The 72,089-nt window shown below is 45.3% G+C and overlaps 1 protein-coding gene across 1 annotated transcript; it reads left to right on the forward strand.

The window, feature by feature from the left end:
* Nucleotides 1-15,810: 15,810 nt before the first annotated feature.
* utp11 (UTP11 small subunit processome component) lies at nt 15,811-41,369 on the forward strand. Its single transcript, XM_085962483.1, has 8 exons — nt 15,811-15,920; nt 25,603-25,664; nt 26,113-26,215; nt 31,246-31,359; nt 34,359-34,452; nt 38,628-38,758; nt 39,229-39,339; nt 41,124-41,369. Exons 1-8 carry the CDS (start codon nt 15,858-15,860, stop codon nt 41,205-41,207), a joined length of 762 nt encoding a protein of 253 aa, XP_085818609.1. The 5' UTR covers nt 15,811-15,857; the 3' UTR covers nt 41,208-41,369.
* The last annotated feature ends 30,720 nt before the right edge of the window (nt 41,370-72,089 follow it).

Below are 72,089 nucleotides of genomic sequence, written 5' to 3' on the forward strand. Positions count from 1 at the left end.
TATTATACCAGACATTAAATGTAATTTATACTTCAATGCATTTTATTTATAGACTTTACAAAATTAAGGGCTTAAAATTCATCATTTGACTTTTAATCAGATACAGTTTGACGTTATATAATGAAGAGCTGGAAGTGATTACAAGGCTGAGGGATGCAGGTGGTCCATATAGGGAATAATGAATACCTGGGAGTGATTACAACTCAATAATTCTATGAGAGTGTTCAGGTGCTTTAGACAGTGAATAACACAAACCTGGTAGTGATTATAAAATAAAAATCAACAGGCTTCAATGGCATCAAAAGCTGCAAGAGCAAAGTTTAGGTAAATAACTGTTGCTCCAAGATTAAGTGGCCACTTTCACATCGCTCCCTGAACCAGTGATTTTCAAATCACAACAACCTACATTTACGCAGTGCATTTCACATAATGCAGTCCCCCAAAGAAGCGGGTCAGACACTGAGAATTTATACTCATGAATTTCCGAATACTTTCATTCAGTTTGGTACAGGCTTTATGACAATAGCTGCCAGTGCACTCCAATAAAGGGTTAATGTCAATACAATAAAGGGTTAATGATTGAGTTTGGAACCCATCTAGTTTTGGGCTGGGCTGACCCTTTTGAGTTAACATTTCTAAAGTCTGTTTTTTTTTTCTAAAGTCCAGTTATTCCATTTATTTCTGTATCTCCTGATTGTGAGGGTGTTAGTTATTGAGGGTGTTAGTTATTGAGGGTGTTAGTTATTGAGGGTGTAGTTATTGAGGGTGTTAGTTATTGAGGGTGTTAGTTATTGAGGGTGTTAGTTACTGAGGGTGTTAGTTACTGAGGGTGTGAGTTATTGAGGGTGTGAGTTATTGAGGGTGTGAGTTATTGAGGGTGTGAGTTATTGAGGGTGTGAGTTATTGAGGGTGTGAGTTATTGAGGGTGTGAGTTATTGAGGGTGTGAGTTATTGAGGGTGTGAGTTATTGAGGGTGTGAGTTATTGAGGGTGTGAGTTATTGAGGGTGTGAGTTATTGAGGGTGTGAGTTATTGAGGGTGTGAGTTATTGAGGGTGTGAGTTATTGAGGGTGTGAGTTATTGAGGGTGTTAGTTATTGAGGGTGTGAGTTATTGAGGGTGTGAGGTATTGAGGGTGTTAGTTATTGAGGGTGTTAGTTATTGAGGGTGTTAGTTATTGAGGGTGTTAGTTATTGAGGGTGTTAGTTATTGAGGGTGTTAGTTATTGAGGGTGTTAGTTATTGAGGGTGTTAGTTATTGAGGGTGTTAGTTACTGAGGGTGTGAGTTACTGAGGGTGTGAGTTACTGAGGGTGTTAGTTACTGAGGGTGTTAGTTATTGAGTGTGTTAGTTATTGAGGGTGTGAGTTATTGAGGGTGTGAGTTATTGAGGGTGTGAGTTATTGAGGGTGTGAGTTATTGAGGGTGTGAGTTATTGAGGGTGTGAGTTATTGAGGGTGTGAGTTATTGAGGGTGTGAGTTATTGAGGGTGTGAGTTATTGAGGGTGTGAGTTATTGAGGGTGTGAGTTATTGAGGGTGTGAGTTATTGAGGGTGTTAGTTATTGAGGGTGTGAGTTATTGAGGGTGTGAGGTATTGAGGGTGTTAGTTATTGAGGGTGTTAGTTATTGAGGGTGTTAGTTATTGAGGGTGTTAGTTATTGAGGGTGTTAGTTATTGAGGGTGTTAGTTATTGAGGGTGTTAGTTATTGAGGGTGTTAGTTATTGAGGGTGTTAGTTACTGAGGGTGTTAGTTACTGAGGGTGTTAGTTACTGAGGGTGTTAGTTATTGAGGGTGTGAGTTATTGAGGGTGTGAGTTATTGAGGGTGTGAGTTATTGAGGGTGTGAGTTACTGAGGGTGTGAGTTACTGAGGGTGTGAGTTACTGAGGGTGTGAGTTACTGAGGGTGTGAGTTACTGAGGGTGTGAGTTACTGAGGGTGTGAGTTACTGAGGGTGTGAGTTACTGAGGGTGTGAGTTACTGAGGGTGTGAGTTACTGAGGGTGTGAGTTACTGAGGGTGTGAGTTACTGAGGGTGTGAGTTACTGAGGGTGTGACTTACTGAGGGTGTGAGTTACTGAGGGTGTGAGTTACTGAGGGTGTGAGTTATTGAGGGTGTGAGTTATTGAGGGTGTGAGTTATTGAGGGTGTGAGTTATTGAGGTTGTGAAGAGTTCTGACAAATTTTCAACATTGGAGAAGCAATTCTCAGAATTCGAATCATTTACACTAAAGCATTTATTCAACAGTAGTTGGAATTTCTTGATTCCAACTCTGCCTGTGTGACAAGTGAATCTTTATTTTTCAAATGTTATCTTCCCTGTTTATTTTCTAATATGTTCGGAGCGGTTGGGCCAGTTGCATTTTTTTTAAATTTACGTGTAATGATGAGTAGCTGAGAGAATAGAAAATACAAGAACGTTTGAGAAAGGGTTCAGTTAAAGGAGGGAAATCCTGGAAGGACTCGAGTCATAGAGTTATACAGCACAGAAAGAGGCCCTTCAGCCCATCGCGTCCGCGCCGGCCATCAAGCCCTGTCTAATCTAATCCCATTTTCCAGCATTTGGTCCGTAGCCTTGTATGCTATGGCATTTCAAGTGCTCATCTAAATGCTTCTTGAATGTTGTGAGGGTTCCTGCCTCTACCACCCTTTCAGGCAGTGAGTTCCAGATTCCAACCACCCTCTGGGTGAAAAAGTTTTTCCTCAAATCCCCTCTAAACCTTCTGCCCCTTACCTTGAATCTATGCCCCCTTGTTATTGACCCCTCTACTAAGGGGAAAAGTTCCTTTCTATCCACCCTATCTATGCCCCTCATAATTTTGTACACCTCAATCAGATCCCCCCTCAGCCTTCTCTGCTCCAAGGAAAACAACCCCAGCCTGTCCAGTCTTTCTTCATAGCTGAAGCGCTCCAGCCCAGGTAACTCCTGGTAAATCTCCTCTGCACCCTCTCGAAAGCAATCACATCCTTCCTATAGTGAGGCGACCAGAACTGCACACAGTACTCCAGCTGTGGCCTAACCAGCGTTTTGTACAGCTCCATCATAACCGCCCTGCTCTTATATTCTGTGCCTCAGCTAATGAAGGCAAGTATCCCATATGCCTTTTTAACCACCTTATCCACCTGTTCTGCTGCCTTCAGGGATCTATGTACATGCACATCAAGGTCCCTCTGATCCTCTGTCTTTCCTAGGGTCTTACCATTCATTGTGTATTCCCTTGCCTTGTACTATCATTGAAGGAAAGTCCTGAATATATAAGCCCCAAAACTCCACGATCCTGCTCCGCTGCCATAACTATGGCATAGCTGGAATTGTGTGCCCCATTGGTGAGAAAAGAACCTGATCCTCTCAGAGTTTCTGGGATCAAGACAGGATCAGATTAATTATCCAGCCAGATCATTTTCAGATCGGCTACCTTTATCAGAAGGCTATTTTTCCAAGTGGCAGCCTTTTATCTTCTGGAGTGCTCCAGGTCATGACTCCTCTATGGGCCCACTCACATCGCTCCAATGAACAGGACGCCAGTGTCATGCCGTTGTACAATACGTTTGGGAGGGTCTGGGGGCAGGGGCAGCAAGAAATCCAACAGACTCGCCAAGGCTTTTTCGGCAGCACCTCCCAAACCTGCGACCTCTTCCACCTAGAAGGACAAGGGCATCAGGCACAGGGGGACACCACCACCTCCAAGTACCCCTCCAAGTCACACACCATCCTGACTTAGAAGTATATCGCCGATCCTTCATCGTCGCTGGGTCAGAATCCTGGAACTCCCTCCCTAACAGCACTGTGGGAATACCTTCACCACACGGACTGCAGCGATTCAAGAAGGCGTCTCACCACCACCTTCTCTAGGGCAATTAGGGATGGGCAATAAATGCTGGCCTTGCCAGCAACGCCCACATCCCATAAACGAATTTTTTTTAAACGGTGCCATCGTGCCAACCCTGCCACAGCCAAGCTTCAGGGGGCGGATGCACCTTTCAACCCACCACACCTCCCACAGGAAACTCCCACAACCTGCTCTTTGGGCCAGAGACCCAGCGATACCAGGTACCGTCCCAGTTTCCGCTTCGGCCAGTCACCCGCCACTGGAATCCCACTAGCCCCGAGAAAATTCTGAGCAATTGTATATAAGGACTCTTTCAGAATAATAAGTATGATTACAAAGATGTTTAGTTAGAAAGAAGGATGGAAATTAGGTCAATATTACCTTAAATTTTGGGCATTTAATTCTCACAATAATGCAGCCTGTTAGCCTGATGGAACAGTATGCTTAATTGAATCTGAAATTATGAATTATTTAATTGATAATATGATGTAAAACTGTATCTGATTTGAAACCAAACGTATTTTAAGGACTTTGTTTTGTAAAGTCTATAAATAAATTGCATTGATGTATAAATTGTATAATTTTAGTTCAGAACTTTGTGTCTCCAGTCATGCAGGACCCCTGGATGGAATTGTGAAAGACAGTAAGTAAGAACTTGTATTTATATCGTGCCTTATCACAGCCTCCAGATGTTCCGAAGTCCTTTATCACCAGTGAACTAGAGGCAGTTTATTCAGTAACTGTGACTTCTGGTGTGCTGAGTTTTCTTTTTTAACAGTTTGCTTATTCAGTGATTGCAGTGTGGCTGACTCGATAAAATCACTTTAATGGCGAATAAAAGTTGTTTTTAATCACACTCAGCGGACTGCTGCGTCCAGTTAATGCAGAGAGAGAGAGACCTGAGAGGACAGACAAGGAACAAAGGTTGGAGGACAATGCACAGCATCCATAAACCCACCAGGCTTGTAGTAATCCCTTAACACCTGACTTTGGAAGGCAAATTATTTATTTTCTATAGTCAGTCTTTTTTTTGGTGCCAATATTTCTCCTATCTCTTCCTCTCCTGAAGACATTGCCTGGTGTTTTCCACTTTCTGCCCTCTTGAGCATCCCTGATTATAATCGCTCAACCTTTGGTGGCCGTGCCTTCTGTTGCCTGGGTCCTAAGCTCTGGAATTCCCTCCCTAAACCTCTCCACCTCGCTACCTCTCTTTCCTCCTTTAAGACGCTCCTTAAAATCTACCTCTTTGACCAAGCTTTTGGTGATCTGCCCTAATTTATCCTTATGTGACTTGGTGTCAAATTTTTTGTCTTATAATACTCCGGTGCAGCGCCTTGGGACGTTTTACTACGTTAAAGGCGCTATATAAATATACGTTGTTGTTCTGCTCTCTTTAGCTCGCAATTGTCGGTCCATTAAAGTAAACAGGTGGGACATTGCGGGCAGTCGACTGCAGAGGTAGAAAACCCAGGCTATTAACTCCTTGCTGGGAGATGATTCCACAGACACGAACTCCCCTCCAGTAAATTGCTCGATGCTCTTTCTTAGGAACATAGGAACAGGACTAGGCCATTCGTCCCCTCGAGCCTGTTCCGCCATTCAGTGAGATCATGGCTGATCTGCGACCTAACTCCATATACCCGCCTTTGCCTCATATCCCTTAATACCTTTGGTTAACAGAAATCTATCAATCTCAAATGGCGGTTGACCTAGCATTAACCGGCGGAAGAGAGTTCCAAACTTCTAGCACCCTTTGCTTGTAGAAGTGTTTCCTAAATTCACTCCTGAAAGGCCTGGCTCTCATTTTTAGGCTATGTTCCTTAGTCCTAAACTCCCCAACCAGCAGAAATCGTTTCTCTCTGTCTACCCTATCAGTTCCCCCTAATATCTTGAAAACTTTGATCAAATCACCTTCTAAGTTCTTCATGCGTGAGAGTAGACAGTGAGTGTTGGCAGGTCACTCGACCATGGATGCATCGAAGTTGAGCCCAATCTTATCCTCACCCATGCGCACTTTCCAGCAGGATCACAGGACAGTGATCGGGAGCGGCCACTCTGGTTGACTATTTCCCTCCCGGTTGCATCTGTAAAGGTTCTTCGGCCCATTCAGACAGTAAAATCCTCCTACTTATTTTTTATCAGACTGTCGTGGCAAAATGAATTCTAATTTAGAAGCACTGTTAGCAACAAAAATCCATGCTCTGACTGCGGACTCACAGAACCAAAAGTGGTCCTTTGAAGCCAATTATATCTTGATGGCCACTTCCCTGGCTAGGACCAGCGATCCAGGTGCCAACGGCTAGGACCAGCGAACCAGGTGCCAACTGGGGGATTGAACCTGGGATCTTCCTGCTCTGTATGGCTCCGATACTGGGTAAATGCACTGAGCTGTTAGGGGGAATAGTCATTTACTTAAAATAGAATTCCATACAGTGGTACCAAATCACACAAGACCAGGAAAGTACGATAGCAAAATACTGCGGATGTTGGAAATCCGAAATAACAACAGAAAATACTGGAAAAACTCAGCAGGTCAGGCAACATCCGTGGACAGAAATTTGAGTTGTCGTTTCGGTTCGAACCCTTCTTCAAAACTGGAAAGAAAAGATAGATCGGAGGCAGGGCTGCGATCGGACAAAAGAATAAAAGAAACAAAAGAAGTAAAAAAGAGACAATAAAAGGTGTTAGAAGCTAGACGAGATGGTAATAGGCTGAGATTGGGTGTAAAGTGTACTGGCAGGGCAAGGGATAGCTGCCAGGTGTGAGAGCGAAACAAAAGGAAAGTGGGGGGGGGGGGGGAAGGAGTGGAAAAATTACAAGAAAAAATGAAATAGGGGCCGAGGTTATGATCTGAAATTGTTGAACTAGATATTGAGTCCGGAAGGCTGCAGAGTGCCTAATCGGAAGATGAGGTGCTGTTCCTCGAGTTTACGTTGAGCTTCCGTGGAACAATACAAGAGGCCAAGGGCGGTGAGGTCCGAGTGGGAATGGAGCGTTGAATTAAAATGACAGGCGACCGGAAGCTTGGGGTCACCCTTACGGACTGAACGGAGGTGTTCCGCAAAGCGGTCACCCAATCTGCGTTTGGTCTCCCCAATGTAGAGGAGACCGCATCATGAGCAGCGAATACAGTATGCTAGATTGCGAGAAGTACAAGTAAATCGCTGTTTCACCTGGAAGGGGTGTTTGGGGCTCTGGACAGTGGGAAGGGGGGAGGTATAGGGGCAGGTGTTACATCTCCTCCGCTTGCACGGAAAGGTGCCAGGCGAAGGGGAAGGGGTGCTGGGGGTGATAGAGGAGTGGACTAGGGTGCCTCGGAGGGAGCGGTCCCTACGGAATGCTGAAAGGGGAGGGGGAGATGCGTTTGGTGGTGGGATCACTTTGGAGGTAGCGGAAATGCCGGAGGATGATCCGTTGAATGTGGAGGCTGGTGGGGTGAAAGGTGAGGACAAGGGGAACCCTATCGTGGTTCCAGGAGGGAGGGGCAGGGGTGAGGGCAGAAGTGCGGGAGCTAGAACTGACACTGATTTGGAGGAAATGAGTGGAGTTAAAGGAGAAGTTGTTCAATGTGAGAACAAGTTCAGCCAGGCGGAGGAGGGTGGTGGTGGATGGGGACTGGTCGGGCCTCTGTTCAAGGAAGAACACCTTTTATTGTCTCTTTTTTACTTCTTTTGTTTCTTTTATTCTTTTGTCCGATCGCAGCCCTGCCTCCGATCTATCTTTTCTTTCCAGTTTTGAAGAAGGGTTCGACCCGAAACGTCAACTCAAATTTCTGTCCACGGATGTTGCCTGACCTGCTGAGTTTTTCCAGCATTTTCTGTTGTTAAGACCAGGAAAGTCTCAGACTCAAAAGGTGCAACCAAATCTCAGCAGACCAGCAAGAAGGCAGTGACTTTAGGAGCAATGGCAGAAAACAAAGTGAAAATTACAAGATTAAAGGAGAAATACTGAGGGGGGGAAAGACCTCTCCTGTTGTACTTTCCCACCTTCCCTAGCAGAGCACAGTGGAGAATCTAGAAAGACTTAGACGTTGGCTGGTAGGATTACGTCCTTAGAAATACTTTTGTGACTCCAAACCCAGAACCTTAAGGAATATGGATTCTTGGCCCTAATGCAACTCCGAATTAGAAGTCATTGCGCTATGAAGGGCTGATAAAAGGTTGGCTGGAGCTTTGTGCTGCCTGAATGGGCTGAGAATCGTTTTAGAAAGATGCAACAGTGACACCTGTTGGTGTACCTGAGCATTACAATACTTACCAAGAGTTTTTTTGTCATGCAAATATGACCTTAGACCTGACCTTTTCCTTGCAATGAACGCACACTTTATTTTTTTTGTTTCATATAAAATATTGTCATTCATATGCAATCACATATTTTATTTTCCTCAGCTGTTTAAGTCATTTTATTCTGCTGCCCTCTGCTTAGATTTCAAAGAGTCTTAGAATGTCACAGCACCGAAGGTAGCCATTCGGTCAAGCGAGCCTGTGCCAACTCCCCGACAGAGCTGTCCACTTTGTTTCCTTGGGCTACATAGCATCCCCAGCCAGGAGAATCTGCTCCTAGAACTCTGCCAATGGCTTGTCCTAACCAATCGTTCGGGGGGCGGACAAAACGTGTCTGAGGGGCCTTGCTCTTCAATTCTCTCTCCCTCTATAAAGGAAAGACTTTAGTCTCCGCTCTGTGCCGCTCCCTGATTGCTCTGCTGAGATCAAGAGTTTGTCAGAAGGAGAATCTGCCTCCTGCTATCTAGGGCACAGCACATTGGTATTCTTACAGGTTGTGTCACTGCAACAGCCTATAAACTCGTAAATGTTAGTTCTAACATCCAGCAAGTGCTACCTCCTGGAATTCGAGGACAAATCCCTCTGCTGTCTGGCTCCTTCCTTTTCTACTCTTGCTTGTCTTTTGGCAGCAGGATTGAAATCAGAAGGACAAGAATGTTTGGCTACTGACGTAAAACTACTAGGCACTTGGTCTAAGCGTTAAACAAAGCTTTAATCAACTGTTTTACAACATGGAGGTCTAGTTGTGTCCTTCACTAGTTCCTGTTAAGAATGTCCTGCGCAAGCTGGGCCCGTGCCCGAGTATTTATACTCTCCCTGGACAGCGCCACCCGTATTATTTCATAAGTCTTTCTTTCATGAATGACTGATTCATGTCAGCTACGTCACAAACTACAAAAGCTCATCAACTTCAACTGCATGGCTCCTTGGAGCTGAGGTTAAGAGGAGATTTGACCGAGGCGTTTAAAATCATGAAATGTTTAGAGTAAATAAAGAGAAACTGTTTCCAGTGGCTGCAGGGTCGATAACCAGAGGGCACAGATTTAAGGTGGCTGGTAAAAGAACCAGAGGCGACTGGAGGAAAAACTTTTTACATGAGTGGTTAGGATTTGGAATGCACTGCCTGATAGGGTGGTGGATACAGATTCAATAGTAGCCTTCAAAAGGGAATTGGATAAATACTTGAAGGAGAAAAAATTGCAGGGATATGGGGAAAGAACGGGGGAGTGGGACTAACTGGATTGCTCTTCAAAAGAGCCGGTGCAGACTCGATGGGCTGAATGGCCTCCTTCTGTGCTGTACTATTCTATGATTCTATGATTTGTAATGTGCTTTAATATCTCCCTTAACTTCTCCCCTACTTAAGTTTCAACTTCTCTGAGTTAGTAGTGCTCTTGCCTTAAATTGTAAGGTTGTGGGTTTAAGTCCCACTATGGGTTGGAAGATTTAATTTCGGCTGACACTTAAGTACAGTAATGCGGGAGTGCTGCATTGTCAGAAGTGCTATCTTTCAGATGAGATGTTAAACCAAGGCCTTACCTGCTGAGGTGGAAGCAACAAAATCGCATGGTAATATTCAAGGAAAAGCGGGGTGTTCTCTCAGTATTCTAGCCAAGATCCCTCATTTAACCAAAAACATCTACAACTTTCATGTACTGTTTATGGGACTTTGACGTGTGAAAATTGACTGTGGCATTTACCTACAAAACAAAACAGTGCATGTAAGGTGCTATATAAATGCAAGTTTTTTATTGCTCAATGTCCCCCAACCCTCCCCTCCATAAAGCATCTTGGGATGTTTCCTTACGTGAAGGGCACTACATCATATATGTAAGTTGTTTTCTGAGCATCAACTATTGACTGATATATGAAGTTTAGTATCTAGATTACAATTTTCAAAGCCATTTCGTCAATAGAGACAGTTCAGAAAATCTGATGTATATCATCCACCCTACTTGTGCTAAAGCCCACCTTTCTAGAAATAGTATCCAATCTGTGAAAAGTGTATATTTACATGGAAGAGTGGCATCGCCCACATAAACACACACACACACAGGGCAGGCTGCTACGTATATGTGGAATGTTTTCAATGGGGCTCTGCTTGAACCGTGAACACGCTACTGGTGCATGCATGGTGTCTTCTGACGTGGGTGATTTTAGCCAGGTTCAAAATGTCATGCAGGACAGGAGGAAACAGTTGGCTGCCTTAAAGTGAATTGAAAAATGTTAATTCAAGGTTCCGGATATAATGTGTATCAATCAAAGGGCGCCATTAGCCCTGTATCTACCCCATAACGGTAGATTCCAAATTCAGATTGGGGAAAAAATTTGGTTGGTTAGCACCTCCGGGGGGCGCTAACGGGGCGCTAGGAACTTAGCATCGCTCGCGAAATTGACCAATCGTTTTGCGGCAGCGCTAAACACTACCGCCAAGATCTCCTGCGCCCACAGATCATGACGGCAGTCAAGAGCGCAACGCCCCGGACCGGATATTGAGCCGCGCCCCCTGCCTTAGTGTCTGCCACTAAGAACGACAGGTAGAGGGGAATGTTTTCAAGTCGGGAAGGGGCTGGGGGAGCGCTATTTAAAGGTGGGCGCTTGCTGCCTTTTGTTGTCGGCAAACTTTTTGGTTTTATCGCTGTCCTAAGGAGTTTTGGCCCTCGGCACCACTTTTGAGGTTCCTAAGCGCCGAGCTCTTTCCCTGAGCCTATCCATTAGTGCTTTCAACACAATTGCTTTAGAGGTCTCTCCAGGCCGAGATTCAAGGCTGCAATGAGCAGGGTGTGGCTGGCCAGCAAGAAGGCCCCTCCCCTTTAAGAACTGGATGGCGGCAGTCTGACCGGCCGATATTAGAGCCCCAAAATGGGCAATACCGAATTTTTCCCCCAGTATTATCTCTATACATGTACAGTATTCCCTCTTGAAAGCCCTAGTCATCCACCTTATCCCAGGACTTTCAAAAATAAATATACTCTGATGATGTAGAGAAGGAAATATTCTTTCTGGAACACCTCCCAGGCCAGCATTTGGGTTCATCAAAAGGGATGGTGACCCATCATTTTATTTCTTATCTCACTGCTGATTTAGTTTACCCACAAACCAGAAACAAAATGAAGTGTTTCTGTGCTCAACAAATACAGCCTGGCTGTGAGGCCTTAAAAGAAAAACCTTTGAGAGTCAACAAATGTTGCTTAATTTAGTCAGAGAAACTCTAAAAGGTTCCCCCGATGGCTCAGGGGTAAAATCACCAACCTGGAGCCAAGCACAACACGAAGGTACCAGTTTTTGATCTCCAGTCTGTGCAGCGTTAACTGATCTTATTTGGGGATGCAGGGCCCCACAATGGCCCAAGGTTAGGGAAGCGTTCCCACTCCTGATCCCTATACACTGAACGGCCTTGGAAGCACGTGTGTAGACGTTGGGTGAGGACAGGATTGGTGTTTGCTGCGATGTTCTCCACAGGCTGGTGACACTCGCTGTTGAGACTTACCCATGAACAATGACCAGTCGGGTGAGATACTGGAACCATAGCCCAATAAGGGAGCCAACACTGTGAGGAGAGGAGAAGGGAAGGAGAGAAGATTGGAGAATATAGATGGATGGGAAAAAACCTTCTAAAAGCTACTCCAACGGTTCAGCTCAGTTTATATAATGTGTAGCTGAACCAAACACACAGATCAGGGAGGTCCTAGGGTTCGAGCCACCATCTGTGTTCAGTTATTATTGACTTGATATCGCCAATACTAATGGATTAACCTCCATTTGTTAGATCACACCACATACAGATTCCACATGTATGCCAATGACACCCAGCTCCAACTCTCCACCACTTCTCCTGACCCTCCCACTGCCTCGGTGTTGTCACTCGCTTGTCCAAAATCCAGTCTTGAATAAATCGCAATTTCCTTCAGCTAAACATTGGGAAGATTGTAACCAGCTCCAACATGCCAACATCCTCTGAACTCTCCATTCCAATGGCTCCGGCCACTTGTGCATTCTCCACTCTCTGCCCCACCTCGTGCCTTCTGCCACCTCGGCCTAATGTTCCAGATTTGCCCTGCCTAAGCCTCTTTGCCTTTCCACCTCTCTCTCCTCCTTTAAAACGCTCCTTAAAACCCATCTTTTTGACCAAGCTTTTGGTTGCCCCTCCTAATATTTTGGCTTGGCTTAACATTTTTTCTAACCTCTCTGTGAAGCACCGAGGTATGTTTTTCTATCTTAATGGTGCTTTATAAATGCAAAGTTTTTTGTTGCTGTTCTGGTGTAAATTTCCCCTGACTGAAAGTGGGGGGGGGGGGGGGGGGGTCGTTCTCGAGTAGCTGCCACGGCTAACTGTCCATCTGGCTGCTACAAGGTGAGTGACAGAAGCGAGGAGTGAGTCGCCCATCGAATTCCTTCGGGTAACCCAGCAGGTGAGGAACGTTCCTGGTGCTCCGCTAACCTATTTCACCATTGCAATGCGGTTTCGCTTGTTTATCTTTAAGTCAACCTGGATCAAAAAACAAGGATAACGTAATTATTTACTTTATCAACATCTCATTATATCCCGGTTTGTGCTGAGTTAAGCTGAGTTAACCTTTGTCCGCTGGCGTGGAAGAAGGCACACTATAACTGGCCTCAGTACCTCCGGGCTAACGGGGGGGTGGTGAACCAGCAATAACTCTTCACACTATCCAGTGGCACCCGCTGCAAATGTCAGGTGAGGTCAGTATTTGGCTTGGCTGTGTACTCAGCCCCAGCAGAACGGGGGTCTGTCAATATTTACTATCTAGGCTGACACTGAAGAACAGGCCCAAGCCCCGAAGGAGGTCGGCGGCCATGCAACTAACCCCAGCAAACATTAATGCCGGCAGGAGAGAAGGGGAGACCATTTCAAAATGACCCTATAGAATGGCCTCACTTGAACTCATTCAAATCTAGCAGCAAGGGAAGTTTGATTTGAGGAATAAGATGCAGACAGCGAACATCCCACAATCACTCCATGGCTGAACTGAACAATGAAGTGCCCAAGCTTGGGAGCACAGGGCCATCTAGAGGTTATACACGACATTACACAGGACTGCAATGACCCGACATCGAGATAGACCATTGAATCCAGACCTAAAATCATGGGGAGTACATTTTTATTTTCACCACCTGGGCAGTAATCTGGTGGAGCGCATCACCTCCCTGTTTCTCAATCCGTCTGAGTTGCATTCTATTGAAATGGATGTGCGCATGTGATTCACCCAAGCTACCAAATTATCAACTGAGCTGGGAGGTATATGAACTTCAGATTGCTTTGAGAATTTGGTGGAATCACTCTCCTGCTGTATCTGGCTTGGGAGTCCTTGATGCTGGATGCCAACAGTAGAGGACACATTTCACTTGCATTGATGACCACAAGGCATCCAAAAATATAAATACAGGTATTGAAATTAAAATAAATATTCTTCAGGCAAAACCCACTGCACATTTCACAACAATACTAGTCAGCAAAAACCCAAAAATATAATCTTACCCTCAGCTCATTTTTTTTTGGCCAATTTTCTCTCTTGAAGGTGCAGACTCTTGCTGGGATATAAATCCCCAGGCACCACACACCCTTTGGTACATCACCTATGTGGCCATTCTTCACATATGAGCGTAGGCATTTCAGTGCAGGCTATTCGACCGTGTAGGGAGTCAGCTAAGCCAAATTCTGCGACTCCCACACGCATGCATTTTCCAGCAGGGGTCACTGGAGAGCAGGAACCCATCCCTATCCAAACTGCAGTATCCACACTAACTGAGATCAACAAACTTCAAGCGTCAGCTGTGGCTCACTGGTACCACCATGCCTCTGCATCAGAAGGTTGTGGGTTCATGTCCCACTCCAGAGACTTAAGCACATAATCTAGGCTGACACTCCAGTGCAGTACTGAGGGAGTGCTGCACTGTCGGAGGTGCCGCTTTCGGATGAGATGTTAAACTGAGGCCCCGTTTTACTTCAGACAGCACCTTTATCTAGCAGGCTATCTGAATAGGTTTACTTTCCTTTTTTCTTTCCCCTCTTTGTCTTCCAAAGGTGCTGATTTCTTGCTGGGCATTAGGTACTCCTTGATACAGGAAACTCTTTTTTATCGAGCACCGACGGGACCGGTGTGGTGCCGATTGATCAAAAAGTCTGGATTACAGAGAGGTATACTTACCAAGGTACGAGACACAGGTGCAGGAGCCCCGGTTACACGGCCACAGATCCAGGAGTCCCTGTTGCACGGCCACAGATCCAGGAACCCCGGTTACACAGCCACTAATATATAGTAAAACTTACCTGAACCTACTCCTGAATTTTGCCGGTTAAGAGAGTTTCCGGATATTAGGTGCCGGTTAAAAGAGAGTTTCCTGTACCTGGCCAAAAGTGGCCATAGTTCATGTGTGAGCTTTGACACTGAGTGATGATAGGCCACTTGTCTGCAGATGGCTTCACAATCAAAATGTTCCTGTCCTCATTCAGCATCCATATCCACACTTTCCCCTGAGTAGTGATCAGCAGTAGAAACCCTGGGTGTGTTTTTTCATCCCTAGCCCAGAGCCACTGAAGTCAATTATAGGACTCTGACTACTCACCACTCAACTGAGATCTTGCTCTCACTCAATGTCCACACACATAAACATCTCGCAGAGGGCTGGACAGTGATCAAGAGCAGGAACTTTAGCTGTTCTTTCCTTCCCTAACACAAAGGCACTGAAACCAATGTGGTGTCACTACCTCTGGCCCTGCTGAGGTCTGCTCAGGATTGAAGCTGGGACAATCCTGGTGATTCAATTCCTTAAATGCACAATTCTTAGTGCACCAGTTTGGGGGTTCCTATTCCGCAGCCCGTGTGCCAAATTGGACGTGTTCTCTTTGTGCAGAACCTGACGAAAGGTCCTGAACCTGAAACATTAACTGTTTCTCTCTCCACAGATGCTGCCTGACCTGCTGAGTATTTCCACATTTCCTGTTTTTAGTTGTCTTTCAGCATCAGCACCTTACATTTCTCACGCCTGGAGGAATGATAATAGAAACATAGAAACATAGAAGATAGGAGCAGGAGTAGGCCATTCGGCCCCTCGAGCCTGCTCCGCCATTCAATGAGATCATGGCTGATCATCCAAATTCAGTACCCTGTCCCTGCCTTCTCCCCATATCCCTTGATCCCTTTAGCCTTCTTGAATATATTTAATGAATTGGCCTCCACTGCCTTGTGTGGTAGAGAATTCCACAGGTTCACCACTCTCTGGGTGAAGAAATTCCTCCTCATCTCAGTCCTAAATGGCTTACCCCTTATCCTTAGACTGTGACCTGGTTCTGGACTCCCCCGCCATCGGGAACATCCTTCCTGCATCTAGTCTGTCTAGTCCTGTTAGAATTTTATAAGTTTCAATGACATCCCCTCTCATTCTTCTAAACTCTAGCGAATATAATGTGATGAAACCCCCAGGAATATGTCCAACCAGATCTGACAACCCGACTGCAAACCCTCCCTGCCCTGTGCAGCCATTGTCAGGGGAACGGCAGGTTCCCCTGGACCGCGGTGGAGGTGCCTGCTCTCCGCTAGGGGGAGTCGGGCCCCCGCAGTGGAAGCCGCTGGGAGTCCCGGATGCGGCCTGAAGCCGCTCGGCAGAAAGCGGCTGCAGCAGCGCACAGCGACCGCCAGGGGGCGCAGCCTCCCCCGCCGGAAATGGAGGGCGGCGGGCCATCACCCCTGACCCGGATGCAGCCAATTGTGCTTGGAGACCGGCAAAGATGGCGGCCGCGTTCCGCAAGGCGCAGAAATCGGCGCAGCGAAGCCACCGGGAGCGGAGCCAGGTCAGTGCGGGGTCCCGGGGAGGGGGAGAGGGAGAGGCGGCCGGGCCGGGCTGGTGGCCGAGCAGCGCGGGCCGGTCCGGCCACAGTCGGTGAATCCGCTTAAAGGGACGATGACGGCGGCAGCAGCAGCAGCAGCAGCAGAGAATAAATCGGCGACAAAAAACCCCCACCCCGACTTTAAGGACTCTCAGCATCCGTCAGAAAGTCTTGTCGCTGGAGCCAGACTCCAGATGTGGGCATGCTGGTGAATGTTACTTGAAGATTCTGCTGTGGCTCAGTCGGCTGCACAAAATCTGGTCTGACCCTCCAGCGCAGTGCTGAGGGAGCGCTGCACTGTCGGAGGGAAACCTAGAAACATAGAAGATAAGAACATAAGAAATAGGAGCAGGTGTACGCCAATCGGCCCCTCGAGCCTGCTCCGCCATTCAATAAGATCATGGCTGATCTGATCCTAACCGCCAATCCACTATCACAGAACCATCTCCATCCATAGAACATATATATCAGAAACGCTGCCTACGGAGGGCACGGTCCATCATCAAAGACCCTACCCACCCCAGCCACAGTCTGTTCGCCCTCCTACCATCTGGAAGACACTACAGATACATTCGCACCCGTACGACCAGATTTAGGAACAGCTTCTTTCCCAGGGCTGTCATCCTACTGAACTCCACAAATAAACACTAAAGCCTGCACATCTGCCGATGCACTTTATTATGGTCATATTTATGCTAATATATATGTACAAATGTATGTTGAATGTTTAAGTGTCCTAATCCAAATTGTACACTCTCTGGAGCCGCAAGCCTACATTTCGTTGTACTGCACTTGTGCACTAACAATGACAATAAAAGTTGATTTGATTTGAATCTAACAGAATTAGACACACGAAATAGGAGCAGGATCAGGCTACACGGCCCCTGGGCCCGCTCCGCTACCCACAGGGCCATGACCGATCCGAGCCTAGACTCATGTCCAAATTCCTGCCCGCTCCCCGTAACCCTTAATTCCCTTTACTTCTAGGAAACTGTCTATTTCTGTTTTAAATTTATGTAATGATGTAGCTTCTACAGCTTTTTGGGGCAGCATATTCCATGGACCTACCACCCTCTGAGTGAAGTAGTTCCTCCTCATCTCAGTTTTGAAAGAGCAGCCCCTTATTCTAAGACTATGCCCCCTAGTTCTAGCTTCACCCATCATCGGGAACATCCTCCCCGCATCCACCCGATCCAACCCCTTCACAATCTTATATGTTTCAATAAGATCGCCTCTCATTCTTCTGAACTCCAATGAGTAGAGTCCCAATCTACTCGACCTCTCCTCATATGTCCATCCCCTCATCCCCGGGATTAACCGAGTGAACCTTCTTTGTACTGACTCGAGAGCAAGTATGTCCTTTCTTAAGTATGGACACCAAAACTGTACGCAGTATTCCAGGTGCGGTCTCACCAATACCTTGTACAACTGAAGCAATACCTCCCTATTTTTATATTCTATCCCCCTAGCAATGAAAGCCAACATTCCATTGGCCGCCTTAATCACTTGCTGCACCTGCATACTAACCTTTTGAGTTTCGTGCACCAGGACCCCCAGATCCCTTTGTACTTCAGTACTTTCCAGTTTCTTGCCATTAAGATAATAACTTGCTCCACGATTTTTCCTGCCAAAGTGCATAACCTCACACTTTCTAGTATTGTATTCCATCTGCCAAATCTCTGCCCACTTACTTAGCCTGTCTATGTCCCCTTGCAGGTTTTTTATGTCCTCCTCACTCACTATTTTCCCCCATCTTAGTATCATCTGCAAACTTTGATATGTTACACTCGGTCCCCTCCTCCAAATCGTTAATATAGATTGTAAAGAGTTGGGGACCCAGCACTGACCCTTGCGGAACACCACTAGTTACTGATTGCCAGTCTGAGAATGAACCATTTATCCCAACTCTCTGCCTTCTGTTAGATAGCCAATCCTCTATCCATGCCAGAATATTACCCCCAATCCTGTGATTTTTTTATCTTAAGCAATAATCTTTTGTGTGGCACCTTGTCAAATGCCTTTTGGAAGTCTAAATACACTACGTCCACTGGTTCCCCTTTATCCACCCTATATGTTACTTCCTCACAGAACTCCAGCAAATTTGTCAAACATGACTTCCCCTTCATAAAACCATGCTGACTTTTAAATGATGATTATCCAAATGTCCTGTTACTGTCTCCTTAATAATGGACTCCAAAATTTTACTTACCGCAGATGTTAGGCTAACCGGTCTATAGTTTCCAGCCTTCTGTCTACTGCCCTTTTTAAATAAGGGTGTTACATTAGCAGTTTTCCAGTCTGCCAGGACCTTTGCTGAGTCCAGGGAGTTTTGGAAAATTATTACCAATGCATCCACAATCTCTACCGCCACTTCCCTCAAGACCCTAGGATGTAAGCCATCAGGTCCAGGTGATTTATCCGCCTTGAGTCCCATTATTTTACCAAGTACCACTTCCTTAGTGATTTTGATCGTGTTTAGCTCCTCCCCCCCTATAGCCCCCTGTTTGTCCAGTGTTGGGATATTCTTAGTGTCTTCTACTGTAAAGACTGATATAAAATATTCATTCAGTGTTTTTGCCATCTCCATATTTCCCACCATTAATTTCCTGGTCTCATCCTCTAAGGGACCAACATTTACTTTAGCCACCCTTTTTCTTTTTATATAACTATAAAAACTCTTACTATCTGTTTTTATATTTTTTGCTAATTTACTTTCATAATCTATCTTCCGTTTCTTAATCTTTTTGTTATTTTTTGCTGTCTTTTAAAGTTTTCCCAATCCTCTATCCTCCCACTAGATTTGGCTACCTTATATGCTCTTGATTTTATTCGAATACTATCCTTAATTTCTTTACTTAGCCACGGATGGCTGTCTTTTCTTTTACACCCTTTTCTTCTCAGTGGAATATATATTTTTTGGAAGTTGTAAAATAACTCCTTAAATGTACACCACTGATCATGTATCGTCTTACCCTTTAATCTATTTTCCCAATCCACTGTACTCAATTCCGCTCTCATACCTTCATAGTCTCCTTTATTCAAGCTTAGCACGCTTGTTTGAGATCCAACCTTCTCACCCTCTAATTGAATATGGAATTCAACCATGTTATGGTCACTCATTTCAAGGGGATCCTTTACTAGGACATTTTTAATTAATCCTGTCTCGTTACACAGGACCAGATCTAAGGTTGCTTGCCCCCTGGCCGGTTCAGTTACATACTGCTCAAGAAACCCATCCCTAATACACTCAATGAACTCATCCTCAAGGCAGCCCTGCCCAATTTGATTTGTCCAATTAATATGATAGTTAAAATCCCCCATAATTATAGATGTTCCCTTATTACAAGCCTCAACTATTTCCTGATTGATACTCCGTCCAACAGAGCTGCCACTGTTCGGAGGCCTATAGACTACGCCCACTAGTGTTTTTTCCCCCTTATTATTCTTTACCTCCACCCAAACTGTTTCATTATCCTGATCTTTTGACCCAATATCATTTCTCTGTATTACAGTGATTCCTTCCTTTATTAACAAAGCCACCCCACCTCCCCTTCCTTCCTGCCTGTCCTTCCTGATCGTTAAATAACCTGGCATGTTTAATTCCCAGGCATTGTCACCCTGCAGCCATGTTTCTGTAATGGCCACAAGATCATACCCATATGTAGTTATTTGTGCCATTAACTCGTCTATTTTGTTACGAATGCTACGTGCATTCAGATAGAGAACTTTCAAAGATGTTTTGTGACACTTAGTTCCTGCTTTTGCCCTTTTTATTACTTTACCTTTTACTCCATACCTTATGCCTCTTCCTGACACGCTCTGGTTTTTAATTTCCCCACTGCTACCTAAGACCTCTGTTGTCATTTTTATTATTTGCTCTCTAGGAACCTCCCCCCCCCCCCACTAGTTGGTTTAAAGCCCTCTCTACAGCTCTAGTTATATGATGCGCCAGGACTCTAGTCCCAGCACTGGCCAAGTGAAGCCCGTCCCAACGGAACAGCTCCCTCCTGCCCCAGTACTGGTGCCAGTGTCCCAGGAAGCAAAACCCATTTCTCCCACACCAGTCTTTGAGCCACGCATTTAACTCTCTAATTTTATTTGTCCTAGCCAAATTCGCTCGTGGCTCAGGTAATAATCCAGAGATTATTACCCTTGTGGTTCTGCTTTTTAATTTGGCCCCTAGCTGCTCAAACTCCCTCAGCAGAACCTCCTTCCTTGTCCTATCTATGTCGTTGGTACCAACATGGACCACGACAACTGGATCCTCCCCCTCCCACTCCAAGTTTCTCTCCAGTCCAGAGGAGATGTCCTTAACCCTGGCACCGGGCAGGCAACACAGCCTTCGGGACTCTCGCTCTCGGCTGCAAAGAACTCTATCTATCCCCCTAACGATACTATCCCCTACCACTACAACATTTCTTTTAACTCCCCCCACTTGAATGGCCCCCCGCTCCACGGTGCTGTGGCCGGGTTGCTCATCCTCCCCGCAGTCCCTGTTCCCATCCTAGATAGGAGCAGGAGTAGGCCATTCGGCCCCTCGAGCCTACTCCACCATTCAATGCGATCATGGCTGATCATCCAAATTCAGTACCCTGTCCCTGCTTTCTCCCCACATCCCTTGATCCCTTTAGCCTTAAGAAATATATCTAACTTCTTGAATATATTTAATGAATTGGCCTCAACTGCCTTCTGTGGTAGAGAATTCCACAGGTTCACTACTCTCTGGGTGAAGAAATTCCTCCTCATCTCTGTCCTAAATGGCTTACCCCTTATCCTTAGACTGTGACCCCTGGTTCTGGACTCCCCGACCATCGGGAACAGCCTTCCTGCATCTAGACCTGTTAGAATTTTGTAAGTTTCAATGAGATCCCCTCTCATTCTTCTCAACGCCAGCGAGTACAAGCCTAATCGACCCAATCTCTCCTCATACGTCATTCCTGCCATCCCAGGTATCAGTCTGGTGCCATCTTTCGGATGAGACGTAAAGGGTAGGAACAGTGCTCTAAGACCCAGGGCCTCCATGTATTGCTCCTCAACATTTGCTGGTGCCACTATTCGGCGCGATGTGTACTGGAGGATGGGGGACTTGCTTAAGATAAAGAACTCCGGCTCCATGTATTTAGTTTTAAGTGGCAACATGAAGACAACTTGCCTTAGAAAATGTACCTTTCTAATGCCATTGAGTGTCCACAGGCCAGATTCTTCACATCTCAAAGTGCCATCAACAGTGCAAGAACCGCTCAGCTGCGGTAACAGTCCCCTCATAATGCAGCAGCCCCCATCTTAGCATCAGGGCTGTGTTATAAATGCGGCATCATTAATCTGTTATCAGATGAGTGGAAACTACTTCAGAAAGAAGCATTCTTACTGTCTGTTAGCTGTGGCTCGGTTGGTAGGACCCTCGCCTCTGAGTCGGAAGGTTGTGGGTTCAAGTCCCAAGAGACTTGCACACAAAATCTAGGCCGACACTCCAGTGCAGTGCTGAGGTTGTGCTGCACTTTCGGAGGTGGATCTTTCAGGTGAGATGTTAAACCGAGGCCCTGTCTGCTTTCTCAGGTGGATATAAAAGTTTTGAAGAAGAGCAAGGGAGTTATGCCTGGTGTCATAGAGTCATAGAGTTATACAGCACGGATAGAGGCCCTTCGGCCCATCGTGTCCGCGCCGGCCATCAAGCCCTGTCTAATCTAATCCCATATTCCAGCATTTGGTCCGTAGCCTTGTATGCTATGGCATTTCAAGTACTCATCCAAATGCTTCTTAAATGTTGTGAGGGTTCCTGCCTCCACAACCCTTTCAGGCAGTGAGTTCCAGACTCCAACCACCCTCTGGGTGAAAAAGTTCTTTCTCAAATCCCCTCTAAACCTCCCGCCCTTTACCTTGAATCTATGCCCCTTAGTTATTGACCCTTCTACTAAGGGAAAAAGCTCCTTAGTGTCCATCCTATCTATGCCCCTCATAATTTTGTATACCTCAATCATGTCCCCCCTCAGCCTCCTCTGCTCCAAGGAAAACAAACCCAATCTGCCCAGTCTCTCTTCATAGCTGAAGCGCTCCAGCCCTGGTAACATCCTGGTGAATCTCCTCTGCACCCTCTCCAAAGCTATCACATCCTTCCTGTAGTGTGGCGACCAGAACTGCACACAGTATTCCAGCTGTGGCCTAACCAGTGTTTTATACAGCTCCATCATAACCTCCTTGCTCTTATATTCTATGCCTCGGCTAATGAAGGCAAGTATCCCATATGCCTTTTTTACCACCTTATCCACCTGTTCCGCCGCCTTCAGGGATCTATGTACTTGCACACCCAGATCCCTCTGACCCTCCGTCTTGCCTAGGGTCTTACCATTCATTGTGTATTCCCTTGCCTTGTTAGTCCCCCCCAAAGTGCATCACCTCGCACTTTTCCGGGTTAAATTCCATTTGCCACTGTTCCGCCCATCTGACCAACCCATCTATATCGTCCTGCAGACTGAGACTACCCTCCTCGCTATTTACCACCCTACCAATTTTTGTATCATCCGCAAACTTACTGATCATACCTTTTACATTCATATCCAAGTCATTTATGTAGACCACAAACAGCAAGGGACCCAGCACCGATCCCTGTGGTACCCCACTGGCCACAGGCTTCCAGTCACAAAAACAACCTTCGACCATCACCCTCTGCCTTCTGCCACTAAGCCAGTTTTGTATCCAATGTGCCAAGGCACCCTGGATTCCATGGGCTCTTACTTTCTTGACCAGTCTCCCGTGCGGGACTTTATCGAAGGCCTTACTGAAATCCATGTACACCACATCCACTGCGTTACCCTCATCCACACACCTAGTCACCCCCTCAAAAAATTCAATCAAATTAGTCAGACATGATCTTCCCTTGACAAAGCCATGTTGACTATCCCTGATTAATCCTTGCCTCTCCAAGTGGAGACTAATTTTGTCCCTCAGAATTTTTTCCAATAATTTTCCTACCACTGATGTTAGGCTCACTGGCCTGTAGTTCCCCGTTTTTCCCTACTCCCCTTCTTGAATAATGGTACTACATTAGCGGTTCTCCAGTCCTCTGGCACATCCGCTGTGGCCAGAGAGGTTCTGAATATATGTGTTAGAGCCCCCGCAATCTCTTCCTTTGCCTCACACAGCAGCCTGGGATACATTTCGTCCGGGCCTGGGGATTTATCCATTTTTAGGCCTGCTAAAACCGCCAATACCTCCTCCCTCTCGATGTTAATATGTTCGAGCATATCACAGTCCCCCCGCCCTATTTCTATGTCTACATCGTCCCTCTCCATAGTGAAAACAGATGCAAAAACTTCATTTAGAACCCCTCCTACATCTTCCGGCTCCACACACAGATTGCCACTTTTGTCCCTAATGGGCCCTATTTTTTCCCTAGTTACCCTCTTACCCTTAATATACTTCTAAAACATCTTAGGATTTTCCTTTATTTTGGTCGCCAGTGTTATTTCATGGCCCCTCCTTGATCTCCTAATTTCTTTTTTAAGTATCCCCCTGCACTTTTTGTACTCCTCTAGGGCTTCCTCCGTCTTTAGCCTTTTGTATCTGCCAAAAGCTCTCCTTTTTTTTCTAACCCATTCTCGTATATCCCCTGACATCCAAGGTTCCCTGTGGTTTTTGGAACCACCCTTGACCTTTTACGGGAACATGTTGCCATTGTATGATCTCAATCTCCCTTCTGAAAGCCTCCCATTGCTCCGATGCGGATTTTCCTACAAGTAGCTGATCCCAGTCCATTTTGGCCAGATCCTGCCTTATCCTATTAAAATCGGCCTTCCCCCAATTTAGAACCTTTATTTCCGGCCCATCCCTGTCCTTTTCCATGACCACCTTAAATCTCACCATATTATGGTCACTGTCACCAAAGTGCTCACCTACTAGCACTTCTTCCACTTGGCCGGCCACATTCCCTAGAATTAGGTCCAGTACCGCCCCCTCTCTTGTAGGACCTTCTACAAGCTGGCTCAAAAAGCTCTCCTGGATGCACTTTAAGAATTTTACACCCTCTGTGCCTTTCACACTCTGACTATCCCAGTTAATATTGGGGAAGTTGAAATCCCCCATTATTATTACCCTATTATTTGCACATTTCTCTGAGATTTGCCTACATATCTGTTCCTCTATCTCCCCCTGACTGTTTGGAGGCCTATAGTACACTCCCAGCAAAGTGCTTGCCCCCTTTTTGTTTTTAAGCTCCACCCATATGGCCTCATTAGAGGAACCTGCTAATATGTCATCCCTCCTTACTGCAGTAATTGACTCCTTAATTAATATTGCGACACCCCCTCCTTATACCGCCCCCTCTTTCTCGCCTGAAGATTCTGTACCCCGGAATATTGAGCTGCCAGTCTTGCCCCTCCCTCATCCATGTCTCCGTGATAGCAACAATATCATACTCCCATGTGTTTATCAACACCTTCAGTTCATCCACCTTATTTACAATTGTCCTGGGGTCAATATCTATCTCTCAATCAACATCACTAAAATAACAGATTATCTGGTCATTATCACATTGCTGTTTGTGGGAGCTTACTGTGTTCAAATTGGCTGCCGCGTTTCCTACATTCCTACAAGTGGCTGTAAAGCGCTTTGGGGCATCCTGAGGTCGTGAAAGGTGCTATATAAATGCAAGTCTTTTTCCTGGAAAATTCAACTTTCAAATGAGAATTGAATATTTACTTAAAAAGGAAATATTTGCAGGTCTATGGAGAAAGGAATCCGCATAAACAACAGGCCTGAGGAAAGCACTGAACTCACGCCATATATTACTTTAAGTATGAAAATTAAAGTTTCAAGCCATCTAACTGTCATTCATGCACATTAGGCACAGCATTTTTAAGATCCTACAATCATGGAAGCTTTTCCATTTTTAATGTGACTCATACTGATGCAATAAAAATGCATTCAAAGAAACTGGAAACACAGTGCAGGTCTCAGTGAGGATAAATTATTTTTTAATTGCTTTAAAAGAAATCGCAATAAAGAAACAGAAAAGTGACTCCTGCACCTGTTTTCAACCAGCATAATTGCAGGAAATTCACGTGTACGGCTCTTTAGCCTGGGGGGGCGGAGCTATTATAATGAGCCAAGATGCGTTTGAGCGTATAAGGAAATTCGGGTTTAGCTTAATAACATGCGTAACGCGCTTGCACCCAAGTTTCCTTCATCTTTTACGCTGGGTATTTGCTTTACGTCCCGATTACGCGTGTCTCTGGGCACAAATACACAGGAAACTCCCACCCCTCGTGTCTGGCACCTTCCAGATGTCCAAGCAATCTCTTGTCTTTAAAAGAAAATCAGTCACTGACCTGGAACCTGAAATTCATGAGCACTTTGCAATCTGGAAATTTGACTCGCTAATCAATTAAACTCTGACCTGACACTGTTTACTTAACTGTTAGACTTTGGACTTAAAGGTACGCTGGCCCTATCTTAGCAGCAGAATAATACATTGTGCATTATGTGGTATAATACCGATGTCCTTTTGCAAAGCAGTGTATCATCCAAATTAATGTGAGCCGTGCTTTGAGACATCTGTTGTATTTAAAAATAAATTGTCTTTCAAAATTTGATGAACAGAATTCTAACACCGATGTTTTCCATTAATATACTTTTTACCCATTTTACACAGCCTGGATTCCGAAAGCGCCTGGGTTTCTTGGAGAAGAAGAAAGATTACAAGCTCCGCGCACAGTAAGTGCTTCATAAACCATAAGTCCAAAGCACTTGGCTTGAATTAAAGTACTGTGTCCTAATTGTACTGTGTATTCTGCGTCTAGAAATGCAAGATTTTAAACTTTACGGTTTAGAAATATTTGCCTAGCGACTCTACCTGAGACCCTCACGGTCCTGGAAGAACGTATCCATTAGTGCTTTTAGAATACATCCTGTTGGAGGTTTTAGATAAGTTGAGGTTTTTGGCGGCGAGGGGTGGCATAATTTCTGTCTCTTGTGTTGTAGAAGTTGAACTACAAACCCACCAACAGAATCCTGACAAGACTGAATGTAGCCTCTGTTTAAAACATCCCACAGTTTGCCATATTTAAGTTAGATTGGCGCCATGTTGCAGATTTTAGTTATTTTGCAATACTGTACCAAAGGTTTTCTAGAGGTAAGCCTGCTGACTTGTTGCACATTTCAGGGACTACCATCGCAAACAGAACACCCTAAAGGCACTACGCCAAAAGGCGTTAGAGAAAAATCCAGATGAATTCTACTTTCGAATGGCCAGCACCAAACTTCAGGTGAGGTCTTTTTTAAGTGCTGTAAACTAGGTTTATTTAAGAAAAGCAGTGCTGAGATATTAAATAAAAACAGAAAATGCTGGAAATACTCAGCAGGTCAGGCAGCATCTGTGAAGAGAGAAACAGAGTTAACGTTTCAGGTCGATGACCTTTCGTCAGAACTGGAAAAAAGCAGGAAATGGAACAGATTTTTAAGCAAGTGTTACTCTTGACCTCTCTCTTCAGCAGCACCGACTCACTCTATCTCAAAGCTGTCCTGGTCTGCAGTTCCATTTCGCCTCATCCAGCGCTTTAACAAAAAACTTTTTTCCTTCCTTTCAGGTGTCAAGGATCGCAAGCTTCAACAACTCTTGGACACAAACGCCCCTCTGGAACCTTCTTCCCCTTCACTTTCCTCTGACGCCATCCCTTCTCCCAATCTCACCCCCTGCCGTGATTTCACTATCCCCTCTGACCTTCCCCTCTCTGACCCCGAACGATCAGTCCTTAGCAAAGGCCTGAGCTTCATCCCCATACGCCCCCACCTCAATGAATTTCGAGCTCGGAACGATGCTGAGCTCTTTTTCCGCCACCTTCTACTCCGTGCCCACTTCTTTGGCCAGGAGTCTGCCCCCGCCACCCCCCACCCCGCCTCCTGTAAGGACTCTATTCCATTCTCCCAGTTTCTCCGTCTCCGCCGCATCTGCTCCGACGATGCCACCTTCCATACCAGTGCTTCCGACAGTCTTCCTTTTTCTTCAACCGAGGATTCCCCTCTACCGTGGTTGACACGGCCCTTGACCGTGTCCGTTCTATCTCCCGCACTTCTGCCCTCACCCCTGCCCCTCCCTCCCGGAACCACAAAAGAGTTCCCTTTGTCCTCACCTTTCACCCCACCGGCCTCCACATTCAACGGATCAGCCTCTGCTATTTCCGCCACCTCCAATGTGATCCCAGCACCAAACGCATCTTCCCCTTACCTCCCCTTTCAGCATTCCGTAGGGACCGCTCCCTCCGTGACACCCCCAGCACCCCTTCCCCTTCGCCCAGCACCTTCCCATGCAAGCGCAGGAGATGCAACACATGCCCTTATACCTCTCTACTTCCCACTGTCCAGGGCCCCAAACACCCCTTCCAGGTGAAACAGCGATTTACTTGTACTTCCTGCAATTTAGTATACTGTATTCGCTGCTCACGATGTGGTCTCCTCTACATTGGGGAGACCAAACTCAGATTGGGCGACCGCTTTGCGGAACACCTCTGTTCAGTCCGTAAGGGGGACCCCGAGCTTCCGGTCGCCTGTCACTTTAATTCTCCGCTCCACTCCCACTCAGACCTCTCCGTCCTCGGCCTCTTGCACTGTTCCAATGAAGCTCAACGTAAGCTCGAGGAACAGCACCTCATCTTTCGATTAGGCACTTTACAGCCTTCTGGACTCAACATAGAGTTCAACAATTTCAGAGCATAACACATATATATATATTTTTTTATCCACACTTTTGTTCTGTTCTTCTCTCCCACGTGGCAGCCGTCTTTCATTCTGCCAGCGCAATTTACACTTCATCTAGAGCCATCCTTTGTTTCTTAACCTGTCCCATTACCATCTCCTTTTGCCTTGAATATCTCTTAATGTCTCTCAATGTCTCTTAATCTCTCCTGCCTTCCAGCCTATCACAGGCCTTCCCTTTTGTTCTTTCATCCCCTCCCCCATTTCCCTGCCACTACACTTGCTTAAAAACCTGTTCCATTTCCTGCTTTTTTTTTCCAGTTCTGACGAAAGATCATCGGCCTGAAACGTTAACTCTGTTTCTCTCTTCACAGATGCTGCCTGACCTGCTGAGTATCTCCAGCATTTTCTGTTTTTATTTCAGATTTCCAGCATCTGCAGTATTTTCTTTTTGTATTAGTGCTGAGATATTGTTTGAACTACTCAGCTCAGCTTGTCGCTTGATTGTCTATTGATCTGCTCAATTCCAAAAGTACAAGTTATGTTGTGCTGGTGATGTGGAGTTTCTGTTTATCCAGGAAACTTTCGATTAACCGGCCACTAAATAACCGGAACGCTCTATCCACCGGCAAAATTCAGGAGCCAGTTCAGATAACTTTTTTTACTCCATTTGTGGCTGTGCAAGGGTGTAGCTGAAGCTGTTGCTAAGCTACAGAGACACTTGCAACTTGTGCCGATTGTTTTGAAGCACAGGGTTTGTTGCTTTATACGGAGCTCTGAGCTCGTATCTTTTACTATAGCATTCGGTTATCCGGCATTGTTGATGGACCGGCACCACATCGGTCCCGTCCGTGCCGGATACCAGAAAGTTTCCTGTACAACAAGGTATGGCTTTATAAATTGCTGTAGACTAGATCCCCTGAAGTTCATGTATTGCCTAGGATGATTTTAAGTGCTTTCAGTTCTAACCTGACATTCATTTAGACTGTGTCTAATTGGTACCAAGTCTTTGGAAAGAGAGCCTCATTTAACATTAGAGCTGTAATAAGCCCTACTGTTTCAAAGTAATGTTTTTATAACCTGTACAGTGGATGTGTTTAGACTACAGTTCATACGTGGCCCACAGTCATCTTGCCCTACTCCTAATTACACTTGGCAGAGCAGCTACCCCAACCGAGCAGCTCACTCAGGCTCTTCAAAGTGAAGACATCAGATCAGGCGAGCTGTACTTGACATTCTCCCTAAAATGAGCAGCCTCTCCCTCCCTCCAAACCAAATGACCTGTTCTTAGCATCCCCTTCAATCTATACACTTAACAACCAGACAAAATGTGTCCGACATCATCTCCAGATTATACAGTTCCAGCCAATCTTAACAACCCAAATCGATTAGTTTATATGTGACCTGCTGGTTCCATAATCTTTCCTAAGGAAGAAATTGACACCTCTTGATACAACTGGACAAAGATTAAATGTCTTCTTCCAAGTCCTGTTCTTTGCTGTGAAAATTTCCAAATATTCACAGAGAGCAATTTGAGGAAGATGGTGTTCATGTACAAGTTAATAGTCCCACCTGCATGCCCCAGAGTATCTGGTGCATTGTAAGCTGTACATCCCCAAAACACATTGGGCCAGAAATTAGGTCCGGGGGCTTGCCGCGCGTGCAAGCCCCCGATGTGCACTCACCCGGCGCGCCGACATCTGAAGCCTGGGCCTGCTTGGAATTCCTGTCACTGGCTCGGTTCAGATGTCGGCGCGATGTGCTTGCCTGATCCAGCGGCGTAGTTAGTGCGATGTGCCGGCTGGGATCAGGTGAGCACTGTGCAGCCAATCAGGGGAGGGGAAACTTCATTCATGAGTTTGATAGTAAGAACTGTCAAACTCATGAAAAGTACGGGCGCCCAAAAGACTAGTTTAACTTTAAATAAAATTTTAAAAAACATCCCAATAATGAAATAAACTATAAATAACTTTAAAAAAACTATTTTAAACAATTAGTCAAATTTTTGAAAAAATAATTTTTTAAGAAATCGGGTCTAAAAATAAACTTACCTTACTGTAAAGTCCTTAAAAACAATAAAGCTGTGGAAAAAATGTTATAATTTTAAATAATAGACCACTTACCTGCAAGAATCAAGTCCTTACGCCTTCTTTCTATGTCTAAAAAGTTCAGGCCCTTGCACACGGGAAAACCTGTCCAAAAAAAAAAGGAAGTTCAACGCGTGCGCGCAGAGTCCTGCGCGCACGCGTTGGACCTCTGAACCCCTTGGAGGAAATGCCGGTTTCCCGCGCATGCGCTGTGCATGCTGAAATCTGGCACTTCCAGTGGGCCCACGCGTGAGTACCCCGTCCGTACTCACGCGTTGGGACCGGAATTACTGGATTGATTTTACGAGTGAAAGCTGCTGATATCCTAGACACTGATGAAATAGCTCCACACCACTGCCATGTCATTGGGGCAACAGCAACTTGTATTTATATAGCGCCTTTAATGTAGTAAAACGTCCCAAGGTGGTTCACAGGAGCGATTATAAAATTAAAATTTGACACCAAGCCACATAAGGAGATATTGGGGCAGATGACCAAGAGCTTGGTCAAAGAGGTAGGTTTTAAGGTGCGTCTTAAAGAAGGAGAGAGAGTTAGAGAGGCGGAGAGGTCTAGGGAGGAAATTCCAGAGCTTAGGGCCTTGGCAGCTGAAGGCACGGCCACCAATGGTTGAGCGATGAAAATCAGGGATGCGCAAGAGGGCAGAATTAGAGGAACACAGATATCTCCAGGAGGAGGGGTAGTGTTGTTGGGACCTTTTTTATTGTATAATGATGCAGACCAGACCAGTCCACTGCTGGAACTGCACAATATACAGGCATTCTGGAGAGAATACTCCTCGTCTGTGGTAGGATTTACTCCCCATTACGAGCAAGCTTTCGAATTAACCCACTTTAGTTGTGATCTATCAGTCCTCCTCACTCATGGGATATTGTCATCCTAAGAGTATGGTTTGCAAACGGACAATTTGCTTCTACTTTTAAGTGGAAACAATCTCTGTTTGAACTCTGTTCCTAGCTATGTGATTTTATTTCATGGAATTTTTTAAATAAAATCTCTTTTGCCCTTTGAGTATTTGCCATACATATTCAGTTCAGGTGGGTGAGGCTACAACTGCTTATGTTTACTCGGACTAGTATGTAGATGCTTTTCCCCTGACCTAAAGCAATAGCGTTTTGTTCGGAAAAGATTCGGGATTACAGACAATGGGCCTGAATTTGCAGTCGGAGGCTTCCCGCGGGGAAATGCCTCCGATCCGCAAATAAAATCCGCGCCTACGTTCTGCCTCGGGATCCACGGAGACCCGTGCTCCTGGGCCTCTGAGTACACGTGTGTAAAGGCCCACATATCCCAGGGGAGCCCCACCAACAAAAGAAGGGGGAAGATTCTTGACAGATCGCAAGTTCCGGGTTTTCGCGCCTGCGCTTTGCACACGAAAACCCGGAGCTTACGGGCGGGTACGCACCCGTAGGCAGCAGAAAATACGGGCCAAAAGTTCCACTTTATTTCATGTGTGTTTTTTTAAGAAATCTTTTGTTTCCTTTATGTTTGCTGCTTAGAATGGAGTACACGTTATCAAGCAGGCTAAAGAGGAAGCAACAGAGGAGCAGCTGAAGATCATGAGAACGCAAGATGTTAAATATGTGGAAATGAAACGGGTTGCAGAGGCAAAGGTGACCTCATTTTTATTGTTTTGAGCCTTTGCCAGTAGTTTTCCCAAGAACGCCCCTTCTTCAGTTAAATGAAATCTGTCGTCGTAAATGTATTTTAAAAATGGGATTCGTCGCAGCATTTTCAACACAAGTCCTTTCTGATATTTCTAGTATGTGCTACTCTAACAGGGAAGAGGAAGACAAACCTTTTACAACAATCTTTTTGTGACCATGGCAGAAAAGGTTAATTCTCAGTGATTAACAAACTGCTGGTTCCCCAGTTCTACACCCTTTTCAAGGAAAATGTCTTTCATTGTAATAGTGACAGAATGGCCACTTGGTGGCACTAAAACATTTTCTGTTGTTTTTCTTTGAATTTTTTTGCACTGCGCTGAAAGAAGGAATGAGATTTAAAGCATTGTACAGTACTCTTTGGCATTGCAGAAGAAAAATCTGTGGGTCCAGACACTGGGCTTAAAACGTGCATAGCTGCTACTTCATAATTTGTTTATTTTTTAATCAACATTACATTGCCTAGGTAACTTGGAGTGGGGAAAGTTTTATGGAACCTGCGTTGCACCAGTAGAGGGGTGTTTGCAAGGGGAGGAAGATGGTGCATTATAGAAGAAGCATGCAATCATCAAACTTCATATGAGAGAGGGCGTTATTGTTAGGGTTCATCATTTGAGGGGGTTGGCTTCTCTTCTGGCATTTTACAGTCTTTATAAAATATGTGTTTCTAATGTTTGTATCCTTTCAAGTACTGCCTACAACTGTCAGCACCACCCTACCGGTGTGTCCAGTTAGTTGCAATATTAGATAGTCTAGGGGTGGATTGCAGACTGGTGTACAGTCCTTATCCAGTGTTCAGCTAGTACATTTATTGCTGGCTTAGACCTTCTCAAGCTGGAGATCAACAAAGGACCTCTTGCACCTCTTGATTCACTCCATATTATTTTGTATAATATTTTTACTTGCCATCTCATAACAAGCAGCTAGCATCACATTACACCAGTGAGAGGATCATTGACCATGAAGATTAATAAAGGACATTTGAAATGGGCATTGCAGATTGGTTTTAAATAATCTGCATTTCTGATTGAGAATGTGCACGTTACAATATTTATAGAATATACAGATGACTAAAATGGCTGGTATATTTTATAATATGCATTATAGTTAGTGCTATGGGACCTGCCAATATTCCCTCTAGTCTGGCACTAATCAATACAAACCAGGAGAGTGACACGTTCAATCTCCAGTCTGTGCCAAGTTGCCTGGTCTTAGCTGGGTTTGTTGCAATTGGTCTCAGTGCCTCTAGGTCCAGGGAGAGGGAAAAACAGAACGGTGAGGTCAGGTCTTACCCACAGACAAACACACTGTCTAGACTTACACATGAAGTATGGCCTCTTGTCTAAGGTACAAGATGGCCCAGTGAATTATAGGCCAACATGACTCTTTATGTTCTCTTCCCCCTTCTCTTCCACCCCATGTTGGGGTGGAAGAGACTTGGGGGTGGGTGGGCAGAGAGCATAAAGGCTTTTGTCCAGCTACCTCTACTGTTACCTCTCTTGCCTTACACCCCTTCTCCCCTGACCACATCAATGTCTCATCCACTCTAGCTCTGTTCCCACATCACTGCAGCTTCTCTCCCAATCCTCCAAGCTCGTCTCTTTTATGACACATACCATCATCGATCCATTCCCCACCTAAATTCTGGCCCCCAACCTAACCAATATTATTAATGGTTCCCTCTGCTCATGCTGGTGACTCCCATCTGTACCTTGGTATCACTTCAGTTGGCCTCATTGCCACCGCTGTGCTTTTGGACTGGCTGTTCGACATCAAGCCATGGATGTGTCAAAATTCCCTCCAACTGAGCAATGGGAAGACTGAAGCCATCATTATAAGTCCCAACATAAACTCTGGTGCTTTGCCACCGACTCCATCTCGCCCCGCCCACTCAGGCTGGACCAGACCACGTAAAACTGGCATCCTGTTCGACTCTGAGCTGAGTTTCACTCCCCATGTCCTATCCATTACCAAGGTGCTTACTTTCATCTTAATTTCATCCACTTTAATCGCTACCTCAGCCCACTGGTTGAAACCTTTATACAAGGCTTTGTTACTTCCAGACTCTCTTTCCCCCCACAAGTCTCCTTGCTGACCTTCCATCCTCAACCATCCATGAATTTGAATATGTGCAAAACTCATCCTGACCTGTTGCTCATCACTCCTCACCTGGCCGACATTGGCATCCTATTCCTCAACACATTGAACTTAGAATTCTCATCTATCTTCAAATTCCTGCAGTCTCACTCCACCCTAACTTTACAATGACCTCCAGCTTTGTACTCCCTCCTGCACTCTTCAATCCCCCGACTCTGGGCTTTAGTGCATCCTGCGTTCCCTTTGCCCCATCATTGGTGGTAGCGATTTCCCCTTCCTCAGCCCTACTGTCTGGAATTCATTACCTAAACCGCACCACCATTTCACTTCACTCTCTGCCTTTCCACATCTTCTCAAAACCAATCTTTTGGTCACTTATCCTAACTCTTTCACCATGACTTGGTTTCTGTTCCTTTTAATAAAAACAAAATCACACCTGCTTTGGGACATTTTCTACATTTAAAAGTGCTATATGAATGCATGTTGCTATCTAGCACAGGCCCACTAGAAGCATCACATTTCAAAGTGCCAGAAGTATGTTAAGAGAACGAAAGGCAGCCATTTCATGTTGACTTCTTCTGACCTGAAGCTCAGAAATTTTCAAGCACTGGCCAAAATGCAAACTTGCCTCACCAACAGTAATTAACCTGAAATTGACCTCCGGATCTCTAGCAATTAGACTTTACAGTCAGGCAAAACACACCTGTACTTTAGTACATTACATGCCATTTTCACACATTTCAATAATAGCTTTTATCCTGGAAAAAAAGTAAATAATGGGAATGTTGAGCCTGCTGTGTGAGGTTTCATGTGCACTGATTTGATTTTGCGAATTTCCAATACATTTGCAGAAAATTGAACGCCTCAAGTCTGAACTCCATCTTTTAGAGGCTGATGGAAAGCCCCCCAATAAGCACATCTTCTTCTGCGAATCGAAAAAGGAAGGTGGTGTATCCTGTTACATACTGTATGATGATTTGTGCATAATTTTTCAACTCTGTTTTTACAGAATTTGGTAATGAATGTTTATAACTTGTTATAGAAGACAGATTACAGGAAACTTTGGTTTATCCGGAGGTTAACTGTCCGGAATGCTCGAGCCACCGGCAAAAATCAGGAGCCGTTTCGTTAGGTTTTTTTTCTTTTCGTTGCTTTTTTTTCACCAATCAGGCTCTGCAAGGTCTCACTGAAGCTGTTGCTAAGCTACAGAGACGCTTGCAAGGTACGGCCGACTGTTTAGAAGCTGCTGCTAAGCAACAGGGTTTGTTGCCAGATACGGAGCTCAAAATCTCCGTATGCTTCAACATTAGCGCTGGTTTGTCCGGCAGTTTTGATGGGACGGCAACAGCTCGGTCCCGTCAGTGCCGGATAGCACAAAGTTTCCTGTATTTGAATACATTAAGTCTTGTACAGGTGCATTGCTTTGGATCATTTCCGTCTTGTTCTGAGGAATATACATTTCAATTTGAATTCAACTACTCGCTTTTTTAAAAAAAAAAAAGATTTTTCTCACCATTTAGCTCTTGCCCAGAAGGCTTGGACTCCTGTTTCGGGTACTGTTCTATGTGCGCTGATTGCCTTCTGATACATTGCACAGATGAGCTTTTTTTTTAAAATTTGGGAGAGGGTGGCCATGATCAAGCCCAGTGATGACTTCACTCCATGGTCACACATGCGTGCACAGGGTGTGATCAGGAGTACAAACCCTGGCTGCTTTCTTTTCCACGCCCTAACCCAGAAGCACTGCGGCCAACTGAAGTGCCCCTGTTACTGAGCCGGCCGAGAACAGCTGACCCAGCACAGCCCAGAGATTGAACCTGTATCTCCCTGCCATGAACGGCTCAGGTGCTCACTGTATAAACTTGCTGAACCCATATTGAGAATACAATTTTCGGGACAGCAGCAATTTTTCTTCTTCATTTAAAAAGAGAGCGAAAACGCTAAATTGCAGAAAAACAATGGATTAAGAAATATTCTGCACAAGTATCTCAATTCTGCTTTGGAATACTAAAAATATAAATGTTTTATATGAAAGCAGACTGTACTTTGAAAGCTGAATATGCCTGTCCGTGCTCAAAGAATCAGTCTTTGAGCAGAGTAGATCAGTTCAGCCGAGAGTGGCTAATTTACAAGGCCTTGTTGACAAAATCTGGATGGAGGTGACTGGTAGTTATGGAAACAAAACATAACACAGTTAATAAGGAGTGCTGGTCTGAAGATGGAATAGAGGAACATTTGTTGAGACAGTATATGGTGAATGTTTCTGTCCATTGCTGTACCTGACCTGGAAGAGAATAATGCATGGCGACACTGTGTAAAATAGATAAATGCTCCATTGTCCAGCCCTGTTGTCACTTGTTTCAGGAAGGTCAATACTTGAAAATATTAGTAAAAGGAAGGAATATTGCATCTTGCCTGCTTTTGTTTTTCAAACTTCAGGAGTTATTTTAGTTGCTATCACTGGTGATTGACGCAATGTCTATTAAATACAACATAAATGATACTTTGATGCCAGACATTGTATTACTCATAACATTTAATTATGGGCTGATTGAGTTCTTCACGCACTTCTACGGGAATAGAAATGCACTCTAGTCCTCCTACTAAATGCCCAATATACTAACGTAATTTATAAACTGTTAGTGACTAACCAAGCTAATAACTGGCACATAAAAGCACTGAGTTATTGCTGTCTCACACTCCAGAAAGAATGATCGGCATGTTCTAGTTGTATCTTTATTATATTTGTGTACCCTGTTTCCTGAATTTATAACCATAGAATGGTTACAGCATGGAAGGCGGCCATTCAGTCCGTCGAGCCCGTGTCTGCTCTCTGCAGGAGCACTTCAGTCTCACTCCCCCGCCATAATGTTACTCAGCAGTAACATATTCCCCTCCCCCTCCCCTCAATTCTTCCCTTTCCTGTTCCCTTTTCCTGAGGGTATTGACTCATTCTATTGCACTGTTTCACATGTGCCACATGCCATCCTATGCTTCACCATTTTTCATGTATGAATGCAGAAAGTGAGCGTTGGCAGGCTGTGCCCCGGCAGGGACAACATGACTGAGCCCTATCCTGGACTGGCCCAACCTTATAATCAAGAACTGGATTCGCCAGTACACAGGAACATAAGTAGGCCTTGCAACCCCTCGAGCCCGTTCCGCCATTCAACGAGATCATTGCTGATCTGTATCCTAACTCCATCCACCCGCCGTAGCTCCATAAACCCTTAATACCCTTGTCTAGCAAAAATCTAGCGATCTCCGATTTAAATTTCTCAATTGAGCTAGCATCTACTGCATTTTGTGTTCTACCACCCTTTGCATGTAGAAGTATTTCCTAACTTCTCTCCTGAATGGCCTGGCTCTGGTTTTAAGGTTACGTCCTCTTGTCCTAGTTTTCCCGCCAGCAGAAAAAGTTTTTCTCTATCTACCCTATCAATTCCTTTCAAAATCCTAAAAACCTCAATCAAATCAACCCTTCACCTTCTATATTCCGGGGAGTACAAGCCCAGTTTATGTAAAATCTCCATCATTTTATCCTTGGAACCCTGGTAACATTCTGGTGAATCTGTGCTGCATTCCTTCCAAGGCCAATATGTCCTTTCTAAGGTGTGGTGCCCAGAACTGTACACGGTTACTCCAGATGTGGTCTAACCAGGGCTTTGTATAGCTGTAGCAAAACTTCCTCCCCTTTATATTCTAGCCCTCTGGTTATAAAGGCTAACATTCCATCAGCCTTTTGGATTATTTTTTGTACCTGACCACTACATTTTAGTGATTTGTATACATTGACCCCTAAATCTCTTGGCCTCCACTGTTCCTAGCTTTTCACCATTTTAAAAAAAAAACTTGGATTTTTTTGGTCCAAAATGGATGACCTCACACTTAGCTGCGTTGAACTCCATCTGCCACAGTTTTGCCCACTCACTTAATCTATCAATGTCTCTTTTTGTCACCAATCTTTTGTGTCATCGGCATATTTGGTTATATGGCTCTCTATTGTGTTATTAAGTCATTAATAAATATAGTGAATAGTTGAGGCCCCAGCACAGGTCCTTGTGGGACACCACTAGTCACTTCCTTCCAGTTCGAGTACATACCCATTCTCTCTACTGTCTTCTATCGTCTAACCAATCTCCTAACCAGGTCAATAATTTGCCTTCAATTCCATGAGGCTTAATTTTAGCTAACATCTTTTATTTGGAACTTTATCGATTGCCTTCTTGAAGTCCATATAAACTACATTCATAGGCATTCCCCTCTATTACTTAAGTTATTTCCTCAAAAAATTCCATTAGGTTCATTAGACATGATGTACCCTTTGCAAATTCATGTTTCTCTAATCAGCTCGAATTTCTCAAAGTCACTCTGTCCTTAATTATCGATTCCAATAACTTCCCCACAACAGATGTTAGACTAACAAGTCTATAATTTCCTGGTTTGGGGGGGGTCTCACCTTTTCTTAAATAATAGAGCTACATTTGCAATTTTCTGATCTGTAGGGACAATTCCTGAATTGAGAGGGTTTTGGAAGATTATGGTGAAAGCATCTGCAATTTCCTCACCTACTTCCTTTAAATCCCTGGGGTGGAAACCGTCAGGTCCTGGGGAGTTGTCAGTCTTTAGTGTCATTTTTTTCCTTGTGGTGTTTTCTTGCTTACGTTAACTTTAGTGAGTTCCAGTCCTTGATTCATTATCAGTTCCCCTGGAATATCAGGTATATTATCCTCTTCATCCACTGTGAAGACTGACTCAAAGTCATTATTCACCAAGTTTGCCATTTCCTTATTTTAATTTGCAATATTAACCGCACCTGTTTTTAAAAGGTCCACATTACCGTTGCCTACCCTTCTAATATAATTCTCCCCTAACCAAAACCAACTGTAACTTCTTGCACTGCATAGATTGATTATTGTACCTGGGACCTCCTTGGTCTCTATGGCACCATACTAGCCCTGACCAAGCTATATAGATTTGTATTGTGTATAATTCCGGTTGTTTGCAGTGTGTATTGATGGAGCTTTGCTGATGCTGTGCTCTGATTTTACTGTAATTAAACTTTGATTGCTCCATTATAATATTTGAAAAGGTTCTCATACATTTACATCTGTGCACAGTGAAAGAATTTAACTTGGCGAAGCGCCTCAATACTGTACCAGAGCTGGTGGATCGGGCGTACAACCGACCAACGATCGAAACCTTACAGAAGGAAAAAATTAAAGGAGTCACTCATCCCCGAGCTCTAAAGGTAACGGGAAGTCACCGTCAGATTAAAGTGTACTTTTACAAAATGAGCAATCGCACAGACACACTAAAGCAATGTTGGCATTTCAGAAAGATGATTGTCTAAATGGCAAAATAATGCCCAATCTGACTGTCATTTGAAACTTGTGATTGATAACTTGCACAGGGTCATTGGTCTAGCTGTGAGGAACAGCATGACCATGTTGCACAAGGCCATTGTGTTCACTGTGAAATGCAGCATTTGTTAGTGTTAATTCATTTTGATTCTCTTATGAGCACATTAAAGTGTATTCTGTGAAGAGAAAAGTGACTGCTATAATACCATGTTACGGCAACAATATTTCTTTGAAATGCAGGGGAAAACCAGCAATTAATCAATCCTGATTCAAGCTCTCCTCTCTTTCCCCCTTTCCCAATTATTCACACATGCAATGATTATCTCTTTTTTCACTGATTTGTAATTTTCCCTTTCAGAAACTTGCTGGACAGAGAAAGCACCAATACTCCCTTCTGAAACAGCACATTGAGAGAGAGAAGAAGATGTTTGTAGTATCCCAGAAAATCCAGACTCGAAAAGACCTCATGGTAAGTATATAGAGCTCATAAGTTTACAGCAGTTCAGTGTATTGTGGATTTTCTAGATCTGTGCAGGGCATTCTGATGAAACTGCCATTATTCACCATAACCATTTTTTGTAATTTTGAAATCAAGATAAAGCATTGAATGTTCAATCTGAGGTCATTTATACAAAAGCAAACTTGATGGCAGTTAGCAGTAGTAAGTTAAAGTCATCGTTAAAATGTTTGGATGGTTAAGAGCCTCCTTTCCTAAACTAAACCTAACTCCTTTTCCTGGAAAGGGAATGGGAACACTAAAGCTATAGACGAAAAGAGAGTGAGGTATGAGAGTGTTTTTGTCCAGTGCTTTATGTGCTCAAATACATTTAATGTCTGGGCAGCCCGGCCCAACTATGAGCTAAGCCTAGAATTTGGCATAAGTTACCTTCTGCCTGAAAGACTATAAGGGAAGGCTGATCCTGTGTGGTTGGGCTGGGATGTCCAAAGCTTTTGTCTTGGCTGCATTGATGTATCACATGGAGCCTTGGTGGCCATGTATAAAGTTTAGCCCATTTTCCCATTAATTTGCATATATCCCAAGTCACTGCTGTTAGTAGATCTTGGCCATTCATCAATGAGACCACAGCACTAAAAAAAAACAACAGGGCAGCCTAATGAATAATATAAGCACAAATTCGACTGAGTTGCCTGTGCTTGGAGAGCCAGATTGCCAGGGCTTGGGGGCTGCAGATTGGACATCCTGGAGTGCTTTCCTGCAGTTCTAGTTAAGGGCATCTTGTGGGGAACTTTATGTTGCATCTGTCTTTATTTGAGGGTCCTTGATGCTGTTTGCCAAAGTAGAAGATGCTTTGTTTGCTGGTATCGGCTTAATGACCACAAAAAGGTGAAGGGGGGGAAAAGTGAGGCCCTGCTGTAAGAAGTTTATTTTAGGGTTCCAAAATAATCCATTGTTGTCAATGTTCCCCCTAAGGCGCGGCTGTGCACCGATCGCGAGGTCCCGCGCAGGTCGCTCACCAGCTGCTGCCGCAGGAAGAGATACAGCGCAGCAATTTAAAGGGCCTGCGGAGAGAGAAAAATATTAGAGGGAACATTGATTGATGTAATGGGAAAATATACCTATCCGCATTGTATAAGCTGCGCGGCCGCACAATAACGAGAGGTGTCCCACGCGGGCCGCTCACCGGATTTTCCATTGTAAATACCACGCATGTGGAGAAATTTAAAGGGACCGCCCATTAAAAGAAACAGGCCACACAGCTTGCAGGGAACATTGCCTATCAGTATAGGAAACCAGCCTGTGCTAGAATCTGGGTCACATTTCGAAGCAGATTAAAGCGAGCTTTTTAAAAAAAAAAAAAAAAAAAATTCTGTTTGTACACACATAGAAATGATTGCGAGTGAATGGTATTGTAAGTGAGTTTGTACACCTGTTTAAGCAGTTGAATTGCCTGTGTTTAGTACCATTGATATTTTAAAGGCTTTCATTTCCTCTGATAGTGCACTGGTTAATTCATTTGTGTAAAATTTCTTTGTGTGATATTTTAATGCAGCCTTTAGGCAGCATGCTACCAGAGGAAAAATAAACCTGAGCTGTATTTTAAGGGGAGATGTCCCTTTTTTTAAAGCCACAAATGCAGATTAGAAGTGTTTTGTGAAATTGTATTAACGTAATAAAATCAAACTTAGAGTTCCAAATTCAAATGAATTCACTGACTGGATTTACTGTGGCCCGTGTGTCTGTAGATGCAAATGTCGATCATTTTTACCTGAATGAAAATGGTCTTTTCACAGGACAAGACCAAGAAGGTGAAAGTAAAGAAAGAAACTGTGAACTCTCCGGCCATTTACAAATTCGAGTTTCGGAGAAAACGCTGACATATCTTCAACGGGCAGTTAGAATATTGCATAATGAGATACCCTTTTCATGAAGATTTTCTGGGAAGATTGGGTTTCAGATCTCTGTCTTTTTGTGACATTTAAGATTTATGGGCTGGCTGTTGTCAATGTAACATTAAATGAATGTGAAGGGAACAGTTACTTTATTTTGTTGACGTGCTTTTTGTTGACTGCTGTTAATCGGGTCACAGAAAAGTAAAGCAGTAAATACTTGCATTGAATTCAGATGTAATATAGAAGTATGGTATCAGTCATACTTGAAACAATCTGACTTCAATTGACAAAAGTATTATTTTTTTATTTTTTTATTATTAGTGTGTTTTTTGATGGTACTGTTTGGGGGGTGGAAACTATCATGGGGATATTCGTCCCATCACAGTCACAATTAAAAGCTGATTGTAACTCTATAACCTAGCATGGTACTCAGCCATAATAAAGAAGGTCCCTGGTTTGGGCTGAGTTATCTAATTTCAGTGAGGTTGGAGGTGGCTGTAAGAGGCCGCAGCCCGGATGAGGTTAGGCTGTTGGTTTCTTCTCCCCATCTTGTGGTTGGATAGCTGCCTGCCAACACTCACTGGAACCGGCCCAGCCACGTCCGCGCCTTTAGAAGAGGGGCAGAAATTGGCAGAATAAAACAGACTGTTCTGGTGACACACTGCTCTCGAGTTCAGATACAAAACTTAAATTTGAAACCCGTAATTACTAGCTGCTAATTCCAAACCTCCTGGCAAAAGAAAATTGAATGCAAATTCATGATTCACATTGGGCATGTACTCCGTCCGCCACACCACTTTGTATCGTATATGCTCTGATGCCAGCCTGTGTGAAAAGCACAGCTATCATCTTGGTCTTTCTCGCACATCAGTGTACAATATAGTGTTCTTGTTTTGCTGTGAAGTGTCTGTTCAGTATTTAACTGTAGACCATGATGAATTTCTGGATTTTTGCTGGCTTTCAGACAAGCCTTGTCGTCCCACGCTACATTCTAAATGGATTTGATTACCCAAGCAGTAACCCCAGTGTGCCTTACCTGAGAAACGCTGATTTATTATTCACCGCCATTGTGGAACAGCTAGAGTCTTCATTAGAGCCGAAGGAAGATCTGTTTTGTCTGCCTCGTCAGCATCACTGAACCTCATCCCCAGGAGGCTTGATACAAATTAATTAACCTAATTAAAAGCACTGATTGCAGAGATGATTGGTGTGGTGCTGGCGGCAGTTGCATATAAGCTGTATGGGGCGGAACTGCAGCCAACTGATGTGTGACTGTGCCGAGACAATGCTGCACAACTAAGCAAACCTCATTAAAGCAGATTTGATTTTACATAACTTGTTCATCTTTTATTTATAAATACAAAGTTTGAACTCGTCAACAACATTTTCTACTTAACAATGCTAAGTAATCCATGGTAGTTTGTATAGTGGATATAGTATCTACCTCTTCCTGCAGGTTTCCTATTCCAACATGATCCATTGCAGAGTCATGCTGCAAAGGTCACCACTTGTGATTCATTCTGTAAGAACTAAGCAAAGTAAAGCATCATTTTAATTTTGTAAATGCTCTCATTTATGGTCTTTAGGATGATTAGAATTGAAGTGTTGTTTTAAAGTCTCCAGTTAAAGACTTAACTCAAATGCCCTTTTGTCCTTACTGACCTGCAGTTGCAGTGTACTTAGAATAAACAGGTTAATGGATAGTTAGGGATTCGTTATCTGTGAATACCAGCCAGGGGTTTAGAGCTGTTATGTACACAAGTGGAGCAGCCAATGAGGGACCACCCACACTTCGGTAATTCATCATTTAGCAGCTCTTTTGTGTAATCATTTTGATAAATGTGCTGGTTTTACCAGGATGTAGTGTGCGAATTGATTATCATTGTAAGCAGACGACACAGGTGAGCAGGTGGTGATGGGTTTGCTATTTCAAAAATAGATGAATTATATTGGAAGATGAAAACAGCAGTTCATTCCAGTCTAATATTCTGAGACCAGAATGTGAAAATTACAGGGATTTCTTTTGTACAATTTTCACCTGAAGGCACACTGAGGCATGGTTTCACAGGCACTACACGGAATGTCAGCAGGCTGCTCATCTGAGAGGCAGCAGATTCTGATCTGCCCTATTCTGGTAACTGCATGGGCAACCTAGGGAATGGAATGCATCATTCGAATAGTTGTGCAAAACTTCACAACACAAGAATGATGAGGCTGCCCAAGGTCAAGATATTCTTGTGCATATGTATGTTAAATTTAATAGGCTATTCTCATTTTCTTAATACAAGTTCCTCCCAAGCACTGCCTTTTTTTAAAGTGTATTTATGCACAAAGTAATTGGGAGAGTTAATACTGTATTCTTTGATTAAGCCAAAAAAGCACTGAGTGAGAAGGGGATCACACTGAGTAAAGGGATTTAGGGGATCCAGGCACATTAGCCACTTAAAACTACCTTGCAGGTGCAAAGGTGTAATGGGATGCTGTGTTCTGTCACAGGATGCCCGAAAAAGGCTTGAATTTATATAGCACCTTTAATGTTCTCAGGATATTCCAAAGTGTTTTGCAGCTAATGAGCTGCTTTTGAAGTGTAGTAAACAGCAGCCTGTTTGCACAAATCAAGGTTACATCGGATATACGGCACAGAAACAGGCCTTTTGGCCCAACCAGTCCATGCCGGCGTTAATGCTCCACTCGAGCCTCCTCCCGTCTTTCCTCATCTTATCAGCATAACCCTCTATTCCCTTCTCCCTCATATGCTTATCTAGCCTCCCCTTAAATGCATCTATACTATTTGCCTCAACCACTCCCTATGGTAGCGAGTTCCACATTCTCACCACCCTCTGGGTAAAGAAGTTTCTTCTGAATTCCCTATTTGATTTTTGGTGGCTATCTTATATTGATGGCCTCTAGTTATGCTCTTCCCCACAAGTGGAAACATTCTCTCTGTATCCACTCTAAACCTTTCATAATTTTAAAGACCTCTATTAGGTCACCCCTCAACCTTCTCTTTTCAAGAGACCCAGCCTGTTCATCCTTTACTGATATGTATACCCTCGCATTTTTGGTATCATCCTTGTAAATCTCTGCACCCTCTCCAGTGCCTTTATATCCTTTTTTATAATATGGCAACCAGAATTGTACGCAGTACTATTAAGTGTGGTCTAACCAACGTTCGACACAAGTTTAGCATAACTTCACTACTTTTCAATTCTATCCCTCTAGAAATAAACCCTAGTGCTTGGTTTGCTTTTTTTTATGGCCCTGTTAACCTGTGTCGCTACTTTTAGTGATTTGTGTATTTGTACTCCGAGATCCCTTTGCTCCTCTACCCCACCCAGACTCGTACCCTCCAAGTAATATGTGACCTCGCTATTCTTCCTAGCAAAATGTAATACCTCCCATTTATGTGTTGAAATTCATTTGCCAATTATATGGCCATTCTGCAAGTTTGTTAATGTCCTCCTGCAATTTGTTGCTGTCCTCCTCAGTATTGACTATCTCCCCCCCCCCCCCCCCAAAATGTGGTGTCATCTGCAAATTTAGAAATTGTGTTGTTGATTCCAAAGTCTAAATTGTTAATATAAATTGTGAACAGTGGTCCCAGTGCTGATCCTTGTGGAACACCACTATCCACCTTCTGCCACTGTGAATAGCTACCCTTTATGCCTACTCTCTGCTTTCTGTCTTGAAGCCAACTAGTTATCCATTCTGCTACTTGCCCCCAATTCTCTCTTCCCTGACCTTGTTCATCAGTCTATTATGGGGTACCTTACTGAAGGCCTTTTGAAAATCTAGACAAATTACATCTACTGCATTACCCTTGGTCTACTCTCTGTTACCTCTTCGAAAAATTCAATGAGGTCCCATAAACAACAACTGAAACAAGAATGACTGGCATTTATATAGCACCTTTCATGACCTCAGGACGTCCCAAAGTGCTTTATAGCCAATTAAGTACTTTTGAAGTGTAGTCACTGTTGTATTGCAGGAAACTCGGCAGCCAATTTGTGTGCAGCAAGCTCCCACAAACAGCAATGATAATGACCAGATAATCTATTTTAGTGATGTCGATTGAGGGATAAATATTGGCCAGGATGCCAGGGATAACTTTCCTGCTCTTCATCGAAAATAGTGCCATGGGATCTTTTACGTCTACTTGAGAGAGCAGGCCTCGGTTTAACGTCTCATCCGAAAGATGGCACCTCTGACTGCAACACTCCCTTAGCACCGCACTGGAGTATCAGACTAGTTTTTTGTGCTCAGGTCTCTGAAGTGGGACTTGAACCCACGACCTTCTGACTCAGAGGTGAGATAAATGACCAGTTGCTCTGCTTTTGGTGATGTTGGTTGAGGGTTAGTAGTAACCAGGATAACGGCCCTGCTCCTCAAAGCAAATTTTTTACAATCATCCCAACAGACAGTGGGCAGGATTTTCATTGGACCGTGGAGGCACGTGGGGGGCTTAAAATCCTGAAATCAGGGGTCCCGAACCCATCCCGTACCCAACCCGCCTCCATGCCAGTTTCAAAGGAGGCGGGTACCCGACCCGCACTGGGACCCGCCTCCCTGAGGCGGGAAGGGGATTAGTGCCAATTAACTGCCTGTTAACGGGCAGTTTTTAGCCTAATCCCTATTTTTAATGTTGAAGGGTGGGATTCCCGACGGCTCCAAACCACGCCAAGTTAGAGGAGGCAGACCGTCGGGATGAAGGGCTTGGAGGGGCCGAGATGTCCGGTGTTCAGGTGAGTGATGGGTGCATGAGTGCAAAGGTAAGTGTGTTTGGTGTGTGTAGTGTTTAAAGAAGTTCTACTAACCTTTACTTACCTTTACAGCCTTCCTTCCTTCAGGTCTCGGGACTCCATCATCTCACCAGCACAAAAAGCAGAATGGCTGCGAACTGTCAAAAATTGCAGCATTCAGCTTTCTGTTCCGGGGAGATCTCTAAATCAGCCCGAGAGGAAGGAATTAACTTAGAATACAGATTGTCAGTGTTTGACAGCTTCAAACAGCTGTGAAACGCTGATATTTTATCTGTCAAAAGGTCTTGACAGATGAAATATCAATCTGTGATGTCACCTGTTGCCGGGTGGCCCTTAATTGGCCTGCTGAGCCCGCTGGGCAGGCTCAACAAGGTCAATTAAGTCAAAATCACGTGGGTTGGCTAGAAGTCGATGGAGTGTGGTAAACCACTTTTATCGTTCACTATCGTTACACTATAGTTATCACTGTTCACACTGTTGTATCACTATACGAGGTCGCCTCTTGTCACGCTGCTATACCTGGGCTGACCACTGCTGACTCCGCCCATGACTCCACCTACCTGCCCAGGTATAAAGGTAGTCGACTGGCTGGCATTCCTCCTTGTTGTATCCGATCACCCACGAGGGTGGGCTCTGTTATTTAGCCAATAAAAACCTATAGTTACTTTCTTAACTCGTCGCTTTTCATTGGATGAATTGATAGGTATATCAATTTTATTGGCTAAATTTTAAAATGTCGACAACTGAGCAGTCAAACGACCAGCCAAGCGACCAGCCAGACGCCCAGCCACAGCAGCCGGCCTGGCTGCGAGCCCTCAGACCACCGTACCTGGATCTAAACCCACAGGCAGCAAACTCAGCCCTCGACTTCGAACACTGGCTGAGCTACTTCGAAGCCTACCTGGGAGAATCCGGCGTGCCTCAGAAATCCATGCTAAGAGTTCTGAACGCCCAAGTGAGCCCTAAAGTATTCGCACTCATCCGGGACCTTAAAACATACGAGGACGCCATCAACCGGCTGAAAAGACAGTACCAAACCCCGGTAAATTCCATGTATGCCAGACACCTCCTAAGATCCCGCCCGCAACAGCCAGGAGAGCCCGTGGAGGAATTTTTACGGGTGCTACAAGCACTCGGCAGAGACTGTAACTTTAAAGCGGTAACGGCGGCAGAAAATACTGAAGACAATGTCCGCGATGCCTTCGTGAAAGGCCTGCGGTCCGACTACTCACGGCAAAGACTACTGGAAGCAAGGGACCTCGACCTGGACAAAGCTGCAGCCCTCGCTCTCTCTCTAGAGGTGGCCCATCGGGACCTCGAGGCATACTCAAGGTACTGTAACTCGCGACCCTGGGACTTGGGACCGACCCCGACCGCAATACCCCCCGCAGCAACCCCCCTGGGACCTACCTCAGCGTCGGCGTCCCGGACCCGATCGAGACCGCCACCCCCGGTATCGGCTCCGACATCGGACCCCCGCGATCGGGCCGCCGGCTGCTTCTTCTGCGGCCAGGCGAAACACCCGAGGTCGCGCTGCCCAGCCAGGAACTCTACCTGCTCAACCTGCATGAAGAAAGGCCACTTCGCTAAGGCCTGCAGGGGTGGATCATCAGAGGCTAGCAGTGCCTCATGCGAGCTGTGGGGGCGGCCATCTTCCTTCAAGGCAACAGAGGCCAGCATCCCCACATGTGAGTCATGGGGGTGGCCATCTTTGATACAGGCAACCGACACCAGCAGTGCCTCATGTGAGTTATGGGGGCAGCCATCTTCTCCGCCATTTTGTCCAACCTCGTGGGAGACGCCATTTTACCCACCACGCCCGACTGCCACCGTGCCTCTAGACCCGACTACCGCCTCAACCGCAGACTACAACAACTCGCTCAGCTATACACTAGCCTCCGTCACACTGGACCAGGCCCGCCCGCATCACCTGTCCAAGTCGATGATGGACATCAAAGTAAACGGCCACGCCACGACCTGCCTGTTCGACAGCGGAAGCACGGAGAGCTTCATCCACCCAGACACGGTGAGCCACTACTCCCTCCCTGTCCTGCCAACGCGCAACCGGATCTCGATGGCATCGAGGTCACACGCCACAGACATCAGCGGCTACTGTGTTGTGACCCTGTCGGTTAAGGGTACGGAGTATAAAAATTTTAAACTCCTCGTCCTGCCCCAGCTATGCGCTACCGTGCTACTAGGCCTAGACTTCCAATCCCACCTCCAAAGCGTCACGCTAGCATACGGCGGACCCCTCCCCCCACTCACAGTCGACAACCAGCAGATTTTAAACCGCCCACCGCGTAACACCTGCGGCCTATCCACCCTCAAGGTCCCGCCACCTTCCCTGTTCGCTAACCTCACCCCCGACTGCAAACCCGTCGCTACCAAGAGCAGACGGTACAGCGCCGGGGACAGCGCTTTCATTACCTCTGAGGTGCAGCGTCTCCTGAAGGAGGGCATCATCGAGGGGAGCACCAGCCCCTGGCGTGCCAAGGTCGTGGTCGTTAAGACCGGCAATAAAAACCGCCTGGTCATCGACTACAGCCAGACCATAAACAGGTACACCCAGCTGGACGCATACCCCCTTCCCCGCATATCTGATATGGTCAATCAGATTGCACAATACCGAGTATTCTCTACCATCGACCTTAAGTCGGCCTATCACCAACTCCCTATCCGCCCTGAGGACCGCCAGTATACAGCCTTCGAGGTGAACGGCCACCTCTACCACTTCCTTAGGGTTCCCTTCGGCGTCACCAACGGGGTTTCGGTCTTCCAAAGGGAGATGGACCGGATGGTTGACCAGAACGGGCTGCACGCCACGTTCCCCTACCTAGATAACGTCACCATCTGCGGCCGCGACCGGCAGGACCATGACGTTAATCTGGAGAGATTCCTCCGTACGGCCCAACGGCTGAACCTCACCTACAATAAGGATAAATGTGTGTTTAACACCTCGCGCCTTGCCATCCTCGGCTGTGTAGTAGAGAACAGAGTCATCGGCCCCGACCCCGAAAGAATGCGCCCCCTCATGGAGCTACCCCTCCCCCACCGTCCAAAGGCACTGAAGAGAACCCTGGGGCTCTTCGCCTACTATGCCCAATGGGTGCCCAATTATGCGGACAAAGCCAGACCCCTCATGAAGTCCACATCCTTCCCCCTTACGGAGGAAGCGTGCGCAGCCTTCTCCCTCATTAAGGGAGACATTGCCAAGGCCACTATGCACGCAGTGGATGAGTCCATCCCCTTCCAAGTCGAGAGCGATGCATCCGACTTCGCCCTAGCCGCCACCCTTAACCAGGAGGGGAGACCGGTGGCCTTCTTCTCAAGGACCCTACAGGGCCCTGAGATCCGACACTCGTCGGTCGAGAAGGAGGCCCAGGCGATTGTGGAGGCGGTACGACGCTGGAGGCACTACCTGGCAGGCAAACGATTTACCCTCCTCACCGACCAACGTTCGGTCGCTTTTATGTTTAATAACAAGCTGAGGGGCAAAATCAAGAATGACAAGATCTTGAGGTGGAGAATCGAACTCTCCACCTACGATTATGATATCTTGTACCGGCCAGGTAAGCTGAACGAACCCCCCGATGCTCTGTCACGAATTACATGCGCCAGCGCGCAAAGTGATAGACTTCAGACCCTCCACAACGACCTCTGCCACCCCGGGTCACCAGACTTTACCACTTCATTAAGGCCCGCAACCTGCCCTACTCCATCGAGGAGGTCAGGACCATGACCAGGAACTGCCAGACCTGTGCCGAGTGCAAACCGCACTTCTTTAGGCCGGACAGAGCAAGCCTGATCAAGGCCACCCGCCCCTTCGAGCGCCTGAGCATCGACTTTAAGGGGCCCCTCCCGTCCTCTGACCGTAATGTGTACTTCCTCAACATTGTTGATGAGTACTCCCGTTTCCCCTTTGCCTTCCCCTGCCCAGACATGACCAGTACCACGGTCATTAAATGCCTGAACGACCTCTTCGCCTTGTTCGGGTTCCCAAACTATATACATAGTGACCGGGGCTCCTCCTTCATGAGCGAGGAACTCCGTCAGTTCCTACTAGCGAGAGGCATTGCTGCAAGCAGGACCACCAGCTACAACCCCCGAGGGAATGGCCAGGTAGAAAGAGAAAACGCGACGGTATGGAAGGCCGTCCTCTTAGCCTTAAAGTCTAAGGGCCTCCCAACCTCCCGCTGGCAGGACGTCCTCCCGGCAGCGCTGCATTCCACCCGGTCACTACTTTGCACTGCCATCAACGCCACCCCCCATGAACGAATGTTTGCTTTCCCCAGGAAGTCGACTACGGGAACCACGCTACCAACCTGGCTGACCTCTCCGGGGCCCGTCTTGCTGCGAAAGCACGTGAGGGCCCATAAAACGGACCCCCTGGTCGAGAGGGTGGACCTCCTGCACGCCAGCCCCCAGTACGCCTATGTGGCATACCCAGACGGGCGGGAGGACACAGTTTCCTTACGAGACCTCGCACCCTCGGGCACTCCGGAGACACCACCTTCACCCCCCCCCACCACCCCCCCAATTCCAGACCAGGTAGATGGCATGCCGGAACCCCACGAGCCTTCGCCGACCACGCAGACACCAGCATTAACACCGGATAATGCAACACCGCCGCTGCGACGATCAGGAAGGCTTACGAGGCCTCCGGACAGACTGACATACCAGAATTGGTAGTACACTTCACCCCGCCGGACTCAAATCTAAACAAGGGGTGAATGTGGTAAACCACTTTTATCGTTCACTATCGTTACACTATAGCTATCACTGTTATATCGTTACTCTATGGTTATCACTGTTCACACTGTTGTATCACTATACGAGGTCGCCTCTTGTCACGCTGCTATACCTGGGCTGACCACTGCTGACTCCGCCCATGACGCCACCTACCTGCCCAGGTATAAAGGTAGTCGACTGGCTGGCATTCCTCCTTGTTGTATCCGATCACCCACGAGGGTGGGCTCTGTTATTTAGCCAATAAAAACCTATAGTTACTTTCTTAACTCGTCGCTTTTCATTGGATGAATTGATAGGTATATCATGGAGGTGGGACGACAACCTCAAACGTTGTAGTCCCGACGACTCAATGAAAATCCAGCCCGTATCTCCGACAATGCTGCACTCCTTCAATACTGCACTCGCATGTCAGCTTAGGTGACGAGCTCATCCAGTAGAGGCTTGAATCCCCATCATTTTGACTCGGCCAAGAGTGCTACTAGTGAACAAAGATGAAACTCCTGAAAGTGGGAGGATATACGGAACACAGCATCCCATTACATATTTGCACCTGCAAGGTAGCTTTAAGTGACTAATGTCCTTGGACCCCTATATACCTTTACTCAGCGTGCTTCCCCATACAGAATACTGCAATCGTACAGAATGCTGTCTGCCTTCATATTTGTGTTCAGTATTTGGCACCCCACCTTATGAAGGATATACTGAGTTTGGAGAAAATCCATTGACAATTTATGACACTGTTACCTAGGATGAAGGGACATATCTATGATGAGAGAAATTTGAGCTATATTCCCTGAAGATGAGGGTAAGAGGTGTTTCTTTAAAACAATGAAGGCAATTGACGAGGTAGTCAGGAAATGACTATTCTGTTCAGTACGGGAATAAACAAGGTGCACTTTTAATTTTATATCTCAGTACTGTTTCCTGACAACAGCTATCATTCAGTGCTAATACAATAGCAAAATACTGCGGATGCTGGATGTTAGATCCATGTGTTAATGGAGACACGGAATGCAGGAGTTGATTTAACAAGTGTTTACTGAACAAAGTCTGGAGGTGAACTAACAACATAAGACACTACACAGGCTTATATACCCGAGTGGTCACTACTGGTACTACAGTATACAAGGGCTTCAAAAACATAGTTCCTCTTAAAGGTACATACACTACCATTCCTCCCCTTTTAGATAAATAGTACATAACATTTTAAGTAATCATTAAATAACATTTTTACAAGAACAATAATATACACATTTGCTGAAGTTAATCAATTACAAATTCAGTCTCTCTGGAGGCTTCCTGACTCGGTCCGGATAACGCCTCGGTGGTGTAGTAGGTTCTTTTGGCAAGGTCGATTCGGCTTCAATGCCAGTGTTGGGTTCATCTGGTTCCAGTATCACCGGATCGGAGGTAGATACTATGGGTATCTCTGCTTCATCACTAGGCGTATAGAGTTGTGGTGTAGGTTGTCCCTTTTCGGATGACTCTATGATCTGGTCAGCATGGCGCCTTATTATGCTTTCTCCAATGTCCACGGTATACATCAGCGGTTCTAGTCGTGTGCAAATAGTTCCAGGCTGCCATTTCTCGGTACGGTAGTCCTGGGCCAAAACTGGTTGACCTATCTGGAAGGTTCTAGTTGGCCTTTCATTCATGCTTTGAAATTGCTGGTTCTCTACGTCCCTTCTGACGTTTGGCTTGACCAAATCCAGCCGGCATCTTAGTCTTCTATTGAAAAACATCATGGCGGGGGTTTGGTTTGTAACCACATGTGTTGCATTCCTGTATGCAAACAAGAAGTTATCTACCTTATGTTGTAGATTTATGTCTTTGTTACCCATGGCCTTTATGGCCTTCTTGAAGGTCTGGACAAACCTTTCAGCCAATCCATTGGTGGCGGGATGGTATGGGGCGGACGTGTAGTGCTTAACCCCATTGTTTTTTTAAGAACTTCCTGAATTCTTCGGATACAAATTGCGGTCCATTATCAGAACAGATCTGTTCAGGCAGCCCATTCCTGGCGAATATGGTCCTTAATACTGTGATGGTTTTTTCCGTGGTGGTGGAGGACATCTTTATTACCTCCGGCCACTTGGAGTGTGCATCCACCGCGATTAAGAACATTGAGTCCATAAATGGACCAGCAAAGTCGATATGTACCCTTTGCCATGGAGATGAGGGCCACTCCCATGGATGTAGAGGGGCTTGTGGTGGGGTGTTTTGGACCTTCTGGCATCCTAGACAGCTCTTGGTCATTTCTTCGATGTCTCCATCGATACCTGGCCACCACACAAACGCTCTGGCTAAGTTCTTCATTTTCACTCCACCCAGATGCCCCTCGTGAAGCTCCTTTAGCACTTTATCCTTGAGTTTGGGTGGAATCACCACTCTGGATCCACACATCAAGGTTCCTCGGCACACTGACAGCTGTTCCCTTCTTTGCGAGAATGCTGGCAACAGTGGTTCGCCATGTGCTGGCCATCCCTTCACCATTAAATCGTAGACTCGTGAGAGAGTCGGATCATTTCGCGTTTCCTTTTCAATGGTAGAATTTGTCACCGGTAGACATTCCACTATGGTCGAGTGGAATATCTCCACTGGGTCCACTGTAGGCGCCTCTTCCACCGTTGGCAACGGTAGGCGCGATAACCCGTCAGCATTCCCATGCTGTTTTGTTCCTTTGTACTCTATGTCATATTGGTGTGCCCCTAGGAAAAGGGACCACCTCTGTAGCCTTTGCGCTGTCATAATGGGAACGCCCTTTTTAGGGTTGAATATGGAGACGAGGGGTTGATGGTCAGTCAACAAGGTAAACTTTTGTCCGTGTAGGTAATGGTTGAATTTCTTCACCCCCCACACCAGGCTGAGTGCCTCCCTGTCGATCTGGGCATAGTTATGCTCAGCTGAGTTCAATGAGCGTGACGCAAAAGCTATCGGCCGCTCTGAGCCATCAGGGAATCTATGCGATAATACCGCTCCCACGCCGTAAGGGGATGCATCGCACGCCAGTCTGATTGGCAGTGATGGGTTGTAATGAGCCAACACTTCCCTGGACGTGATCAAGCCTTTGCATTTATGGAAGGCACGTTTACAGTCTTCGCTTCATTTCCAAACTACTCCCGTTTGTAGCAGTGCGTTAAGCGGGTGCAGAACCGTCGACAAGTTTGGTAAAAATTTATGATAGTAATTTACTAATCCCAGGAACGACCTTAATTGTGAGACATTTTCAGGCGCTGGGGCCTTTACGACCGCTTCAATTTTTTCAGGTGACTTATGCAACCCTTCTTCGTTAATGACATGGCCACAATATGATATTTGTTTCTGGAAAAATTCGCATTTGGGGCGATTTGCTCGTAGGCCCCGTTCTCTCAGCCTCGTGAGCACCTGCTCCAAATTGGCAAGGTGCTCGTTGTCGTTTTCTTCTGTTACAAGGATGTCGTCTAGGTAACATTGAGTCCCCGGAATCCCTTGCAGGACTTGCTCCATAGCTCTTTGCCAGATAGCTGGAGCTGATGCCACTCCGAAAACCAGTTGATTGTACTGGTACAGGCCTTTGTGTGTGTTTATCGTGAGATACTTTTTAGAGGCCTCCTCAACCTCCATCTGTAGATATGCCTGTGCTAAGTCAATTTTGGTGAAACGTTTCCCTCCGGATAGTGAGGCGAAAATATCTTCTATCCTCGGAAGAGGATACTGTACCGTGTGAAGAACCGGGTTTACAGTCACCTTGAAGTCCCCACAGATGCGAACTTTTCTCTGTTCTTCAGATTTATCATTATTCAACGTTTTCTTCATGACCGGGACGATGGGTGTTGCCCACTCGCTCCAATCTACCTTGGATAACACGCCTGCTTTTTCCAAATTCTCCAGCTCTGCCTCGACGGCTGGACGAATTGCGTATGGCACCGGCCTTGCCTTAAAAAACTTGGGAATTGCCGCATCTTCCACTTTTATTGAGGCGATGGCGCCTTTCAGGGTTCCTAGTTCCTGGTGAAACACTTCTTTGGCGTTAGCCAAGATTTCTTTTAATCGTCCAGGTATGACATCATCATCGTTTTTTTTCTTACTGGTCACCGTCAGTGCCTGAATGGAGTGCCAGTCTAAACGTATCTTTCTGATCCATTCATGTCCCAACAACGGTGGACCACCATCTTGCAGAACGTATAAATACAACTTCTGTATTTCCTTGCTGTTGTATACAACAGGCACCCTTATTTTCCCTCTGGGGTATACTTTCTGCCCCGTATATGTCTTCAAGACAATGGATGTGTCTTTCAAAGGTATATGCGGAAATAGCCGCTCGTAATCCCGTCGACTCATGACGGTCAGAGCTGATCCTGTATCTAGCTCCATTTTGACTGGGGACCCCACTATCGTGAGGGTAACTCAAATGGTCTGGTAATCTTCTTTGGCAATTACATTATTTAATTTGAGACAGCTTAGTCTCTTGTTTCCGGAGTCGCTATCGCTCTTCTGGTCTTCGGAGCTACTGTCCGTCATCATTTGTACCTTTCTGTACTTTTCCTTATTGACCTTTTTACTGTCAGCGGATTTCTTTCCAGATCTGCATACACGTGCAATGTGTCCCATCTTTCCGCATTGCCTGCATGCTTTGTCCTTGAACCAGCAGTCCTTCTGGTCATGGGTGGATCTGCCGCAGCGATAACATCTCTCAACCCTGTGTCATTTCATGGGTGCCAAAGTCCTGTGGCTTTTGCTGTATCTCTGCAGCTCCTCTTGCTGCTGCTTCGTATGATACAGCCACACTGAAAGCCTTGTCCAGTGTCAAATCTTTCTCAGAAAGTAGTCTTTTCTGTGTTCCTTCGCTTAGGAGACCGCAGACGAATTTGTCTCGTAGAGAATCTGCCAGTCCTGCCCCAAATTGGCAGTGCTTTGACAGCTTTCATAATTCGGTGAGGTAATCAGCGTTACTTTCATTCTTGTGCTGATTCCTCCTGAAGAATTTGAATCGTTCCGCTATCAGCAGCGGTGTTGGGTTTAAGTGCTCCTGTAAGGTATCAACAATCTCCTTAAAATTGTTGTCCATCGGTTTGGCTGGAGTGATCAAGTTTCATAACAGCCCGTATGTCCTTGCGCCCATCAGATTTAGAAGTACCGATGCCTTTTTATCATCCGCTACTTCATTCGCCTTGCAATATACCTCCACTCTTTCCACATATGTGGTCCAATCTTCTATATCACTATCGAAAGCAGTAATATTGCCAGTCTTCGGCATCTTGAAAATCTAAAATGGCGCTTCCCGCGCTTTTCTTTCTTCCCCGCCGAGTTAAGATGGCGCCTCCCACGCTTTCCCGCTGCTGCCGCTGCTGCCAATGCTGTTCTCCGCGGTTCCCGTTGCGACCTGCAGCTTTTTGCGGTATTTCTATTTTTTTTATATATCTCTTCAATAGTTTCTCCGTTACTTGGAGAACCGTTCCCGTCGTGGAGCGGACCCTCTGGGACTTTCCCCTCCCTCTGCTCGGTCCGAACGCCGACCTGCTTTGCAGCACCGGCCGCGCCCTGAGTGCTCCACCCTCTCTCTCTCTTTGCTTCTGCTTCCCGACTCGCTGCCCGGCCCCGTTGCAGAGCCACCCGATCGAGCTCTAGCCCGCCGCAGCCCAGGAAGGATCAGTGCACTACCTGCCACCAGCCCGTTTAGCTGGGGAAACCACAGACTGGAGACCAAGCCTGGACCTCGTTTTCGAGTTTCTTCGAGTTATTTTTTTTTTCTTGCTTCTGGCTTTGACCTTCGTCTGAGGAATCGATCCCCTTGAGGTGCTGCCGAATTGCAGGTAAGTTCGTTTCTAACTCGTCGCCACTGTTAGATCCGTGTGTTAATGGAGACACGGAATGCAGGAGTTGATTTAACAAGTGTTTACTGAACAAAGTCTGGAGATGAACTAACAACACAAGACGCTACACAGGCTTATATACCCGCGTGGTCACTACTGGTACTACAGTATACAAGGGCTTCAAAAACATAGTTCCTCTTAAAGGTACATACACTACACTGGAAATCTGAAATAACAACAGAAAACGCTGGAAACACTCAGCGGGCCAGGCAGCATCCGTGGAGAGGGAAATCGAGTTAACGTTTCAGGTCTGGGACCCTTCATCAGAACTGGAAAAAGCTGGAGATGTAACAAATATTAAGCAGGTGCAGAGATGGGGTGTGTAGGGGGGCGGGGAGGGGAGGAAGGAATTGAAGGAATATACTGTGTTTATGCAAGAGGCAGGAAAGGTAAAATGTTGCAAACGGGAATGGCAAAATCTTCCAGCATGAAAAATGTGGGCAGGGTTTATAGTTTGAAATTGTTGAACTTAATATTGAGTCCAGAAGGCTGTAAAGTGCCTAATCCAAAGATGAGGTGCTGTTCCTCGAGCTTACGTTGAGCTTCATTGGAACAATGTAATAGGCCGAGGACAGAGAGATCAGAGTGGGAGTGAAGCAGTGAATTAAAGTGACAGGTGGCTGGAAGCTCAGGGTCACCCTTACGGACTGAACGGAGGTGTTCCGCAAAGCGGTCGCCCAATCTGCATTTGGTCTCCCCAATGTAGAGGAGACCGCATTGTGAGCAGTGAATACAGTATACTAAATTGCAAGAAGTACAAGTAAATCACTCTTTCACCTGGAAGGGGTGTTTGGGGCCCTGGACAGTGGGAAGGGAGGAGGTAAAAGGGCATGCGTTGCATCTCCTACGCTTGAACGGGAAGATGCCAGGCGAAGGGGAAGGGCTGTTAGGGGTGATTGAGGAGTGGACCAGGGTGTCGCAGAGGGAGCGGTCCCTATGGAATGCTGAAAGGGGAGGTGAGGGGAAGATGCGTTTGGTGGTGGGATCACGTTGGAGGGGGCGGAAATGGCGGAGGTTGATCCGTTGACTGTAGAGGCTGGTAGGGTGAAAGGTGAAGACAAGGGGAACCCTATCATGGTTCTGGGAGGAAGGGGAAGGGGTGAGAGCAGAAGTGCGGGAAATGGAACGCACACGGTCAAGGGTCATGTCAACAACAGTAGAGGGGAATCCTCGGTTGAGGAAAAAGGAAGATATGTCAGAAGCACTGGTATGGAAGGTGGCATCGTCAGAACAGACGCGGTGGAGATGGAGGAAGTGGGAGAATGGAATAGAGTCCTTACCGGAAGCGGGGTGGGAGGAAGTGTAGTCCAGCTAGCTGTGGGAGTCAATGGGCTTGTAGTGGATGTTTGTCGAAAGCTGATCGCCAGAAATGGAGACGGAGAAGTCGAGGAAGGGAAGAGAAGAGTCGGAGATGGACCATGTGAAAGTGAGGGAAGGGTGGAAATTGAATGAAATGATCTAGTTCATGGCGAGAGCAGGAAACGGCACTGATACAGTCATCGATGTACCGGAAAAAGAGGTGAGGGAGGGGACCTGAGTAGGACTGGAACAAAGAGTGTTCCACATATCCCATGAAAAGGCAGGCATAGCTAGGGTCCATGCGGGTTCCCATAGCAACACCTTTAATTTGGAGGAAGTGAATGGAGTCAGAGGAGAAGTTGTTCAATGTGAGAACAAGTTCAGCTAGGCGGCGGAGGGTGGTGGTGGATGGGGACTGGTTGGGCCTCTGTTCAAGGAAGAAGCGGCGCGCCCTCTGGCCGCCCTGTTGGGGATTGAGGTGTAGAGGGATTGGATGTCCATAGTGAAAAGGAGAAGGTTGGGGCCAGGAAGCTGGAAACTGTTAAAGTGACGGAGGGCGTCGGAAGAGTCGTGAATGTAGGTGGGAAGAGACTAGAAAAGGGGAGAAAAAATAGAGTCAAGATAGGAAGAGATAAGTTCCGTGGGGCAAGAACAGGCTGAAACGATGGGTCTACCAGGGCAGTCCTGTTTGTGGATCTTGGGAAGGAGGTAGAAGCGGGCTGTGCGGGGTTGGGGGACTATAAGGTTGGCAGCCATGAAGGGAAGATCTCCAGAGGAGATGAGGTCAGTGACAGTCTTGGAAACAATGGCTTGATGTTTGCTAGTGGGTTCATGGTCCAGGCGGAGGTAAGAGGATGAGTCGAAGAGTTGGCGTTCAGCTTCCACACGGTAGAGGTCGGTTCGCCAAACAACAACAGCACCACCCTTATCAGCAGGTTTAATGATAATGTTAGGGTTGGGTCGGAGAGAACAGAGTGCTGCAAGTTCAGAGGGAGGTAGGTTAGAGTGAGAGAGGGGAGCAGAGAAATTGAGATGGCCGATGTCACATCGGCAGTTGGCAATGAAAAGATCTAGAGAGGGTAAGAGGCCAGAGGGAGGGGTCCAGGTAGAACGAGAATTTTGAAAGCAGGAGAAAGGGTCAGCTGTGCGGGGGGAAGACTCCTGGCCAAAGAAGTGGGCAGGGAGACGAAGGTGACAAAAAAAGAGCTCAGCGTCGTGCCGGGCTCGCAATTCATTGAGATGGGGGCGTAAGGGGATGAAGCTCGGGCCTTTGCTGAGGACTGATTGTTCAGGGTCAGAGAGGGGAAGGTCAGAGGGGATAGTGAAAACATGGCAGGGGGTGAGATTGGAAGAAGGGATGAGGTCAGAGGAAAGTGAAGGGGAAGAAGGTTCCGGAGGGGCGTTTGTGTCCAAGAGTTGATGAAGCTTGCGATCCTTGACATCAGAAAGGAAGAAAAAAAGTTTTTTGTTGAAGCATCAGATGAGTCGAAGGATGAAATGAAACTGTGGACCCGGACAGCTTTGAGAAAGAGTGCGTCGGTGCTGCTGAAGAGAGCGGTCGAGAGTGTTCATATGGCGCTGCATGGCGTTGAGCATTCAGTGCTGTTTGATTTGAAAAGTGCACCTCAAATATCTGTAATTAAAAAATAGGCTATACGTTCTATAAACGTGTCTTGCAATACTAACAGAATTTATTTGAGAGGTGTGCAGGTAGAAATGATTCTACAATCTCAATTGCAGGTAGCAAGGATTGAGAACTTCATAATAGAAATACTGTTTCTGTAACAGGGTGGAGTTCAGCATTGTAGAAAGGTAATGTAGAGAATGCTTTATTTTTATCTAGCCTGTGCATACCTGACCTAGGAGTATTCAAATCTTTCACTGTGTGTAAACTTCTGTTAATATTATCGCCCTATAATGCCTTAGTCACAACTAAACATAGAAACATAGAAAAATAGGAGCAGGAGTAGGCCATTCGGCCCTTCGAGCCTGCTCCGCCATTCAATATGATCATGGCTGATCCTCTATTTCAATATCATATTCCCCCTCTCTCCCCATACCCCTTGATGCCTTTTGTGTCTAGAAATCTATCTATCTCCTTCGTAAATATATTCAGTGACTTGGCCTCCACAGCCTTCTGTGGTAGAGAATTCCACAGATTCACCACCCTCTGAGTGAAGAAATTTCTCATCTCAGTCCTAAATGTCCTACCCCGTATCCTGAGACTGTGACCCCTCGTTCTAGACCCCCCAGCCAGGGGAAACATCCTCCCTGCATCTAGTCTGTCTAGCCCTGTCAGAATTTTATATGTTTCAATGAGATCCCCTCTCATTCTTCTAAACTCTAGTGAATACAGGCCTAGTCGACCCAATCTCTCCTCATACGACAGTCCTGCCATCCCAGGAATCAGTCTGGTGAACCTTCGCTGTACTCCTTCTATGGCAAGTATATCCTTTCTTAGGTAAGGAGACCAAAACTGCACACAGTACTCCAGGTGTGGTCTCACCAAGGCCCTGTATAACTGTAGTAAGATTGAACTAAGTTGAAAACTAGCAACATGCTTAGCAATGTGCATTCCTGAATGTCGCTATGTGCATGAAATGTCCCGGGGCATGTTAATGAAATGTGACTTACAGTATTCAGCACGTTGGAGGCAGCTGGTCGTGCAGGGGTCTAATATGCAGTGTACATGCCAATCTGAACTTTATAACCCTGATCTTAAAAAAAAATGGGTCATTGGCTGGAATACAGAGAACAAGACAGTTCCCTTTGTGCACTTGTTGTACAATAAGTTAAAGAAGTAAAGAATAATTTAATGAAAGCTTCAGCTTGTGCGTGTTTGGCTTTATGTACAGTAATGAATTTGAACTTGCCTCAAGAGATAATGTTTCCTTCTAGTCCACTGCCATCCACCTACACAAGGGTCCAGCGCATAATATTTCAAAACAAGACCCCATTCTTTCAACTTTCTCAAGTCAAAATGCCTCTCTTTTGAGTATAATTGTCACATGTATTAAGAGATAATGTGGTATGCCTTATTACAACCCACACTCACTGCAATATACAGCTGAAGTCTGCACGAGCCAGGTCACAAGGCTGCATACTTTTTATAAGTTCTCTTTTGTGTGTGTGTGACTTATTCATGCAGAATACATCTTTTGTTATCTTTGAACCAGGGGAAAAGTTCTAAGCTGTTTAAACATAACCTACACCTCCAGTCCTTTTTATTGGCTTACCTGAACACACACTGTTTGAGCCATTAACCTTTGTTCTAATGTGATGTGGTCAGACCCATTGCGCAGTATTTACTACCTTTTCAGGGTTTCAGCTTGGAGTAGTGTTTGTTTCCTATGTTGTCTTTAGTTATAAAAGGAACACTTTTGGTTTCCATATCCATTATCAGAATGTGCCACCATGTTAACCCTTAGATTGCTGGCAAGTCCAGATAAATTCCAGCCTCTTTGAATCTGTCAATTTAAAGCGAATAAATCTTCAGGAGTAACCCTCACTGCAATATTAACTCTGTTAGCTAATAGAAATATTAAAAATACAATTTAACTTTTTAAATAAAACACTTCACTTCTGCTTGCCCTAACATCCCTTTCCTCCATTCTCTCTTCCATTTTATCAGCTTAACTTCAATCTTTCTTTCTATCTGTTACCCTTTTTCCTATATTATTCCTCCTTTCTACCACCAACTATTTTGGAGATGGGAGCAAGTGAGAATCCTTCTTTTTAAGCCAATTGAAAGCCAGAAGGGTTAAGATTAACATGGCCACAGTGTAGACAAGATGAGGTCAATCTCTGAAATGTGTCAACTACAACTTGCATTTATAATAGCGCATTTAACATAGTGAAACATCCCAAGCAATGTTCCCCCTAATTTTTTTTGGGTGCGCGGCCCCTTTAAGGGGCTGTGCGGCCCATTCACAGCTTCACACACGCGCAAAATTTATCATTGGAAAAGCTAGTCCAGGCTGTGCTGGACCTGCAGAGACCTGTGTGGCTGCACAGCTTATAAGGAATAAAAACAGAAAATGCTGGAAATACTCAGCAGGACAGGCAGCATTTGTAGAGAGAGAAAGACAGAGTTAACGTTAATGATAGGGGCAGAGGTTATGGTCTGAAATTGTTGAACTCGATGTTGAGTCCAGAAGGCTGTAAAGTGCCTAATCGAAAGATGAAGTGCTGTTCCTCGAGCTTACGTTGAGCTTCATTGGAACAGTGCAAGAGGCCAAGGACGGAGAGGTCAGAGTGGGAGTGGAGCGGAGAATTAAAGTGACAGGTGACCGGAAGCTCGGGGTCACTCTATGGACTGAACGGAGGTGTTCCGCAAAGCGGTCACCCAATCTGCGTTTGGTCTCCCCAATGTAGAGGAGACCGCATCGTGAGCAGCGAATACAGTATACTAAATTGCAAGAAGTACAAGTAAATTGCTGTTTCACCTGGAAGGAGTGTTTGGGGCCCTGGCCAGTGGGAAGGGAGGAGGTAAAAGGGCAGGTGTTGCATCTCCTGCACTTGCACGGGAAGGTGCTGGGCAAAGGGGAAGGGGTGTGATTAGGGTTGCGAAGGGGTGGAAAGTTTCCGGTAAATTTCCAGAAATTTTCCACAAGAAGTTTAGCTTGGGAATTTTGCCCAAAAAAGCACATGCTAGCATAATATTGTTTTTTTTTGTATTTCTTTCATTTTTTTTCGCAGGTCCTCTCTTAAAATTACTTAGAGATGGAATCTTAATTATTAAGGAATTTCTTAATCAATATATGTTTATCTTCTTACTTGGCTTGTTTTAATAATTACAAGTTTTGTGTGTGACTGTGAACAAATGTGTCCTGATTGGTTGGATGAGCGATTAGCTCCCTCTATTGGTGATGTAGCGTCATGCATGCACAGGTCATGCTTCCATCACATGGAGCATCAGGAAAAATTTACTCACCCTGTTGCAATCGTGCTGATCGACTGCAGTTCGACACAGAGATGAATGCCCTTTATTTCTCTGCATAGAACAATGCCACATTTACTGTTGGATGTGTGGACGCATTTTACCCCAGGCATTAAATATGGAAAGAATGTGTACATGTGCAGACACTGTACAAAGCCATATGTAAAGAATGCCACAAAGATGCAGCAGCATTTATCCAAATGCAACAACTTCACTCAAAGCTCACAGCAGTCAGCCCAGAGTTCCTCTTCTTCCATTCAAGAAGATGATGGTTCACATTCAGCATCAGGCTCCTTATCATCAGCAACTCCTGGCCCACTTGAAAGGTTCTTTGATACAATAGATAACCATAGCCAGAAAAATGCAGATGAGTGCCTTGCTCGAGCTGTATATGTGACAGGCTCACCTCTCATGCACACAGCCAATATGTACTGGAAGAGATTTTTCAATGTTATTCACCCTGCATACTGTCCTCCCACCAGACATGCTTTGTCTACTTATTTGCTGGAAGCTGAGTATAACAGAGTCCAAGGAAAGCTCAAAGAAATGATAGAGATGGCAGACTGTGTTGCAGTTATCTCAGATGGGTGGTCAAATGTACGAGGGGGGGGGCATCATAAACTACATCGTCTCCACTCCTCTCCCAGTGTTCTTCAAGAGCACAGACACGAAGGACAACAGACACACAGGCACATACATTGTTGATGAGCTGAAAGTGGTCATCAACGATCTTGGATCACAAAAGGGCTTTGCAGTAGTTACTGACAATGCTGCAAATATAAAGGCTGCTTGGGCTCAAGTGGAGGAGGCCTACCCTCATATTACGTCTATTGGGTGCGCAGCTCATGGGCTCAACCTGCTCCTCAAGGACATCATGGGTTTGAGAACCATGGAAACACTGTACAAGAGAGCCAAACAAGTTGTTAAGTATGTCAGGGGAAAACAGGTAGTTGCAGCAACCTACAACTCCAAGCAAATGACAAAGAACAAGAACACCACACTGAAGCTGCCCAGCAACACTAGATGGGGTGGTGTTGTCATAATGTACAACAGCCTTCTGGAGGGTAAGGAGTCACTGCAAGAAATGGTAATATCCCAGTCTGGGGATATGGAAACCACCATCAAGAAAATACTGCTGGATGATGTGTTTTGGGAGAGAGTGGTTAGCAGCCTTAAACTACTCTCACCAGTAGCATCTGCAATTGCTCAGATTGAAGGAGATGACGCTGTCTTGTCAGATGTTCTCAGGCATTTTGCTGATTTAAAAGAACAAATCAGCATTGCCCTAGCCACATCCCTGCTGCTCAAAGCAGAGGAGAAGGCAATTGTTCAATTCATACAGACGCGTCAAGAATTTTGTGTTGAGCCGATTCATGCTGCAGCGTACATGCTGGACCCAAAGCATGTTGGGAGCCCAATACTTGCTGGAGAACAGATCAACAGCGCTTACAGTGTGATTTCTACCCTCTCACACCACCTCAATGTGGACATGGGCAAAGTTCTGGGAAGTCTGGCAAAGTTCTCTACCAAGCAAGGTCTTTGGAATGGGGACGGGATATGGGAATCATGCAAGCATATCAGTGCACATACCTGGTGGAAGGGATTTTGTGCATCTGAGGCCCTGTCACTCATTGCATCGGTGATACTCCAAATCCCACCTTCATCAGCGGCCTCTGAACGAAACTGGTCACTTTTTGGGAATACGCATACAAAGGTGCGCAACAGGCTGACTGACAAGAGAGTGGAGAAACTGGTGGCTATCCGGGCGAACCTACAACTTATTGAGCCAGATACAGAAGTGTCCACCACACAGCTAGATAGTGACACAGAGGAGGAAATGGATACGTCAGAGCCAGAGTCAGAGTATCAGGAGGAGCAATGATGAGTAGAAGACTCAGAAGACTCATGAGTAGAAGACTCAAAGGGACAAAATAAGGACAAATTACAGGCTAAATAAGCTGACGCTCTTTTTATTTTATTTTAGATGGGTCTTTTTTGTGGGGGTTCAATAAAGTTCAAAATTATAACCTAAATAAAGTTTTGAAAGCCTGTTTTTATTTGTATGGAACAGTATGTCTATTTTGATGACAAAGATAATATAAGGGTCAGAGACAAAAACCATCAGTGTGCACAAAAACTAAAAATTCCCAAAATTCCCATAAATTCCCAAAAATTCCCATGGAAAGTTTCCTCTTTTAAAAATTCCCGGAATTTTGCAACCCTAGGTGTGATAGAGGAGTGGACCAGGGTGTTGCGGAGGGAGCAGTCCCTTTGGAATACTGAAAGGGGAGGTGAAGGGGAGATGTGTTTGGTGGTGGGATCATGATGGAGGTGGCGGAAATGGCAGAAGATGATCCGTTGAATGCGGAGGCTGGTGGGGTGAAAGGTGAAGACAAGGGGAACCCTATCGTGCTTCCGGGAGGGAGGGGAAGGGGCGAGAGCAGAAGTGCGGGAAATAGAACGGACATGATCAAGGGCCGTGTCAACCATGGTACAGGGGAATCCTCGGTTGAGGAAAAAGGAAGACATGTCGGAAGCACTAGTATGGAAAGTGGCATCATCAGAGCAGATGCGGGGGAGACAGAGAAACTTGGAGAATGGAATAGAGTCTTTACAGGAAGCGGGATGGAAGGAAGTGTAGTCCAGGTAGCTGTGGGAATCAGTGGGCTTATAGTGAATAGCCTTCTGGACTCAACATCGAGTTCAACAATTTCAGACCATAACCTCTGCCCCTATCATTATTTTTTTTTCTCTCTCACATGGCAGCTGTCAATCATTCTGCCATTGCCATTTACACTTCATCTTCAACCATCTTTTGTTTCTTAACTTGTCCCATTACCATCTCCCTTTGCCTTGCACTATCATCCCTTTTGTCTCTTAATCTCTCCTGCCTTCCATCCTATCACAGACCTTCCCTTTTGCTCTTTCTTCCCCTCCCCCCTCTCCCTGCCCCTACACATGCTTAAAAACCTGTTCCATCTCCAACTTTTGCCAGTTCTGACGAAGGGTCATTGACCTGAAATGTTAACTCTGTTTCTCTCTTCATAGATGCTCCCTGACCTATGACATAAGAAAACTACTGGGCACTTGGTCTGAGTATTAAACAAGGCTTTAATCAACTGTTTTTCAACATGGAGATCTAGTTGTGTCCTTCACTGGTTCCTGTTAAAGAATGTCCTGCACAAGCTGGGCCCATGCCCAAGTATTTATATTCTCCCTGGACAGCGCCACCAGCAGGCTGCCCAGTATTACTTCATAAGTCATTTCCACATGAATGACAAGATTCATGTCAACCGACATTTCAGGGAGCATACCAGCATTTTCTGTTTTTATTTCAGATTTCCAGCACCCGCAGTATTTTGCTTTTGTATTGAGCTTATAAGGAACGTTGGTCGCAAGGTGCTTCACAGCATTATCAAAACAACATTTGACCAAAATAGGAAGGTTTGCCAGTGGACAAGTAGATGCTTCCAGGTTGAAATAAGGCTTAAATGTGTCATATGGTTCATGTATGTGTGATTTTATTTTACATGCAAAAATGTTTTAGAATTTATTTTAAATAGAAAATGAACATGATGGCAGTGATAACTGGGGATCTGAGCAATAGATTTTTCTGATACCACTGTCATTATGTCTAATGCCGCATATCATTCAGAAACAGATACAGGGCTGACGATACTATGGCAACTTCTGTAATTAGTTCAGAAACTGCAAAAGTTGTTCAACTCGGTGTATAAAATGTTCTCCCTGGTGTCCTGGCCAATATTTATCCCTCAACCAACATCACTATTAATCAGATTATCTGGTCATTATATCGCTGTTGTTTGTGGGAGCTTGCTGTGCGCAAATTAGCTGCTGTGTTTCCCACATTATATCTGTGACTCCACTTCAACAGCACTTCATTGGCTGTGAAGTACTTTGGGGCGTGCTGAGGTTGTGAAAGACGCTATATAAAGGCAAGTTCATCCCGCCCGAGCAGAGCATTTAAATACAAAATTCTTCCCCAAGTATTAAATGTTGCCCAATTATCTATTTTAATGCTCAACAAAATAATTATATTCAACCTCCTTTTGGTTTTACTCTAGAGAATCCCAAGTTATTTTAGAAGTGTAATTATTTAGGTGTAAAGTATCCCATGTTAAGAATATTTTTGGGTGTTGCATTTTTATTTCCCTGCCTCTGAGTTAATTGTCTCCATTGGAAATCTCTCGCAGCGATAAGTGGATCAGTCGTGGGAAAGGATTTTAACAGGGTGAAGCAGATAAATGAATGTTTAAAGGCAAATGGCGATATTCCCACCCCCCACCAGCCACCCATGTTTCCAAGCAGTCTCTCATCAGACTCTCACTATCTGACAATAAAATCAAGAGGTAGAGCATCACTACCTGATAGAAGCAGGAGGGCATCCCCACCATCTTACTTGTTTGCCTTCGGGTACATGTTTTAGCACCTGACCTTTCAAAGATACTTTCCAGAAAATGGCTACAGGTTTGAACAGTGCTAGGTTAACTTTTTTTCATTACTAAAATACATTTTCAATTTTCAAAATATTCCCATCTTTCATTTGAAGTTTGGAAAATTAATCCTGTACGTCGCTAATAATATGTTATATAACAAAGTGCAAAATTATAGCCTATTCAAGAATTTAATTCATTCTATTATGGGAACAACCCTCCCAACAAGACAAATGGTGCTGGCACATGAAGAGAAAAGATCAGCCAGAGCTCCTGATCAGCTGTGAATTTCGGGTGAAAACAGGATTCGGCTTGTGGTGAACTGTGGTACAGTCTGTGGTTGAATAGCCTAATGAGAGTCACTGTCCAGGCTCACACGCAAATTATGCCAGCAATTGCTCAGAGCAAGTATCGGTCTCGGGTTTGGAGAACCTGTTACTATTTTGCTGCTTACTCCGTCCAACGGTTCTGTACAGCCTTATAATGCTAGGCATGCATGGCACACATAGGGGTTGTAGCTCACATCAGAAACTATTATCACGCTGAAATATTAAAGGGGTTCATACACACAGTATATCCATTCTACCCTCCTTACCTGCACGATTCATGTTCAGTTACTGACACACAGGATGGGATGTAAATTGGGTGGATGTCTGTCATTGTATGTGCCCCTTAAACCTACATCTCAAAACTACTTTTCTGCTTGCAGGACAAGATGATACATAATGAAAGGGAAATTACCTGAACTGGAGGATAGCCCAGGAATTACAAGCCCTTGATCCCTTTGCGGGGGGCCACTCTGGATATTCTTGCTGCAGGAAGGTGAAGCATGAGGCCTCACACAACCTCAGGGCTAGTATCGTCTCGCTCTTGTTATGTCATGCGTCCATCGCTGACACACAAGCACAAAAACATCTCTTAAAGGAACACTATCACTTTTTTGAGCCTACTAATCTATTGCAAGGTTTGAGGATCGCTGTCATGCAAGTGCTCAAAAACAAGGGCAGCTCTGTTTGAAATTGCCTCTTGGACCCACTGTCCTAACATATGTTCCTCTTGTGTTATTATAGGCCTGGATGAGGTATCCAAAGGGTAGAGCTTGCCAAAGGACAGGACAAGACAAGCACTTGTATGAAAGCGATCCTCAAACCTTGCAATAGATTAGTAGGTTAAAAAAAAATGATAGCGTTCCTTTAAGAGATCCCTTCCTGACAGGTGATAACTTGGCTGGCTTTTTAATGGGCATTTTGAATGGTGTATTTGGTGCTGGATAGGAACTGGGCAGGAAACCAAGAAAATTAAAGGCTGTATTATAATGCATTATATTTCACTGGCTAATGAAACTCTGACAGTTTTTTGTGTGAGAGTGAGTAACACTGGCGGAGAGCCAAATCTGGCAAGTTACTGGAGGCACAAACCCGCTATTTTGCTGCCCCTGCTTCGCCCAAATCTGCCGGCAAAACCACGCCTGCTGACCAAAATGTTTACCTATGTAACTAAGGTCTAACACTCTGTGTCCCTCACAAACATTTAACGTTTATTGAACCCTAAGAATCAGCACAATTTGCCAAGTACAGTTTGCTGCTATCATCTTCTCCATAAACCTCCAGTTGTGTGAACTACATGCAACACTTTTAGAACAAAGCACCCCACAATCCCTGAGTCTGCATGCTGTGGAAATACTGAAGTTTGATGCTGTAGAATATCATACAAGATAATGTGAAAGGATTTTGACTAAGCTTGTACCCCCAGTACATGGAAGTGTATTTAAAAAGAGTGCATTGCAAGCTTAACAAATTGGCAGGGTGGGGGAGGGGAGTCTGAATCTACAAGGATTAAAACCACTTGCACTAATATACCAGTTTAACAAAGAAGACTTCCCAAAGGGAGAAGAAAAAATGAATCGCCTAGCTGAAAGAATGGACTGCAAGCCACAGCAGAGATGACTGAAAATTCGCCCGCAAAGAAGTTTGCAACTTTTTGTGATTTCCTAATGTCAGATTCAGATTTGAATTCTTTGACTGTAACACAGATGTGAACAAAGAACATTCAGGGACATTCAAATAGATCCACATTGGGACAAGTTTCCCAAAACCTATTCCAGGCCTAAAGTACTGTTCAGTAATGGGAATTTCAATACACACTTACTGAAAGGCTGCATTAGAACAATGTCTTTGACACTTCATTCATTTAAAACAAATAATTCCCTAAACTCTTCTGTCGCTGGTTAAAATGAATGGCTGCTTGTCTTCAGCTGTGTAATTGGGTGGGAGCGTTGTAACATCTCTGAGCGCATCACAGCATTTGAATCTACAATGAGCCTCTACTAATATAAGGAGTGATACAAGTGACCCACACGGACTGAATACGCAGCCCTGGTCCAGATTCAAAATGGCACGATATAAATATTTTACAATGCAGTAAACGCACAAAATATACATTATTGTGACCATGATGTCGTCGCTAAATTACAAGAAGCACTGAAAAATACCTGCTTTCTTTTATCCGACATTCTCTCCTCCAGCCCTGATGAAAGGTCACTGAACAGAAATGTTTGTTAACTTTGCTTCTCTCTCCGCAGATGCTTTCTGGCCGGCTGAGTGTTTCCAGCATTTTTTTGTTTTTCTTTCTCTCCTCTTGTGAAGATGCTGATTTTTACTGGGGTACAGTTGCACAGGTGAGATCCAACACTCCAGTACCTTACATGAATAATCATCCTTCAGGTGTGAACCTTGACAGTGGGTTTTGACAGGCAACATGACAGTAGAATCACAGCCAAAGCTAGTCCTGTCTCCACTTGACATTCCCAAGTGTTTAACTTTGCCGGGGATGAGGGGGGAGGAGACACACTTTCGTTCCCGCTAATTTGTTTTGGATATGCGGCCCCTTTAACGGGCTGCGTGGCCCGTTCAAATTTCCGCACATGCGCGGTTTTTCCACTGTGAAGCCGCTAAGCGGCCTGTGTGCGACCTCCAGCGCAGCCGCGCAGCTTGACAGGAGCATTGGTGGGAACCCTAGTTGATTTTTCACCTCCATAGCTGAATGGTCAATTGACCATTGTGTCCATGCTGTCATCGCTAAATGACAAGAAGCTGAGTCATTGAATATATTCAAGGCGGAGATAGACAGATATTTCAGCTGCAGGGGAGTCAAGGGTTATGTGGAATGGACAGCAAAGTGGAGTCGAGGCCAAGATCAGATCAGCCATGAATGGCGGAGCAGGCTCGAGGGGCCGAATGGCCTACTCCTGCTCCTATTTCTTACGTTCTTATGAAGTAGCTAACAGCTGTCCCAGTTGAGATCAACTAACACAGGCACTTTCTGCCGTGTATGGCTCAGAACCACACCACATGCTCCACTTACTTACTAAGCCATGTGGAAATAAGGTAATTTCTTATAGAATCATACAGTACAGGAGGAGGTCATTCGGCCTCTTGTGCCTGTGCCGGCTGAAAGAGCTATCTAATTACTCCCACTCCCCTGCTCTTTCCCCATAGCCCTGTAAATTTTTCCTTTTTAAGTATTTATCCAATTCCCTTTTGAAAGTTACTATTGAATCTGCTTCCACCAGCCTTTCAGGCAATGCATTCCAGATCACAACTCGCTGCATAAAAAAATTCTTATCTCCCCTCTGGTTCTTTTGCCAATTATCTTAAATCAATAGAAATTTTTGAGAGTACCATTTTTTGTTTTACATTTTTTATATTTTAAAATAAAATATTTTCTGTAAGGTTACTGAGCCATGCTCAGAAAGCAATTTGGAACTTCTTTTTAAATTGAAAAATATGTTCCAATTATGTTCAATTAATTTGAGATATATTTCACATAACTCTTCCAGTCATTTTCTAACTTTAATAATGGAGTAATTTAAAATATTTTTAGCATATTTTGAAATGGAGCTTCATCCACGAATATACTCTGCTGCTATTGCCTTAACGTGTTATTACCTTTTATGCTGTCCTCAATTAATCCGCAGTAACCTTTCGTCCCAGAAGTGTTAATTGAGCAACAAGTATCCATTGTCCCTTTCAGAATATATAAAAGAGCCACTTTTCCTATTGAATCATAACAATTGTAATTATCAGAATATCATGAAAGAGAAACTAAAAACAAGACACCCCAATCCAGGAGCATCCAAATCCTACACATTGTGGTTCCTCCAATTGCATCATTAGGGAGGGTGAGTGGTATAAATGGGACAGTGTGGCAGAACCATTGAATGACTCTGGCTAACTGTATATAATTCTCTTTAACGATGTTCTAACGCCAGCCTAAACCTGTACCATTGTGTTAGGCATTACTGTGTTTTGTATATAGAGTTTGCATGTACGGGGCGTGGCCCCTTTAAGAGCGCGGGAAATCGCGGGCAAACGCGATGACGTCACGTCGCAAACCATGGGGCTGCCCAGGCAGTCCTTGTGGCATCTCCGTTGAGTAAAGACCTGTTTAATTGTTCTCTTGTGTCGATCTCCGTTATTCGTTGGAATTCGTTAATTCCTACATTGGTGACCCCGTTTTTGTGAACGTTTTCACAAAAGAAGAGCACAGCATGGAAGCAAACGCCGTTTCACTAAAGCTACCGTAGTTCTGGGAGTAGCAAGCGCCCTCGTGGTTTATTCAGGTCGAGGCCCAGTTCGCCCTGAGGAACATCGATGCGGATCAGGCCAAGTACCTTTATGTGGTCTCCGCACTCGACAGCTCTATCGCCTCTCGGATCGTCAGCCTCCTCGAAAACCCCCCAACGGAGCACAAGTATGAAACCCTTAAAGCGCGGTTACTGCAGGTTTTCGGGCTCACAAAATCGGAGCGCG

The sequence above is a fragment of the Somniosus microcephalus genome, chromosome 20 (assembly GCF_052327205.1).
Source record: "Somniosus microcephalus isolate GS21.2 chromosome 20, FLI_Smic_1.0, whole genome shotgun sequence".
NCBI lineage: Eukaryota > Metazoa > Chordata > Chondrichthyes > Squaliformes > Somniosidae > Somniosus > Somniosus microcephalus.

Excerpts from the sequence above, each read along its gene's own strand:
- utp11 (XM_085962483.1), top strand. The coding sequence starts at position 15,858 with ATGGCGGCCGCGTTCCGCAAGGCGCAGAAATCGGCGCAGCGAAGCCAC. Across the intron at positions 26,216-31,245 it reads TGGCCAGCACCAAACTTCAG|AATGGAGTACACGTTATCAA; the intron begins GTGAGGTCTTTT and ends TTTGCTGCTTAG. Across the intron at positions 34,453-38,627 it reads CTGCGAATCGAAAAAGGAAG|TGAAAGAATTTAACTTGGCG; the intron begins GTGGTGTATCCT and ends ATCTGTGCACAG.